This window comes from Notothenia rossii (assembly GCF_949606895.1).
Source record: "Notothenia rossii genome assembly, chromosome: 7".
NCBI lineage: Eukaryota > Metazoa > Chordata > Actinopteri > Perciformes > Nototheniidae > Notothenia > Notothenia rossii.
In genome coordinates this window covers 78,847,455-78,919,543 of record NC_136905.1, presented here as the reverse complement: position 1 = coordinate 78,919,543, position 72,089 = coordinate 78,847,455, and the positions used below count along the sequence as shown (strand labels likewise).

Here is a 72,089-nt window from a genome sequence, read left to right as displayed (position 1 = left end):
GCTGTTTGCATGGCTCTGTTTACTTATGCAAAGCCGACAGCAGCAGTTACATAAGTGTCCTTTAGACTGAACTCGCTATATTTTAAATACTACATTTCGCCCACTTGGAATATGTATTGGTGAACAGAGGTTGAAGTCTCACAGTGAAAGAATCAAGACCTCCTGCCTTGCTTTGATTAAATACCAGCCCGTCCTCTGGCAACATTGCTCCTGTTATTGCAACCTGTGTCCTAGCAACAGAAACACCGAGCAGATCTGGCACATCGCGCCTCTCTTCCATGAAACTCTGCCCACTGACCGGCCTAGAGCTCCTCTCACCCTTTAAATACTCACACTGCCCTACGTGTGCTCATTATGGATAAGCCATCCATTCAGGGTCTGATAATGTTTGTTTACTGGAAATCCAATAAGGCTTATTAGCCATTTTACAGCCATTGTAATCCATCGCTGCACATGTCATGCCCCTGCAGACCCACTGCCGTGTCACATGCTGCGGTGCTGATTACTCTGAGCTTTGTGAACCCTTTCGTTATGTAGAGAGACCACGAGGGGAAATAACTCTTAGGGTCGGGTGATATCAAAATCCCACTGTCGACGATACCAAAAATAATTATATACGAAATGATCGTCCAAGATAAAGCTGAAAGAGGGACACGCGTCGAGACAAAAATAAACAAAGGTAAATAAACTGACTTTTAAAGAATCCTCTTTTGGTGCAGAGCAAACTGACTTTATAATAATAATAATAATAATAATGAGAATCAAAGTCAAGTTAACTGCATTAATACAATTAATTAATCTAATTAAAAAAGGATTTAAGCGTTTCAACTTAATACCTTGTTATGTTATGCTGGTGCATCGTTAGAAATGTTGAAATAGGCACTATTGTTCTCCATCTAAGAAATCATTAAACTGATAAAAAGTGTTTTGAAAAGGGGATTGGACCGTTCTAAATGTGGGGAAACACTTCTTGCTCGCTCACAGTGATCATTGATTAATTCTAAATGTCCAAGCTTTAAAATCTCTCATCATTGATGCAGCCTGTGGAAGAACAGAGCAGAGATGTTGTTACTTTATAACTCAAGAGTGGAGCTCCTTCTTCTGGGGGGGGGGGAGAAGACAACAGTGTTAATTTCGGCAGCTGTTTTTGATTTAGTCTTTAGACGAAAATGGTTATTAGTTTTAGTCACATTTTAGTCATTCCTATCCTTCGTACTTTTAGTTTACTTTTAGTCGACGAAAACTCAAATCGTTTTAGTCAACTTTTAGTCGATGACAAATTACATTTTAGTCAACTTTTAGTCAAAATGTGTCTCAATACTCTCTGAACGCTCCGTCCCCGGCAGATCTCTGTGTCCGCTGCAGCATGTCTGTTAGGCCCCGCCCCCGCACACAGAGAGACACAGGGAGATCGCTCTTCTGGAGTGAAGAGAGCGGAAATAATGATATTGTAAGTTAGAAAACGTAAGATGCATTTTGACAGACAAGACGGACACTTGGGGGAAAATATCCTGCATTTTGAATGTCCGATAGTCCACCATTAACACCTTAGTCCCGTCTCGTCAACGAAAACTAAATATACATTTCGTCATAGTTTTCGTTATCAAGAATCTATTTTTAGCTCGTCATCGTCTCGTCTTAGTCTTGTAAAAAAAAAAGTCGTTGACGAAAATTTTCCGTCATAGTTTTCGTTGACGAAATTAACACTGGAAAACAAAGAGCCACGACTTCTCCAGCTCGATGACCTGCAATGTTGCGCAATACGTAAGAAGGGCTTCGGCAATAAGCTCTTCTCTGTCTTCCTGTAGGGTTTTCTTTAAGGTGAAGAGCCGCAGCGCCCACATGAAGAGCCACGCCGAGCAGGAGAAGAAGGCGGCCGCGCTGCGACAGAAGGAGGCCGAGGAGCGGGCGGCGAGCGAGGCGGCCGCTGCGTTCGCCGCCCGGCAGAACGGGGCGCGGCAGGGGGGGGACAGCACCAACGACGAGTCGTCGGGCGAGGAGGACAAGGACGATAAGGACTGGAAGTAAGACTGACTGAAGCGAGGCTTTACTCTCTGGGACGGGAGAAGGATTTAAAAAGGAGAAACCCCTCCTGTGTATATGTCGTGGGACAAGAAGACTTCCGTTGCTTAGCACATTCAGGGACAGATTTACTCCCATGTGAGTGAGTGTGTGTGTGTGTGTGTGTGTGTGTGTGAGAATGAGTGTGTATGAACTTTCCAAAACGCCCCCCCCCCCCCCCCCCCCCCCCCCTTTACTCTGCTTGAAAAGCTTTTCAAGAGTTACCTCTCTTGGTCACAGGGCTCGTTCAAATCAAAGCCATGCCGCCTCGCCAGGCCTTTCCTCAGCACTTCGAGTCTCGCTCGACGGACAAGGAACTTTTTGATTTTCTTTCTCGATGAGCCGCAGTACGCGCTTGCTTAGGCTGCATCCCATCTGGATGACGTTTTTTTTTTAAGTCTGACAGCTGGGGGGTGAACGGAGAGTCCTGCTGTTGGACAGACGGACGGATGGCATGTGCAAACTGCAAACTGTTGCCTTTGTTTGGCTGCTCCTCTGCACTAAAGGCTGCCAAAGCTTTCTCAGACGCATGATGTGCACCAAATGTGTCTGTGAGCGTCCTTCGTTTGGGCTTCAGTTCTTTGTACCCTCAGCCCACGTCTCTTTTTATAGTTCCCAGTGTGTTCCTCACTGTTAATGCCTTGGATGTTTGGATGCTTTTTACCCTGAAATGACAATCAATTTTACACTGTTTTTTTTTTTTTATAAATATCCACACAGGTAAACGTTACTTTTTCTGCCTGTGTTGCTATATATGCTTATTTTTGTTGGTTTTGTGAATATTCTTGTTGATTATTAATATTATTATATCATCCTGGTTTTTGGCTGCAATTTAAGTGAGCGCTTTTCCGTACTTGTCTATACCTTATTTTTCCTTTCTTTTTTTATTTAAACAAAAAACAAACAAAAATAATGCTATTCGCTGCCTGTTTATAACTGTGAGATTTTTTTTTTTTGGAAGCCAGAAATGAAGAAAAGGCAGAAACGTATGTGCAATAGAACAAGTTGACCCCCTGAGCGTCAAAAAGCCCCCCCCCCCCAGCTCATGCTTTCTGTGGACGCCTGGCTGTCAGCACTGTAACTGATAGGAGGGCTGACTCTCTCTGTAAACCGCAGGTCTCTATAGGTACACACGACGAGTGGGGAAGACAACCAACAACACAAACTAATTCAAGACATGTAGGAAACAAATATCAGTATTTATGAGTTTCTTACTACTTAGCTAGAGGAAATTACTTCCTCGCACAAAGGCATTCTTCACTTCAACCAAACTTAAGTCATATTTTGACAGTTCAAACAAGAGGTTTTGATAGCAGATAATTTTGTGGGAGTCGATATCTGCCTCTTAAAAGCAGAGAACATATTGTCATCAAAGAACGGGCATACAGAGAGGACGTATTGTTTACTGTAAAACAACTTAACTCATATTTTTAATGTCAACAAAAAGACATTTGCTTTGCTTTCTAGAACCAGATATCAGTATCTGCTCCCTTCTTACACATTTCAGCTAAAGTTCCCTTTATTACGCATATCGTTAAAATATTTTTTATAAATAATTTTCTACAAGGGATTTAAAGGAGCAGATGTTTACTGTTAACATAACTTAACTTTACAGGAGGTTTTGAATGCTTAAGACATGTTACTATCTTTTTAAAACCAGATGTCAGCAGCAGTCGGTTCTCTACTTCCCACAAACTGTGAATATGCCAGTAAATTATAACTGTCATCAACAAACCTGCATTACGAGAGGCAGAAGCATTATTTTCTGCTAACCAAACGTAACTAGAATTTTGCAGGTTTTAAGAGGGGATTTCGAATGTTGTTATGAAAGTTATATTTTCAGACAAAAAATACTTATTTGCTCATATTTGGTGCCTTTAAATTGAAACTTGTTTTGCTGGATTTTGGAGACTGTATTCTCCCCTTTGTCTCAAACTGTGTTAAGATGGTTGTGACACTAACACGCTCTGATGAAACCATGACTATGTGGGTCAGCAGTTGACCTAAGGGCAGCATGACACAGCTTATGCAAGCATTTGGAAATGTTGAGTTATAATATATATATATATATATATATATTGCAAATATGACTTTTAAAGGAAGATAGTGGCTGAATACTGAAAATAACTAAAATATTTCCATGTCTATCCCTACGTGTGTATCTATGGTTGACTTTATTTCTGTTTACCTTGTCGCTGATGGCAGGCACTAAATTGGTCTGTGGAAACGGCGTGTTTTGATCCGTCTATCTCTATATATCTCAACGTTAAGCTCTTCAGCCCGGAGCTAGCTTCTGTTGCCATCGCAACAAATGGGTTAAAGGGTTATTTTCCTTTAAAGGACAAACCACAGTGGGGAAGTTGCGGCGAAATAAAGCTCCGGTTATCATTAACTCCACAACTCAGACCTGGGTCTATGCACAGACTGTGCGTGTGTATGTGTGTGTTTGGATGTACTGTTAAGTGTGTGTGAGAGGTTCAAATGTTAAACTGTACGCCGTTCTATGAAAAAAAAGGTTTGAAAGACTGTTCACATGTTTGGTATGTTAATTTATATTTCCTTTTTCTTTCGGGCTTTTCTTGAGGTTCCTCGTGAGGGGGAAGTTGTTGTGAAAACGTTTTTAAGCTGCAGAATTATGGATGAAATTCGAGGCCGTCGACACAAAACACACAGCTGTAAAAATGTCCTACTTTCATCCACTTAGTTAAGGGAATTTTAAGAGGAGAAAAAGGTTTATTTAGCTAAAGATTAGAAAAATATATATGAATGAAATTCTATGTTTGCATACTTTCTATGCTATTTTCATATATGGGGTTCACACTAATGATGAAAAACGGAAAGGAATCTCAAGTGCTTTTTACTACAGTGTAACTTATTTGTTTCGATTTGATTTTTACCACCTGTGTTTTTAGTAATGATTTACAAAGCACTGTATATTAAAGTTTTAAAATATTCACTCAGACTTTTGAATGTGTCTTTTTTTATTATTATTATTATCTAATGGTGCAATTCAGATAAACGGCACAAGAGGGCAGCAGAGTCTCAGCAGTTAAAGGACTGAAGTACCAGCAAAGAGCAGAGGGGGGCGCTGGTGTGACTTTCAAAGCTAAAGCTATGTTTGCTTAGTGCAAACTTCACCTTTTGGTGGACATTTAGTGGTTTCATTGGTTAAAGGTGGCAAGTCAAATGTATTTATGTAGCACAAAATCACACAACTGTCTCAGGGGTCTTTTAAAATCTGAAAACATACAGAGACTCTTTGTCACCGTGCTTCTGATGCCTAGTGTAATGTTACATTCACAACGCTATGTGGCAGTTGTGTACTAAACACGGTCTACTCTTACAAAGGTTATGCATCTGTTTAGTTACCTTTCATTTCCTTTATTTATTAGATTTAAACACATTAATGAACATTTCTATTAGTGTTGCAGTGTTAGCCAGCTAGATTTCTTTGTCATCCTTTTATGTCTGTATCTACAGCATATTGGGCCCAGTATAAAGATCACTAACACTGTTCTATATAACATTTTAAGTTGAAATCCCCCCGTCATGTTGGCTTTACTCAATATATGGAAGTGAGGTGGAGAAAAGCCTACAGATATTAAACATTTGCTATTATTGACAAAAAGGAGACATTTGAAACCGGTTAGGATGTAGTGTAGATCTGACCATGGAGATACAATTATGAGGGGGACTGCCAACTCCCACCAGCAGCAGGGCATTCTGGGAAAAGCAAAGACGAACAGCATTGCCGCTCAGATGTATCCTGACAGAATCTTTTGTTTCTTCCAAGTGGTGGAGGAGGTGGAGGAGGAAGACAAATAGGTGGGATGGGAGTTAAGGAAGAGAGAAGAGGGATCCTGAGTGCAAAAACACAACTTCATCTGACAATGGGACAGCTGGAGAAAGTTAGAGATCAGAGCGAAGTCCTAGAGGATTTCGGGGGGAAACACTGAATCACAAAATGTTCACGAGAACTCGTTGGCATCCATCTCTCAATGTCGTTTGAGTTTTTGAAGAATTGCATCTTTTGCATTTGGAAAAACACTTCCGAGAAATTCCTCCTGCTTAATGATCACTTATATACGGACTGGTATTGCAGACCATCCATCACACGGACACACGAAGAAGACCACAGGTTATTTTTCACTGCCATCGTACAATTAAACTGTCTGCAAGTCCCTGGAGGCTCAGACGGCATGTGTCGAGAGCAAACCCTGAAAATGGTAGCCAGGTGCTTTGAGAACACGAGAGAGTAGGAGGTAGAGAGACGGAGTTAATGTGGAGTTTTTTTAATGACTGTTTTACACAAAGCACTCATCAGCTCGTAATGATGCTCCACCTCGTTATCATACTTTAAAAACCTGGACATCAGAGTCCATCAGGAGGTGTGATAATGAGGACTAAATCCTGGAGGTGTTATCTACCACAGAGGAGCTCAGTCTATAAAACACAATTTCCCTGACGCAAAAACGTTTTTTCCCCCAAATATAGAAGTCTTTTTTCCGACATGTTGTGTTCATGAGCCTTGAGTCATCACGTAAAAGCAACATGGACCCTACAAAGAACGCAACGCATTTTATTGCTCACAGTGTTAAAGGCAGTGTTTATATTACTGATATTTTAATTTAGAGATTATTCATTTACACATGGATTGTCAATCTGCTCACACGAATAACATTTCAACAATCCTACCTCCAGGTTTACCATTTTAACAATTTTCTGGACACCGGTAGATGAGTGTGAAACACAAAAGCTGAACTACTGTTTTTAAATTGCACTCAAATCGGAAGACCCTTGTTATTGAACCTGCTGGAATTCTTATTGCACGAGTACAGAGTTTACTGGACTTTAACCCAATTGGCTAAACCATGACTGATGCACCAAGAGGATCTTCAGCGATCCAGACTCAGAGGCCTGTCCACCTCATTATCTTCCCCAGCGTTGAGGCTTTCTCCTGGGCTTGCAGCCGCTGATGGCTCCCCTCTCTGTGTGTGTTTAAGGAGAGCTGGCTGCCACGGAGATGCTTATGGCAGCAGCTCCATTTTTTCTTCCGCACACAAACACACTGGATCCTATTTAGCAATTACAACGCCAGAGGGCTTATTTATACACATGTGCTGAGACGGGGGGCTGCAGTGGAAACAGAAACATCCAGCAGCACTAATCAACCGCAGCCTGGTAATAGGAAACAAGATGGGAGGGAGGATGGAGGGAGGATAGTGAGTAATTGAGGAGGAGAGGTGGGAAGACGGAAACAAAAGAGGTTGCGCAAAGTTAAGGAGAATGGAGGGAAATGTGTTAGAAAGGGATCGAAGGAAGGATTTTAAGATTTAGTTGAGTGCTTGTACACCAATTGGATAGTCAGTGGTTCAGTTCTATCCATCAAGATATGAATGCACGTTTTTATACTGATTTGTGTTGCTCAAAGCATTTTTATGTCAATTTACCATAGATAGCAGAGGTCACTGATAGTATGAGTGAGCTTTAGGTATGTCAGTAGGTACAGATATTTTGCTAAATGGGCCTTTCTGCACATATAGTAGTTCCATATAGTTCCATACCTAATCTGTATCAAACAAGTATCTAGGAAAAACAAAAGACAGAATCTCTGCCAGGGATGAGATGGGTAAGGGGGACGATGTTCATGAACATAATGACTTTTGGTTGACATTTAACGACTTTTGTGGTCCCTGTCTGGCCCCCAATTCACATACACCAAACCTCGTAAACAAACACACATGAAAAGAAAACAGGAAGCGTCCTTGATCTCACGTGATCCTAGCTATTTTATACCAGAGGGTTTTCTGGCTCGATGAGTTATATTCAAGTTAATATTCTTACTGGTGACTGCAAGCATATGGACGGCATAAACCCAGATGGCACGATATAAAAAGAACAGTGAAATTGCTATGCTACAGGAGAAGAAGAAGATGGGGGTTGACAGACAGGTGATTTCGTTTATGGTTGGCTGTCAGTCTCTGTTGACAACGCTTACAAATGTCCATGATTGAAGCTGAAGTTATTGTCCAGGCTAATGCCAAGAGATCTGAAAGACTCCTCTTCCTTATTGAATTCGATGGTGAGATCAGGGGTGGATGGACCAGCGTTTGAGAAGCAGAGGGAGTATCCGAGACAGCCATGCATATTCAATTACAGAAATGAGTACCAGATTCAGCTCAGTAACCTCCTCAATGCCTCGCTGGTAATCCGCCACAAATAAGACTCTGCTGGAGCCTCTGGGTTGATACGTTCAGCCAGACTCCAACGGCACACTTGGGATCCTTCCCAGGGATGAAGGTGCTCCCTGGGATACACTTTCTCAAGACGGGAGATTGTCCAAAGGCACGTTTCTAAATTTCACACACTGGAATTTATTCAAAGTGGTGTTACTGATGATAAGGAGAGGAGGGCGGTGGTGTGTGTTGCAGCAGTCAGGTCTTTCCAATTTCAACTGAACATGTTTTGAAAATGAAATATGCTATCTGTGATTAATTTGAAATGTGCGTCCTAATACCACTCTTTCAAACTACTGTAGATCTTTAACGAAATTGTCAGCAATCTTCACATTTAAACTCTTAGAAAGAAAACAAATGAACGTATTTCTCTTTAAAACAGTGCAGTTCCTTGGCCTTGTCGACTTTAAACCAAACATTGTCTTAATCCAGGTTTAATATATCTTAAGACGTTTAACTAAAGTGAATTTCCCATCAAGAAAATGTAAGGAACCAAAGGCTACAACTTTTTATAGGAATACTTAGTAATAATAATACTTTTTTTTTTTCTCCAATTTCATTTTGTGAACTTTTTAATCTACATTTGATTTTAGTCGTCTTTGCCGTTTTCAATTCATGTAGGCAATCATACATTTTGATTTAGCATATTAACAACCTTGTAGAAAATTATAAACCTCAGCCTTATTACTGCTATCAAAGCAAAAACAAATCATTCAAACTGCCTATGAAAAATCTGAAAATGTTCAGTAGCAGTAGTTATAATTATGATATCCTTCACAGTCGACATTTGAACACATCAAATTACTGACCACCACTTTCATTGCATTTTGGATGATTTAGTCAACTTTGTAACACCCATGGTGTTCCCGGTCAAAAAGGACTGCCATGAAGAAAAGGAATTAGTAACCATCCGGATCAGATAAAACACACACACAAATGCACACGCACACACACACACACACACACACACACACACACACGCATGCACGCACGCACACACACACACACACACACACACACACACACACACACACACACACACACACACACACACACACACACACACACACACACACACACACACACACACACACACACACACACACATACTCTAGATGTGTCGTCCCCCCCCCCTTATGTGCCCAATCCCCCCATGTGAATCACACACACACACACACACACACACACACACACACACACACACACACACACACACAGAAAACATTTTGACACATTTCCCGCTCTTATGTGCCCATCCCCCCACATGGATCCCACCTGGCAAACGCAATACATGTTCAGTCTCTATTCTTTGTGTACTGCAGTTTTTTTATGTATACCAGTAGTCTGATACAATATGTGTGGTTTGAAAGGGTGTTAAATGACATTTGGTGATGATTAATGGTTTTTGTGTTAATGTAATAGCAGTTAAAACAGGACCGGTAAAAAATTTGACCCGAACACCAAAGTAAGGGGGAGGGGGGGGACGAAGACAATAGGAGGGTTAAGTGGGTGAAAAGTACATGGTGGATTTCCTGCTCACACCTTTATTTTTACCGCTATGAAATCACATTAACAGGTTTTTTACTGAGTGGAAACTTTTAGAGCGGACCATGCACAGACTGCTAATATAAAGACAATGTTCACAAATGAACATTATTACTTTAAGTGGTCTATCAGAAGGTAGAATCTAGAAAGACAGATGTTTAAAATAATAATAGCCTTTTGGCACAGACATGTGTGTGTCCACATTAAAACTGGCGAGCGTGATTTTATGACTTTCACGATTTCACACATGTGATACAGTTTAAAGTCCTGACTGTTAGCCTCAAGGATACGAAGTTTTCTTCAGTCTCACTTATTGTCTCCTAGAAAAGCAGGAAGGCCGGAAATGTTTTTAAATCTCTCAGACGATCCACAGTTTGCTTCTGTTTGTAGCACATTCATCTGTTTACAGTCAACATGTTTATATACTATTACAATAAGCAGCATTTTGTTCCAGTGTACAGTTTTGAGTTGTACATATGTATATTTTACATGTTTAAAGTGTATTTATTGCAGCATTTTACTTGAACCGTTGTATAACTTGCACTATCGCACTATTCTATGTCAGAAATTCATTTATAACCAATAATAGAAGCAAGATTCAAGGGTAGCCATTTAATTTTTTGAAGAATTTTGTCCTTACAGACTTAAATAAATCAAATGCTATTATCAAATTCAAGTAGCCTACTGTGGCTGTCGCAGGACTGTACAAATAGATAATTATTTTATTGGTTTGTAGGCTCATTTTATCTTTATTTATTTGTTAACCACAACAAAAATAAGTAATGGTATGAACTGTATCTTCTTATTTGTACTTTTTTGTAGTTTTACTTTCAAAACAATTATTAAAAACCCAAAACCTAACTGTCCAGAAGACTCTTTCAATCCATCTTTTTTTCAAGCCTGACTTTGGGAATGAAAGGCCACCCGGGTCTGCATGGGTTGGAATAGCCTTGAGACACTTCAACACTTATTTTCCAGTCCTTAATAGGTTTATGAGTCTAATTTTACAGTTTCATGAGTGAGGGGCCTCTGATTCACGCTGACACAGCAGGTTTATTCGCTCTCACTCTCCCCCTGCAAGACGGTAAAAATAAAACCTGTAACACTTCATTTTAAGTGCAATGTAAGTCACCATAAGTGCTTTTTAAATGTTCTCCCTGCCTGCACACAGCTTTCTTTACAATCATGTCAGGAAATGATACTCATTATGTCCCAACATCATGAATAAAGTATGTGTTGTGGCCTATTAAGGTCTTGAACATCCAACTGTGAACTTAATTAATGCTGCAGGTTTCTCGCCATCATCCGGATGCGTCATCATGATAAACGATATGTTGGTATTTCCTGTGTAAATAGGAGGTATTTGCACAAGCAAAAACTATTATCAGAAGAGGGATCTAAGCAATCCACCACACAATTAGCCTTTCCTAAACCTGATTTTGTAAGCTTTGTAAGGACATTTTCCAGTTACTTTATCCGACTTGCGTGTAGAAATAAGGCCAATTGTTTTATGTCTTCTGCTAGTCATTAAAATTAAGATGATTAAGCCTTTACAAAACCAACACAAAGAGCTATAGTGAAATTAGTGAATTAAACAGTGTGTAGCTTGGCAGTAACTGTGCAGTTCCAAGGAAAGCAAGTCTTCATTACTTAGTGGAAGCTACAGAGACAGCTTTATTGAGCAGGAAAGAGAGGATACACTTTTGGCCTGTGACCTTTCAGCGTTAGCTTCCGTCTTTTTTTATCACAATCATGTGTCACCATTAAGTAGAATACATAGTCTGGATGTTTTTTTTTTTATGAAGGTTCCAAGCAGAGCTCTACAGACACATTTAGTTTTCAACCAACTCAATCAGGCTAAACGTTAGCCTAGCTACTACTGCAGCTAGCTACAGTTGAAGAAAATATGCTATCAAGGTAAATTGTTTCTATGAGCAAACTCCATGATGCTAAGCAAAAAAATGCTATACGACCTACTTTTATATACAATAAAAGCCCCTATTGTTTCCAGATTTCTACATAAATGTGTTTATTCTAATTTTCATTAACTTTTAAATTGCAAAAGTGTTGGCTTGTATGAGTCCTATTAGCATTTCTGTTCCTTCACTTTGAATGTATTGGCTCTGTCTTTAAGTTAATAAAGTTTAAATTAAATAGACCAATTATAACAAGTAAATGTCAAAAACAGAGGCCATATTATATTAAATGCATGCCAATTCAAATAAACAAATGCATAAACAAGCTGCATTTGTGTTTAATTTCACAGTCAATTTAGATGAAATGCAGACAATTGCTTCATTGCCAAACATCCTTTTGCACATTTTCATCAGTTTCTTCAGTGTGTATGGACTTGGTTGTGATTTTCCTGCGACACTGAGCGTCTTTGTTGCAGAGAAGGGAAAACATGATGACCGCCAGACGGACGGACAGACACACGGGCCGTCTGTTGGGCCCTGTTTGTGTCTGTTGTCATAGCAACAGGCTGGGATGGCAGAGACATGGTGGAGGGTGGAGGCTGCTACGTGATCCATGGACATCGAGGGCGGGCGTGCAGAGAAAAAGTTTGGCAAGAAACCAAAAAGGAAGCATCTGGTGGATCTGTAAAGACTCAGCTGCTCCGGCTACCCACAATGCACCAGCATGAGCATGATTTTATTTTAAAAGTAAGCATTTAATATTGGTGCATTAAAATGTTATTTAATATAATTTGACATGAGCTATTAACCTGAATGTGTTGTATTCAGGTTTATTGATAAGGTTTTTTAAAAATTTTCGCACTGTTTTTGAGGTTCGGCACATATGGATTGCTGTGTTTTTGTACATTCTTGAATAAATTGATGACCCCTGTAAGGGAAACTTCTGTGTAGCAAGTCACCGACTCATGAAGGAGACACGGGAAGAGCAGGAGCTTTGATGTCAAACACTGATGGTTTATTATAGGAGCTTCGGCCGGAGGATTCACATCACAAGTCCAAGAGCTAGAGGTTCTGACTTCACGGTGGAGTTGCCACGTCAAATCTGAAGAACTCTACCCCAGACCCATGTATTTAGCTAGTTCAGAGAGAATAATCAACATGCTGCATAACAAGATAGAATCATAACACCTCTATCAGTTGACGCCAACAGGCAGGAACAGGGAGTCAAAACACTGAGAGCACAGCAGCCAAGGTTACAGGTGCGTGTGCTCAGTCAGGACAGTGTGAACTGATACACTGGGTCAAAGTTATGCGCCTTGGAAAATATTTCCCCAACAACCCCGACTTGTCTTGTGTTTTACTTTTTCTTGAAACTGTTGTACTTCTAATACATCTAGTTATATTTTGGGAATGTTGTGCTTTATTGAAGCCAAAAATCATGCAGCAAATGTCACCGGTTGACATTTATGTGAGTAGCAGCAGAAAGACTGCAAAAGTCATGGGTTGAAATAAAAAGGGAATGCAGATTAAATTACACATAATGAACAATGTGACACTAAATGCAACTGACATGAACGTTGTCATTGACAAGAAAAAAGGTCTAATTTATGGGTCTTTGACAAAGAATAAATACAATTAAATCAAGAAAGAAACACAAGAGTTTAATCAAAATGTCCACTTTAAGAACAGGAAAGGGTTTGAGGATAACCACTTCATTACTACATCATGGGATTAGACAATCATTTTTAGAAACCAGAGTTTAAAAACATGAAATAAAAACAGACAAACTAAATGTTTCTTCTGAATGAGAACACAGTATGTTTGCTGGTTTTTATTGGACGAGTGAACACCGCTGGCCTCTTCAATCAAGCTTCCAGGCAACGTTGAACCTGATGATAAAGAAATGCAAACACACATGAGGCTGGGCAAAGTACTACAATGGATTTGCTTGAATTCAAAAGGGCTGTGTTTGTCTTAACAAATAGGATGTACAAGGTGAACAAATATAATCAAATGCAAATTACCTGTTTATTTAAATGTGTGGCTCTCAGCCCCACCACGTCCAAATCCTGCAAAAAATAAGAGGAGGGAAGGAGTCAGTGAACTAACAGAAGCAGGCATTTCAGACTTTTATTTTGAAAATCTGAAGAGAACATATTCTTTAACAAAAGATAAGAGTTTAACGATTTGCACTAATTACGTAAGGACTGGTTTATTGAGGGTGGGACCCCATCAGGTGACATTGTGTGCTTTGATAGGATGGTTTACAGCCATTAAACTGTGAAGTACAGAAAATAATCCTCACACAGGGCGTTACACCTGAGCAAAGGTGACTGATGCTTACCTTTAGGTCCAAACAACGCACTGTAGCAGGGGTTATGACAGTATGGCTTGCCTTCATGCTGTAAGAGGAATACATGTATTAGCACTAGTGTATTGGAAACATTCACAAGTTGAAGTATCTGTATGATATCAAATATGATCAAAAAGTGTCTATTATTTTGATAAAACCTCAAAGAAAAAAACAAACAAACATGTTATTATTTCTATTTCTATGGTCTATATTTTATGGTAATTGTTCATTTATCTTTTGTTATGTGCCAAATATATTTCGAAATAGTGTTTCATATCAAAATCCCCCTTTTCTCTATTCCTGTAAAGATTTTTAATGAATCGTCTTGTAGTCTGTATATATACATTTATCCAATCAAGTATTTTTGGCGCCAGCAGGTCCATTTAACTTAGCTTAGCACTTAACTTGCTAGTCCTATAGCTAGCAGAGCGATATATTACGTTTAAGTGTAAAAAGTTAAATATTAACCTGCATAACATAATCTAACACATCTATTGTGACAGTAGTTTGAATACAATAAGACCAAATCATTAAGGTCATCATTAGCTACTACTAGAAAAACTAGGATTTGATTTATTAACTTAAATTCTGTCATATCGACTTCAGAATGGAGATTCAATAGAGATTTCATGAAGCGCTATCAAACCCCAAAACCTGTGTACATTAACAAAGATTACAGGATAAGCTTGAATGCACTGTTTGTTTTCCAGGTGTCTCACCGATGCGTGTGAGCCTGGCGTCAGCGTCTTGCTGCACTTCTCACATTTCAGACAGGGCCTGTGCCAGTCCTTGCCCAGGGATGTTACCTTCTCGGCTGCAAAACACACATACAAAGACAGAATTAATCATCATGGCCTTGAACTTTGTCCAGTAAAGAGACGAGTCACAGGGTCACAATATCAGTTTGAGACCAACAAGATTATGTGTTTGTACATTTGTACATTTGAGAACATTATGTGGGTGTGGTGCTTGAGGGTAAAAGAGAACTGAATGTCCCTAAAGGAATCTGTGCAACTCCTTCCTCATAAAATCTGATAAAGACTCTCTTTATCCGCAGGGCTGATCTGCACAAGCACCCATGAGGAGGACTGTAAAAGTGGGAGGGGAATCCGATCCATTGGTATTGAGTTTCAGGGCTTTATTGGAGAGACATTGGCAAGAGTTTAGATGACTTTTAAGACTGTCACATGTGAATATCTAGCCAAAGAATCTTATGCAAAAACCAAAAAAAGCTACACGCTATGAATGCACGAGGCCAGGGAGGGCGGGCACAGGATATGCTGAAAATTACAGAAGTGTTATCATGATGTGAAGTCGTTTCTACCAAACATGTCGTAACTGAGGAGCACAAAACAAGATTGACATTTGCAGATTTTATGATAAGACTTCATAAGAATAAGAGTTCAGGAAGGTTAGGTGATGAATGCAAATAACTGACCTTCCCACATAATTTGGATATGACATACTTCCTTTCTAATTATGGCCTGACATTATCCAAAACAAGGCAACGGAAGTGGGGAAAGTGCTGCAGGGTGAGGTCAGCCTCTCAGGCCAGTGGCATAACAACATTTCAGCACAATATGGTGGAGCTTGTTTGACCTGAAATCATTACTGTGTACAATCTCAAATAACAAATTAGTGGACTGAGTAAACATGTCTGTCGAATGAGTAATGGGAAGGAAGTCTCCCAGTTAACACTGGGCTCAGAGTCAGTTGTGATCACGCCCATGCGATGTTGTGTTACTCCTGATTGTATATGGATCTGATAAAGCATTCTTTTTTTGTGCCATTTATTTGACCAAACGATATGGGAATAAATGGGCCGTGAGAGACAAGTAGATAATCCGATCTGCTCTCTGCATCAACTCAAATTGACTGGGCTATTATGGAGTCAGCCCAGTATACACAAACACTCACATCTGAGTGGAAAAACACACTGTGAGGGAGGCTGTTTAAACTATAGAGAGGTTGTATAACAGTTTGTCAAGCTAAAAAGGATGCTAAGAATGCAGTATGAAGCATTTAGGGTTGAATGAATGACCTTAAATACACTCTCTACTCTTTAATGAAGTCCATTTATAAAATAGTTTGCCATTTATGGGAAGACGTTTGAGCCTATTGTGGCCAATTTCTTTGATGTGCTTGATCAGTTTTGCAATGTTTTGTAATTTTGTTGGTTAGCTTAGCTAAGCCTAACGATTTGAAACGTAGCTCTTTCCGAACACATTAACGCTGTGATATCCAGGAGTTTTGTGTTTAATCGTGAGCTTTATATGTGCTGGTATGGATATCGTTACGGTAGGACAGACTAGCAAGGACTAACCAGGCTAGCTGTGCTTCTTTTTTTTTTTTTAAATCAGACGTTTTCTTTGGGGAAATTGACTGGATTTAAATCAACTTGTACTCAGGTCAACCATCTGCTGGCTGTAGCCTTTGACACATTTGATATTTTGGGAAAAAGGATAATTTTCTTTCTCACTTTTCTGCCGGTTAGTACATTAACGTTAGGTGCCAGATTATAAGCATACATTCAATAGGAAGCCACAAAACGGATGACAGAGCTTCGGAAAACAAGCAAATATACTATACTAACTAAACACAAGCAGGCAAAGCTTGTTTTAAAACGTAGAAGCAGCTCAGATAGCTTCGTTTTGCATATGGACGTGAACAAACTCGGCCGCCAAGCAGGTTTACAGCTCACAAATGAACTTATTGCATTACATTTTTGCATGGTTTAGCAGACAGCATGATGTTAAAAGGGAGTGAAGCATGTTTCCAATATTGTCACAATAGTTTTAGAGAGCATGGCCTGTTTTAAAGACATTTCATTCATTGATGCCTTCCTCTATGCACCAAACACAACCTAGCCTACATGTTAGTTTCTCTGCAGCACTTATTTAAAGTGTAACACTCGAAAACGAAAAGAGGTGTACAAAATAGATTTTACGTATTTTTGTCTTGTGCTCTCTTTGTATCTGGAACTGCACCGAGTTCTCCCCTCATCATTCAGGGAGGCAGCAGTAGCCTGATTGTTTCCATCTGAGAGCTTAGAAACATTAAGATAGATGAGCTGCAAACGAGACGGAGAGGACGGGGGAGTGCAGCGGTGAGGTGTGATGGGGGTGATCACGGTGAAGGAGTGAGGCGTGGAGAACTTTTATTGAGGAGGTTTGGATGATGTTTCCACATAAAGAATACAATGCTCTGTTTCAGGCTACTATTCCTCTGAGGTATATTTTAGAAAAGAGCATATTTCTTTGGTGGGCTTGTTCTGGAGCAAGACAAATTGGTTTGCTTGTTTTGGCCAGATGGAGAAAGTTTATCCATGAAAAGGAAAAATGGGACGCAAAGCTCCCCGGTCGCACGGTCAATTCATCTGACTGACAGTCCAAAGACTTGGCCTTGTATTCTGTATTGGCTTTGCGTCTCCCAAGAGAAGATTTACTTTGTTGCTGCACTACTGAGCTGCAGACAATGTGCTAAATGGATTAGGACACAAATAAAATGGAGCTGTTCCTTTCCTCCCCGGATGCAGTAATTGCTCCGGGCTTTGATGGTATCCTCATGAGAATCACCTACAAGGATGGAGACGAATTGCAGGACAGAAAAAACCTGCTTCCTCCGCTGCATTCAGTCATTATTCATCTCACCTCCAAAGAAACTTGATAACAAGAAAGCTTACAGAGTGCAGTGACCTTTTCAGGTAATGTGGAATTAATCTGCAAAACTGAAAACATGTAAATATATAAATATAAAGTGTTGCAGTAGTAAGAGTAACTAAGTACAGTTGTACTTGAGTATTTCCATTTTCCGAATAAAATATTGTAGATTTTAAACTTTAGGTTTAAGTTTTACATCCGAAACAATCCACAACAAACAGTTTATAAAATATATTGCATTATTTATAATTCCTTTAAAGTGCATAAAGCAGTTATAATATGCTCCACCTGCCACCATGTCCTGCATTCAAAAATGTACTTTGGTCAAAGTACAGAAGTAATATCAGGAAAGTATTATGAGGAAAAAGTGCTTCGATTTCAAATATATTTGTGTATAAGGGCCCTTGTGTTTTAAGTGGTAGAAAGTACATCTAATGTAAGCTGTAGGCTACTTGGGTAGATGCAAAATGTTGAGGTATTTTACTAAAATCATTCACATTTCTGCATTGTTCTATATAAATACACACAATTTCAAAAGGACATTAACTTAAATACATTTATTTCACAATGTAGTTACATACAAAGTATGATTTTGCATCCAAAATACATAAAGCACTTAGGATTAGCTACACTTGACTTTAACTACAAATACAAATACTGCCTTAATGTTAATTGCATCGAGTACAACCAGTACTCTTTTATTTCCCAAAGTTTTCAAAGGTTATTTAATAGTTGACTTGTAAAACACATGTTTCTGCTTGCAGTCATGTGCCTGTCAGCGTGTTAGTTCAATTCAGTTTCCTGTTTCCTCATTTGAGCACAAAAAGACGCTAAGATTTGAAAAATCAAGAAACACGATATTCTCTGCATGTGAAAGAAAAACTAATTGGAGTAAAATAAAAACAAAGAGAGCAAATCTTACCGAAGTAAACTTCCTTCTCGCACTTTGGACACTTAGGCATCTTGTTGCAGCTGTAGGTACGGGGTAGGTGTAGAAATGGCTGGTGATATCCTGCAGCTGTATATTCTGTCGCACCTGTCTGTCGCTCTGACCACGCCTCGCTGAAGTGCAGATGTGCGCAGCGTCCTCTTTTTATAGCACCGAGGAAACTGACACTTTTCTCTTTTTTCTAACAGTGGGAGAGGCTTGAGTTGAGTGTGAGTGAGTGTACGTGCAGAAAACATCACAATGAAGCACTGAAATTAAAGATTTAAACTAATTAAACATATCCTCTTTCATAGCAGTGTGTCATATTACCAACTACCTTTTATTAAAAGTAAGCAATGCACGATAAATATACACTATTTGAGTTTTTTTCTTTCTATTAGAGTGCATTTTTATATTATTTTATTCCAATATTATAAACTTGCTTTTTGTGGTGTTTTTGAGAGTCACAAAATGAATAGAGTTCAATAGGATGAAATGACTATTACAGTAAAATCCAAAAGTAATAAATTACATAATAAAATGTATGAATAAGCAAAGTGCCAGATCATGGGATCCCAATACATTAAGAGTTTGTAGCTCTCATCTCATAAGTTTAAATGTTCATTTTATTAATCTCTTGAATAATAGAAATATGAGTGCTCCCAACTGAATGCCCAAACACTGATTACAGAACATACGAACAACATATATTACAGAACAACATATCCCACACCAAATCCTATCAAAGTTGGGCTGACACTTTCTGATCCTTAATTATTTACCCTGTGTGAGTAAATGGACCTCCACGCTGCTCTGTCATAATCTACTTGATATGTGACTCCACTCCACCAATCTATTCACTGAATGGCAAGATAACCCACCTGATAAGTAATCCAAGTCAAGGTGAATCACCCAAACTGGCAGTGAGTCAAGCAAAAGCACACCTTTTGTCAGCTGATCAAGCCCTCTTTTTCTGTGGCTGTAAATCTGTAGAATGTATTTATAGTAAGGTTAATGTGTAAACAGGGCCGTCGACCCCCTCCCTACAGGCCGATTATGCAGACTGCGTGGGGCCTCACCTTGCGGAGGGTGCCTCAACTGAGCCGAAAATGCGGCGCACCTATGCGTTTATGCGGCGCAATTAGTGTGGCGTGGCACGGTTTCGCCGCTGTGAGGCTCCACTAGCATCCAGCTGTCCAAGTTTAACACATGTTGCAAGGTTGCAATAAGGTAGTGCATGCTAACTAATTAGCCTACATAAATTAGATAATACACAAGGAGGCCTAATAAATTAGCATTTAAATTGTTAGCTAAATGTTTATAGGCCTACGGCATAAAGTAGGCTAAGTAATGAACAATAATTATACAACTATCACATGACAAATTATTTAAAAAATGTGTGAAAATCAGGGAAGTGTCACTGCACCACCCACCTGGCAGTAAGTGACCCAAATCAAACGCACCTAACCCTAACCCTTCTGTATTAACATGCTAATTTCTAACATGCTCATGGTGGACCATCGACCTTCAGTGAGGCCTTCCCACTGTTAGTGACAATAATCTGAGACTGCTTGGATTCATTCAGTGAAATACTTTCTGAGAAAGAACAGACACTTGGACCAGTGAGGCCGAGGGGACTTTTCTAAAGGCTTTAACCAAGCAGAAAAAGTTCAATTTGGAGCTAAAGGAGGAGGAGGCTTAACGTTATGCAGAGACTCACAGGATGACGTTTGAAGAGGTGGGTGCATCAACACAAAAACAACTGCGTTACCTAGCAACAGTGCATTGTGTATACAAACAACAGCTCTTTTTTTGCCAATATGTGTGTTTAAGCAGCTGCTGTGGCGTTTATATTGAGTTACTCTCTCTGTTATCTGCCTGGGGATGTTTTATGCTAGCATTACAGTGGCTGGTTTATTTAATTGAGGTCTTCCTCAAGCTACACCGGTGTCCATAGGGTTTGTATTTATTAATGGAAACTTGGAGTATCTGTCTGAGTAAGAGGAAGTCAGCTGTTTATAATTGATTATGCACAGGCTGTAAACATCTCTCTATAGAAATTGAGACTATTGTTGGTTTGGACATTAGTGCATGCTGCTGTTGTTTAACTAGAGTGCACATGGACATTTAACACAATTTATTTCGTAGCCTGATAAAGATGCTCATTATTTAGTTGTACTGTAGTTTAGTTTCATATTTTATCCTATTCTCCACAGATAAGCAGCCACATTGCTGCTGGCCTGTTTTGGTGACACAGTGGGCTATAGCAGGTTGGCTTGTGATTGCACCGTGATGATGATGATTATGATGATGTTAGCCATCTCTCATGCTTGGAATCTGTTTTGACTTTGAGCTGAAACATTGAGTCCTGGGTGTAATCATTACAACACAAGCAGATCACACACCCAACTTCAGGGCGACCTTTGGCCTGATCAAGAGGGAAGAGTTCTCCTTACTTTATTGCATGAATCTGTCCGTGTGTGTGTGTGTGTGTTTGTGTGTTATGTTGCTATGCTCCCTTATAGTGTAGTGGCTACGCCTGCTGCAGATCCAGTCGCACCTGCAGAGGGGGGCATGTTTCTGTCTGTTTTCTCAGTTGAGTGACTCCTTAAAGATAACAAATCCTCCATCTTAAATTGAATCACGATGGCAGCAAAACAAAAACCTGCTCTTTTCAGACTGTAACAAAAACCTTTGGTAGGCTATTCAAGTTTTGGGCTTAGTTGGGTATTCTTTGGTTAACTGATCAAATTAATCAAGATAAAATGTCCATAGAGGCAAAATCACACTAACTTGTTTTGGCCACACTGGTAGTAGAAGCGACTTTCTGGATGGTAAATCAGCAGCTTGGTTTTGGGCTGAAACACCATGGGAAACTTATAAATAATGAAATAAAGATTCAGCATAGTTATATCTTCAAATCTTTCTCAAATGTGGTTCACACCTGCTGCATGTTTTGCTGAGAGTCTTTATTATGGATAAGACACCAGGGCCGCCTTGTCATTTTCTCCATGGGATGGTTTCCATTAAATTAGGGAAGCTCTGCCCTCTGCAGATTAATCAGAGAGATAATCCCTCCCAGGTAGCTGAGGGTCCGCCTCAGCACTGCACACAGCTCCTGGGTCCTGGGCTCTGGTCCAGGCAGTGAGGTCGGCCCCTGATGTTTCTGTTACTGCCTTGTAATTATGTCTCTCACTGATCAGCCGCCTCCCACAAATTAGACAAGATTAAGACAGAGGTTTCATGTTCTACATCACTAATCAAGCACAGTGAACACACACAAACTGCTACCACATGAAGACATCAACTGTCCTACAGGAGCGACATGTAGTCTAGCAGGCTACTGAACACTTGTTGAGACTGGCCACTAAGAGCACCATTTTAAATCAGTGCACATGTAGAGCTGATTAGGATGGTTTGGCTCTAGAAACAGAGAGAAAAACATGGTTATTTCTACAGTATTTTATACTTATATTTACATTTATAAATATTATTTTTTTAGAATTCCATTTGGACTTAAAATCGTACATAATAGTAGTTCATTTTGTGGGCTGATTCCGAGTTTTTGAGACTCTGGAAGATTACATTTGACACATATTTGGCAGATAAAAACATAAAGAATTCAGTCTGACAGGATTTATTCCAGGCAGAGTGGGTGGAGGTTGGCTTCTTAACAAATGTTTTTCTTTTTACTTTACGCCTTACAGCTTGGTTTTGGGCTGAAACACCATGGGAAACTTATAAATAATGAAATAAAGATTCAGCATAGTTATATCTTCAAATCTTTCTCAAATGTGGTTCACACCTGCTGCATGTTTTGTCTTTATTATGGATAAGACACCAGGGCCGCCTTGTCATTTTATCCATGGGATGGTTTCCATTAAATAGGGGAAGCTCTGCCCTCTGCAGATTAATCAGAGAGATAATCCCTCCCAGGTAGCTGAGGGTCCGCCTCAGTGCTGCACACAGCTCCTGGGTCCTGGGCTCTGGTCCAGGCAGTGAGGTCGGCCCCTGATGTTTGTCAAAAATCTTGCCTAGGTGCTTCTTTTTGAGTGAAATTGCTTTTATCTAATTTAGCTTTCTTTTGTCCTGCAATGCTTTTCAATGCATTTCAGCTGATCAGCCATCAGGGTTAATCCACAGAACAGCAAACTGAAATCTTGTAAAAAAGCTTTAAATATTTTACGACTTGCATTTAACTGCTCGATAGATCTGGCACCATATATTGGGCCTGAAATATGATGTCATATTTTTCCTCTATGAGGATAGTCACGCCATTTTTAATGCTCCATTTACATCATTCCAACATATGTGCAGACTGTGCGTTGACCTTTGACCTTTGACCTGTGAGTTCATATGATCCAAAAACGCTTGACCAAGAGAATTGCTCTGTGGCTCAAATTCCTCAAACACAGAAGAGCTACTGTAACAGCAGCTACTGTGAGCTACTGTCAGATAGAGTATGTTTTATTTTAAGGAGCCATAAATTCTGTAGCATGACATCATATCCTGCTGCAACCACATACCGTGAAAGTACTTCATCATGCGAGAATAGAGAGAAAAACATTTCACTTGACGTTTAAATTGCATAAGCATCAATCAGGAAATTAGAGAGTCCTCTCATTTTGAAAGTTAACGTAAAAGTCAAGTCTGATATTAATTGCAGAGCAGCAAATAAACTATATTTCTTGTCATGGCTCCTTAAATAGCAGCTGCTCTGCTTGTTTTAGTTGCACCAATATTTTCTGGGATTTGTATTTGAGTATGTGAGCAGCGCTGTGGTAATACCCCGTGATGGATCAGGGTCTATGCAATGACACCACACAAGAACACTTTTGTATTTTTAAACATTGTAATCTGTTTTTAGGATGACTTTGAAACATCTGTCCAGGGATTACAGCTGAAAAATAGCCTCTTAGGTTAATCACACACAATTACAGCAATGTTAATAATGTGCATTGTTCCTGTTATATAAATAAATAAGAAAACATGATTATACAGTGAAGATAAACATTCAATGATGGGTTGTCGGCCAGCAGATTAAGTGGAGAGAGATGAGGCCGGATGCAGGAGGACACCGTGTCCCTTCAGTGAAGCACATCCTGTCAGAGTGCCTACTCATAGAGGGAAGTGGTTCAGTTTCACACACCTTATAAGCAAACGATTATTTCACAAACAGACCTTTTTTATAGATGTATTTAGTTTCACTTTTCAGTGTGCTGCACATGCATGCAAATACTGCACATTCAGATCCGTTAGCATGTACACACAAAGAGGAATATGAATTACCTGCCACAACATCTGCAGACAATGCCCATACTGCCAAAACAGCAAGATTAATTTTTATGCAAGAAGGTGTTGCCCATAGTGACAAACCCATAGAAAAAAGTTATCAACTGAAGGAGTATTTTAGCATTTAGTTTTTGCTTCTTAAAACCCCACCTTGTTTTCTCCCGTCCTTGAGTATTGTATTTCTTATATTGCCCTCTCTGGCCCTGCATGTTTTTAACTGATTATAACCGTGACAAATAAACTGGAGATGGAACAATTTCACTACCAGACATTGAATCTAAACTCGACTTTTATTTACAATAATTTGTATTGATTTAATATAGACTAATATAAAATACCTAGAGAATTGCACAACAATGCAATGCAAGAAGTTATAGTTACTGCTCAATTCCAATACCTGTCACTAGAAGGTCCTATAACATATAAAACCTGTTCACAGACTACAGAGTAAGTGATTTGTGGAAACTTGAATGCTCTCACAGATTCTCACAGCGTCTTTCTCTCAGACACACTCCAGGTTTTTCCAAGGTCACTGTCTGCCCTCTTATCTCCGCTCCACTTTGATGCTCCCATTACCTCACGCTCCTCTTTTGTTTCCTGTGATTTAAATCAGACTGGGAAACTCGGGAGCATCTGTATTTTGTTGTGGTTTCTGGTGCCGTTATCCCCACATCAAAGGCAGAAGACTTTATTGGTCCTGTGCTGAAGGCAACCGTTGTCTGTGAGAATTGTAATGATACGTTTATAATAAGAGCAGGACAACTCTCTTCCCGAAAGGCTTGATGATCCTTACCAGAATAATGACTTTATGTGTTGTTTTCAACCAGAAATGTTCCTTTAAAAATCGTCTTAGGGAGTTTTTTCACCCAGCATAATTTTTGGAAAGCATATGCGTAATATCAATCATGTCCGTACAGCAACAGTGTATATGTTCCTGAAATGCCCTGAGTAGCATCATCATCACTCACTGACAGATTGTGGTGACGTTTGTCATGCCTCACCTTATTTTATAGGAGTTCTTTCTCTTTCATCATGTGCCTCGCCCTCTGCTGAGTTTTACGAAGTTCGTTTGAACATGTTTACCAGCTGACTGCTTCTGTACGGTGAGCAGACTGATCTCTTTTGCTCTCTTGCATGATACTTGTTGGACAAGATGAGGGCATGTGTGTTGTAACAGTGAGTGAACCCTGGTCTCAGCTCTTTTAAAGCAGTAATTGTGAAACTTACTGAAACAGTTTCTCTACAGATTATTAAGCTGCTGTGAGAAAGTCCATCATATTTTTAAATCGACTCCCTGTGTGTCAAATCATTAATTTCAAATCGCCAATGTTTGTTTGTAACCCACTGATTTGAATGCAGCCAAGTTGGATTACATTCATGCAGAGGTGGAAGAAGAAGCAACACTGCATTCAAAATCTTACCACACATACTTTCAATATCAAAGTATACTTAACATACAGTTGTTTTGATCATAATCATTGATGCTTTATTTTGTTAATCACTCAAATGTTGCAGGTGCTAAAGGGTAAGCCAGTTTTTAATATTCTGCCGGGTAGCTTTTGAATTTTACTCCCAGGGATCAACAAAGTCTTTACTCTTCATCTAAATGTGATCTAAAGTTATCAAGTAAATAAAGTAAAAAGTACAGTTTTTATCTCTGAAATGTACTAGAGTAAAGTATGAAGTAGCAGAATCCATCCCTGCATTCATTTCTTGTAAAAAAAATCTCCTGTGCAAGTGAAGGTAATGTACTTTAAAATAACACTTCAAATGAAAGCAAGTTTAAAGATACATCATCACAGAATTTAAATGATTGATGAAAATAATACTCCACTATCACATGACGAGCACTTTGAATTGCCTTGTGGAAAAGTGTTATATACTGTAAACTTGCAGTTCTATTTAAGGAGAGGGGAGAGTATGCACTAGATTTGAACCAGCAACCCTCATGAGTTTGTGCTCATGTTTTCTGGACATTTTTGTTTCCTTCTTCTTCCCATGGTTGGAAAGTGTCTCCTACATTTTTCAGAGCGTCTGTGCGAGAAGTCAGAGATGGCAGACAAGCTCAAGCCTTGTTTGACTTGGAAGCCTTTCAGTCGTGGGCCCTCAATCAAAACAAATACTCTCATGTACACACGCACACACACACACACACACACACACACACACACACACACACACACACACACACACACACACACACACACACACACACACACACACACACACACACACACACACACACACACACATACCATGTTTACATCACTTCAGGGGACATTACATTGACTTACATGCATTTCCTGGAGACTTATCCTAACCTTAACCATAACCAACACATACCTAACCCTAACCCTTACCCTTAACCTTACCCTTAACCTTACCCTAACCCTAAACCTAACCAAGTTTTCACCCTAAAATGAATGATTCCCCTCATAGGGACCTCCATTTTATCCCCATAAGGGAGGCGAGTCCTCACACGTGACTGTGTAAACAGATTTAGGTCCCCACAAGTATAGTAATGCTAGGACACACACACGCACACACCCACACACTTAAACAGATTCATGTAACCCAAACACTGTTGGTCGGGGTAAGAATAGGTCAAGCATCCAAATCTTTATGGGAATTGTCAGGGGGGGAAAGCCCAAATTGGGCACCATTAAGGGAAAAATGTCGCTGCAGACTTTTTGGATAAAGAAAGGATCCCATGAAAACCAGTAAGATCGCACAGATTCAAAACACCCAATCAGAACCACTGTGCTACGGTAAACCATCGTCATTAAGCCTAACTTGATGTTGGGACCTGGCACAAGCTCAACTATTTAGGAGGAAAAATGTCAGATAAATAAATACTGTGGTAAGCTGCAATTTCCTTGGCAACTGGGTAATTGTTTGTCAGGGAGTTTGTGTCCGCTGCTATGGAAACCGTTAGTTCCTCAAAAACAGGAAATGAAGAGGCCGCGTGTTGCTGAGGATGCCGTGTGATCATTTCCTTTCAGAGACATGAAAGAAAAGTCCCTTTCGAGTCACTTAAAGTCAAATGTGATTCCTAAGACAGATGTTGAATAGATCAGAAAGAAGAAACGGATTCGAGATAGATCAGTGGGGAATTCACAACGTGTGCATTAGTTTCAACTAACAAAAGTTATGCGTTAATGATATAACAGTGCAAGCATGCCCATAAAGCTTTGCAGCTGAGTGCAATTTGCCCTTTTTTTGTGTCTGATTGCAATTATCAATGTTGCAAAGTACTTTATAAACGTTGCCTTTGCCCCGAAAAATACACAGTCGTGAGAACAATGGGGTGAAAAAGAACAATTCATATTTCGGACCAAACTACAGGTGCTGACAGACAAGGTGCAGAGGCATTCCCCAAAATGTTAGCCAGCCAGGCAAACCGTAAATATGATTAAAGCCTTCTGATAACTATTATGCTTTTTGGAGTTTCTCTTTCCTGATTTTTTTCCAGAGTGAGTTGCTCTCCCACACACTGCCGGCCTGAACCGCCTCTGTTGGACTCCTTTTTTTACTTTTCGGGACATAGTGAAATCATAATGTAACACTCATGCTCCCATTGGTTAGCGCTCCAACACATTGTTTGTGATAGGCTAAGGGGCGGGACATCTCTAAGCGGTTGACCACTACAGAACCGGCCAGCTAACCAATCAGAGCAGACTGGGCTCTGGTTTCAGACAGAGGGTGAAAAGAGGTGCTGCAGCACAGGCAGTATGAGAGAAATAAAGAGCTTTCTGAACATTAAAGCATGGAGACATGTCCCAGTAGAGACACAGACACATATGAATCTGAAAATGAGCATAATTTGTACTCTTAAAATATGTTAGGTCCAAGGACATAGGACTCAAAACATTCTAGTAAATGATTAATTGAAACCTCCACACTGTTCCAATTGTGGACATGTGTACAGTCATCTCCGTGAATCAGCACAAAACACAGACAAAATACAGACTCTGAAGGAAATCCAAGTCAAAGTGTAGTTGTGTAGTCAAAATATTATCCATCATAAATCTGTGAAATAAAGAATTGGATGTGTGCTTCAGTAAAATCAGTAGCCTGCTGCTTGGGTGCTTTAGATAATTTATTTTACCCAGGAGGGCCTGTATGTCATTAACATCTGGTTTTACCACTGCAGTATTTATCTTCCCTGTTTTCCCCTGAGCCTCATTTGGCGCTTTAAGATTTGTTGTACATGCGTGCCTATACATCGCACCGTAACCTTCACATAGCATGTTTTCTGACTAAGAGAAACATCATTTTTCACTTTTAACTACGTATTTTTCCTGGATCACTGCAGCATCTTAGTTCAAGTGTTTCTCACACAGTCTGATATTTTGCTTGTTGACAGAAGGTTTCTTGTGATCATCTGCGTTTATTCTAATTGTCAACATACTACAGACCTGTTTATTTGCTGGGTTTTGAACCTCAGTTGTACAATATCACCTTAAATTCACTCGTCTAAAGCGGCCTTAGCTGGAACTCATTTGCTGAATCGTTACCAGGCATGCTGGATGAAAATCAAGGGTGTTTTATTTTGAAGAGCATGACTCGAAGGCAGACAATTTTCTTTATATAAAATGTCTGTGAGACTTAAAGTGGGATATTATTTTGAATCAAAGCAGAAAATTAAGACTGTGGATGTTTAAATGATGTTAGATGTCTATTCTTGTTTTTTAATCACTTCATCAAAGGGATTCCTGCCTTATGTTTGCAAGATGGCTTATTATCATGCCCTTCTTTTTGCATTTTATGTTACTTTATTCAAATATTTCTATTCTTTTTACCTGTTACTTTCACTTTACGCAGCTCGCTTCAACACCATGAGTGTTCAGTGTCTTCCAACTCAATCTCCTCAATCTATACCACCACTCCCATCTCTCATATAGTTTTCAGCTGTTTCCAGCAAGAAACCCACCCACCTAGTATTAAACAGTTGACAGCAGAGTTAGCAACTAGCTAGTAAAAACAATGGATTTAGCAGCTTAAAAGCCAGATATTCTCCTCACGAGTCGACCAGGACAAGTAAATATTGAACTTGGATTCATCAGATCGACACCAAAGCGACTCCAAATCAATGATTATATTGCACTATTTCATGTTTGCTACCTTTACAACATTAGATGCTGATAATATCTCAATGCTGTGTTTACAGCTTGTTGCCCAGGAGCCCAGGAGCAAAACATCAATGTATGCAGCTTTAATGACTGTCTGGTTAAATAATGATTACCATTTTATTTATTGCCACTTGGACACAGTTGATTTAGTGTCCTTCCATGAGGCTTTTTCTTTTGGCTTCTTTTTCTGATTGCAAATCTGAGCTTTGGTTTTCCACTTGAATGAGAAAATAGTCAGCAGAAATATGTCCAACACTGTTGGTTAAGTATTTACACTTTGTTTAACTTGGCAAGGGTTTCCTCCCTAACCTCAATAAATGATCAAAAGACTCAATCGCCTCCTTGTTTCCTGGCGTCCACCACTTCTGCTGCGTACAGCCGGTAAATCAAGGTTCTCCTCGGCAGCCTCGGATGCCATTCACAGCCTTCTTCCATTAACCTCCATCGTCACTGTAGATCAAACCACTTTTGACTGAAAGGCGTCAAATATCTCTTGACCACGGCTCTGTAATGTTGCACCTGTTGACAGTCTCTCATGACTTTCCCTCTGAATGTGTTAAGATTTCTGCTCATTAGAGCGTAGTTCTGGCTGTGATACCAAGTCACGCTGCTTTATTTCAGCACCATCGGGCCTATTAAGAGTAATAGAAATGTCAGGAGAGAGATTTTAATATTTGTTGCCAAATGAATGGCGATACTTTAATGCAAACAAGGGGCTTGTAGTTGCTACATCAAGACTCATTTGTCCGTTTTGAGGAACTTGGTGGGATGGTATCACCTCATTGTAGACTTGGCACAGAGCCAGAACAAACAGAAGTCAAAAGATATTTCCCACTGAGCAGCTACAAGCATGCTTTATTTTCTATTTCTTGGCCAAAGTTTGCAGTCTGTGGGCATGATGGACTTAGGGTTTAGATGGCTCGTAAATCTATCTTCTGCAACACTGGGCTACAATTTCTATGTCCAAAATCTGTTATGTTGCCAAGTTGGACGTCATGATTAGACTCTCTGGAGAATACTAAAAACTTCTTCAGGCGACTGACATGGGGACAAAAGATTGAGCATCGTTTTTCGAATGGCTGTTACCTTGGTATATTCCTTTTTTGTTATAAGTTTGGCTAAAAACTGTCACCTGCAAACTGTGATTTACAGTCTATGTTAAAATCCAACATTGCTTTATAAAGAATAAATGGCATTTAAAAAAAACGATTGTTTGCTTGTTTAAGTTTTTACTTCCTTGCCGAAAAACGTGTTCACAACGCTCATAACTAAACATGCTATGTCTTTAGTGATCAATGCACAAAAAACAACAGGATGTGGTTTTATGGGGAGTCGCTGCTTCCAGTCGTTATGCTAGGCTAAGCTAGCTACTACTTGATCTTTTCATATAACTCTCAGCAATAAAGTGTTTGACAAAATATTGAAATAACTTCTAATTGGTCCAGGCTTCAAGTTCAGGTGGTTACTCATCAATATTTTACTGCACTTTAAGGAGGGGTAACCACACACATTGACTTTCACAAAGTTAGCAGGTTTTGAAATTACTCTTCCAGACCAATTCAAGCAGCTCGCTTTGTCCACCGCTCCTATTTTCATCACACAGCGGTTTCCTTTTGATTCTTTTAAAAGCTTCATGGTTGGTTGCCATGAAACTACACTTAAAACCCAAGCACTTTGAGCAATCATCGACTGAAAACGCTATGGATAGTTACATTTCCATCCTGTAAATGCCATATAAATCCCATTTCCGATCAGTCACTGCACTAATCATTCACAAAGTGCTTGAAATGGCGTGCTCTACTTCTCCTCATAAGTCATTTTGAAGAGTCCCAGCAGGAACGGTGACCAGTGACAGATTGTAAATTTGACTTGAGCTGATTTCATGATCGATCAATAACTGAGATATTTACTAGGATGGTAAAAAAAGAATTTATGGTTTATTGAGCTCATAATATAAACATACAATGTATACAACCGACTGGACAACAGGACACATGACGTTGTTAAATGTTTTGTGAACAAAATTAAAGTAGCATGGATATATTCACAACTTAATGAACCAGCTGTGTAACTGTTTACCCTTAATGTAAGCCATTATTAGTACTTCAATAAATCAGAGTTCACCCCAAAAGAATGCTTACATCTACAAAGCTCTCTAACTTATCTTGTTTGATGTTTAACAGTTTTATTTTCCGCTATTGCACACTTTCCCATATGCTGTTTTTAGAGCAGTAGTGGGCTATAATAACCAAATGCTGGTATTTGGAAAATGACCAGTACAGTGTTTGCTGTGCAACTGGAGAATGCATTAAGTGAGTGGGAAAAAATAGATCTCATGATATTTATGACTAAATGCCTTTCGTTCAGACAGAATGTGTGCCAGTGAATGCCATCAGTCGGACAGCCATTCATCATCAAGCATGCATGTCTATTCTGTCTGTAATTCCAACCTCATAAAGTTGGTTCAACTACAAGAATTATAATACTGTACTTACAGTAGATGTTAAGCGTTTGAGGTAGGCAATTGGCCTAATGCAAGGAAAAGGTTGCTTTCGGGAAAAAACATAGCAACTTTATTTAGACAGTACCTTTGTACACTGTGCACCGTCTCATTTCTAATAATTATAAATCTCATTCGGAGAGAGTAGACCTACAGCAAGGCCAACGGTTCAGATGCTTTTCTAAAATGGTCCCATTTCCAGAGTTGGGAAGTCGTTTCTCCAACTTTGGTGTGTTCATGAGCATTACTTTAAGTTGTTATGTGGAAAAATAAGGGGTTTTATTTAATTGCTCAGGGCTTTTAAACAACATGTTTCAGATGATTTTGAGTTGTTGTTCCTACTTCAGGGGTGCATTTAGGTGAATTTTTTCCAGTCGGTACTTAATGTTTCCCATTTGACTTACATCACACGAGGCAATAAATGCAGCACGATGCAGCACACATGTCCTTATATCAGTCAGACAACTCACGTGTTTCTTTAACATGTTTATTAGAAGCAGCATATAGTTGAGTTTGGCGTCTAGGCTCGGGGCCTCATCACTCCACAGATATACATAGCACAATGAGTGATGATTAAATAACTAACCCCCCGAGTCTACAGGTGGAAGCTGGGGTGATGGTGGGGCAGCAAGCAGCAGCGACGTAGAAGTAGCTGCAGCAATAGCAGCAGCAAGCAAAGCATAGAGAGAGATCTGGCAGGTTAAATAGAGCGGCATATTAAGGAGACTCTGTTTGGTTGGTCGTAGAGTGGCAAGGGGCGTTATGTATGAATGCAGCATAAGTGCTCGAGTTGACTGCCTGAACTAGCTCGCAGGCTTCGCCCCATATCTATATGTTAACTAGAGTAAAACATAGTTTGTGCGTGAGCCCTGTGATTCGGATCCATCCAAAATGTATTGGGTTTCTTTCTTGGCCCATGCTACACCCTTTAACCAAGTTTCATGATAATTGGGCCTGAATAAGTTTTTCCGTTATCCTGCTGACAGACAAACAAACTGAGGCGTAAATATAACCTCCTTGTTTGACGTCATGTGTGTACTCCTTGAAATACACACAGTTTGAAAGAATTTATGAATTTATGAAACTTGACTCTGACTGTATATTTTGTTTGCTATAAGTATGGCGGGTGGCCATTGTTTATGTTCTTCTGTTTAGGATTGTTGTTGTTCTCTCCAAGATTGTGGCAAAGATCAGTAATTCAAGAGTTGATTTTGATCTATGTGTAATGTAGTGTAATTTAATTGGAAACATTCACACAAGGATCATATTTGAGCATTACAATATCAACTGTCAGTGTGGCCCATAGTGTATTTACGTTGTCGTCAATGTTTAAGCTTTTAGTCAATGGTCTGACAGTATGCAGACCAATGAGGCTCACCTACAGAAAAAATTCCCCCTCTTTCACTCCATTTCATTTCTTTCAAATCGGTGGTGTAGTTTCAGTATACTGTGTGGGATGTGGTCCACTTCTGGGAGCTTGGTGAGGCCCCCGTGAGAGCTGTATCTCAGCGAGGGATCTGATGTTGTATTGAACAGATCACCAGACACCAAGATGTGTTTTGAATTGGGTGTAGATGTATATGTATTCTGACAAAGCCTAGCAAGCAAATTGGATCCATCAGCGCGTGTTTTTCCGGGGTCCTTTAATGTCCATGAAAGTCAGACTGTTTTTCATTGGTGACATAATCACACTCAGTGGTAGAAAAAAGATAAAAAGAGCTCCCAGAAGTAAATCTTTTTTTTATTTAGGCTGCTGCACTGGAGGAAGTGGTATCCAAGGTTTGGCAGCTTGTGTCCCTGTTACACAGTTAAACAGCTTATAAAAGAACATTCTTGCACGGCACAGCTTACAATGACAATTGTCCCAGATTTTCCATTTAAATTATTTTAAACAATGGGTCTTTTATTTCAGATAGTATAGAGGCAGACAAAACCAGACTCGTAGCCATCATTATCTGCTTAGACAACTATTGCTTGTAGCTTTGTGCAGCTATAGCTAACTTGCAAATGATGCTAACGTTAGCTCCATTCGTTGGGTGAAAACACTCTGACGGACCTTTTGTTTACTGCAGAAAAGCCTATTAAAGTATTGACTATGAAGAATGATAAGGAAAGATTTAAAAGCATACTGTTGTAGGCTATAATTCAAATATAACCCTCTTTAGTTGCTTGGCTAATTTTCACATGCTTTTGTATTTTCAAACAGTATATCTATTTGCTAAATGTGATATAGCTATCTAGATTTTGCTTCAACACAGTAGGAACAGGTATTTTTAACCTAACCTCTCACCTGATCAATTAATGTAGACTAGTTTATTTATGATATGCTCCTTAGTAAATAACAACAGCCCTGTAAGTAGCCCACAGCTAGTTAGCCTAACATGCTAACGTTTTCAGTTGACGTTATAGCTGATAAACTTACTGTGTTTATCCATTCCTTAAACTATTTGCAACTATTTGCAACCTTGAAAATGTTGTGCTGCTTCCCAGCAACAACACACAGCAAAGCAGCAATAAAATACAGAAATATATTACATGGCAACGATAGGAGCTGATCGGCCATGCTACTCACTTGTATTTTAAAAGACATTTTCCTAAACATTGCAGAGTGTATTTTTTTTAGGGTAAACCATGCTATTTTCTATTGAAGGGAACCATAACAACCTTGTGGTTTTCCCTGAAACATTTGTACTTGCACTAAATCAAATAAAGGTTTTTGTGGCAGGGGGTTTGGTGCCACATTTCTTGGCAACCCCACCAAGCCTGTCCACCCACAGACCAAGGAATAATCAAACACTAATAACATGTTATACCGATATTAAGTATGATTCTTCGGACATCTTTGCATCTGAAGTGGGCTCATTTTCTGTCCACCACGTCCTCTACCACTTAGAGCAAAATCGAGTCATTTCCTGCTCGGAGATGTGTTTTAGCAGCAGAGTAAAGCTCTCCAGATCATACACAAAGTGAGATATGTTCAAAATAACTTGGAATGCTGCTCGTCTGAGAAAACCGCGTCTCCTTGGCAACCGCCTCCCCCAAAACACAAACAGGCCTTGAATCGCTCGCCAGGCAAGTAAAAGGCGATCGCAGAGAAAATGTTTTCCCAAGTGATTGGCTCTGGAGGGTCCCTGTGGTGGGCTTTCACTATGTGGGAACGCTCTGAGACCACTGAAGAAGTCTGTGAAATATTATCAGATCAACAGCTGGGGTCTTTGCAGGCTGAAGTGTGCAGAATCAAGATCCTTTAAAGATTTACTCTGGTTTGTTGACCATCTGTTGTCTCGTGTGTTGGCACTTGGATAGGCTTAAAGTGCACATGTAAAACTTACCAAGTTAGTCACAGGCAACAAAACAAAATATTGTTCTTTCTTTTATTTAATTGGGCCCTATTGTGCTTGTTGTGGTTTCCCCTTCCATATGTGTTTTATACAGGTTTTAGTGCATGAAAATGGTCTGCAAAAGCTAAAATCCAAAGTTTCCTCCAGAGGGAGTTTCTCTCCGACACATGCCTGCATCAACTCCATTGGAATCTTTTGTTTACTTCTTATTAGGGCTGTCAAACGATTACAAATTTTAATCAGATTAATCACAGCTTAAAAATTAATTAATCAGGATTAATCACCATTCGAACTATGTCCAAAATATGCCATTTCTTTATGTATATTTTTGTGGGAATGGAAAGATAAATGAAAGAAGGCGGATATATACATTTGAAAATGTAAATGTAAACACGTCACAGGAGAGGCACAAAATACAAATATGAAACTAAAAATTTGCAAAATTAAAGAGAAAAACACTTTATTTTTTATTTTTGTGGAAACAATGTTTAAACTTTGATTCCCTAGCTGGGCGATTCAGTTTCTGTACAGAGAGCCAACTCTTGCCAACGCTCCAAAATCGCTTAAAGTCAACATTTACTCAACCTGTATCCTCTCTACTTTTGTTGTCTCTCTCCCTACCTATCATCCCCTCTCATTGACATTCCTGTCATCCCTCATCCTCCTCCACAAGTGACTACAAACCGCTCGCAGCTCTGTTAGCTCAGCGCCCCTCCTCACTTGTTTTCCATCTCAGTCTGGCAGCCTGCACACTGGGTCCATTGTACAAAGAGAGGCTTTGCCCATGTACTGGATACTTGACAATGAGTGTGACGACATCAGGCGTGGCCGTCAAATGCAGACAGACTTTATTTATATATTTGACATAACTGAAAATATCAAAATGTACAGTAAAGCAACTGCGAGAACCCAAAATAAATCACATTAGCAGCTCAATTTCGGCATCTTGTTTCTCTTCTGCAACCGTTTTCTTAGTAGTTTGTTGTGCACAGTGGCTTCAGGCCCAGCGATTAGGTCATTGTTTTTATATCTGAGCTCAATTAAAGATAAGAATTAGGTGGAGTTACTCATGGCAGCTGCTGCATTCACAGACATTCAATCATGCAAACTTCAGGATAACTGAATGATTACTACTTTCACACCCAAGAGGATTTTGTGGATCAAGGGTCAAACAGCTTATTACAATCACATTATATTTATCATTTTTGAGTTGGTACACATTTTCAACGCGTTGGCTACTTAATTCATTCCTCTTAGTTAACACAACCTTGACATATTATTACAATAAAGAGAAAATTGTGAATTTGTCTTCCTGCTGTAGGGAAATCTGCTGCTTTGAAAAGAACAGTAACACGGGGCACAAGCATTCATTTTACAGGCTGTAAAACGTAAAGGTCCCATGTCATGCTTTTCCTGTTATTACCCGTCCCCTTGTGTGTTATGAAGGTTTTTATGCATGTAAACGGTCTGCAGAGTCAAAACCCTCAAAGTACACCCTGTAGCTAGTAAAACTAACACAGAGAATACCTCCCCAAAACGCCTCGTTGGAGATACGTCACTGTCCATTGATTATTCCGGGTACCGCATGATGTCATGCGTTACACCGAACCAAATGGACCAATCCGTGGAGCCGTTACGTTACGTCCGCGGAACCGTTACGTTAAGCCCGCGGAACCGTTACGTTAAGCCCCCGCTGATTGGTCCAAATTGAACAATCCACGGACTTCCTCACACACACACTCAGTGCAAGCAGCTCTGCTGATCTCTCCTCCCTGGCTGCAGGCTGATAACAGGCAATTGGGATCGCGGCGAAATTCTCTCTGCAGACCCATTCTCTCAGCGTTTATCAACCTTTTTCTTACTCAATATCAAGCCACACTTATTGTTTTTACTTCGGCTGTGACTTTGTGTGTGCTCAGGATGAGTTTGGATGTGTTTCGCTGTGTATCGCTAAACAAGGAAACCACACCTCCACGGAGCTCAGCGCGATTCACAACGTCCCGACCAATCAGAGCACACTGTGCTCACAGGGAGGGTGGGGGCTGGAGCTATTGGAGCTATAACGAGCCGTTAAAGGCAGAGAGTGAAATTCAGTGAATACACGTAGTTTACAGAGATGCTGTATGAGAAACCAAAGTGAGTTTGGAAAATTGCACAATATAAATCTATTCTAGTAGACCTCAACAATGGAATTATGATCCGTGGAAATGGCCATGACAACGGACCTTTAAACAATGAGCTAAAAGACCTACAAGTCTCCGTATCTGTTTGTAGAGCTGCCTGACGTTAATTGAGATCTCTTGCTAAGAAACTGATCTGGAATGGTACAGGAGGACTTTTCAAAAACAGTGTCGTGAGATCTAGACGGACTTCTGACATTCATACAATGATGAGAGCCAAAAGTGTCAGAAACATTTATTTTTGTTGGACGTATTTCTTCCAAGTTGCTCAACCCTTTTCTTCTCAATGAACGTTTCATAGCAGAATATTGGATCTGAGTGCAGCAGCCCACGTAAAACCCTGGGATCGAGTCCCACCGAACTCTCTGTGCTGTCTCTACGCTCTCAGCTTTCCATATGGGAAAACAGAACCTTACACAAAATGCTAAGAAGTGAATGGAGCGCCAACTTTCCTTTTTTTAAAGCATTGCAACTGCAATTTTCCAAATCTATTTGATTCTTTCCATTATTCACCTCTGATCTTAACACTCAATAACCTTTTCTTTGTATATTGTGTATGTATGTATAGTATACGCCACCAAATATGCACGATGGAAGACTGCAGTAAAGAGCAGAAAAACAGGAAAAGGTGACAAAAGAAGGAAAAGCCCGCCGTCCCATGTGATCGGTTTAACAGCTGCTTCCTGTCTGTTGGAAGGGAGTAGCTGAACATTATGTTACTAATCCAGCATCAGTTAAAACGCAAAAGCTCATTTTTAGAGATGAGGTGACTGACTTTAGTGCCTTTAGTTGCATCAGATACTGCAGAGAGGACTGATACATGATTTAATTTAGCCAATGATGTTCAAGGCAAACATCTAAGTTTAGCCAGAACTGCAAAGGCATCCTTTGTCCATCAGTTGTAATGAAATCTGTGTTTATTATCTCACTTCTAGTTCTATCTGTTCAGTTCTTCCTGACCAAGTTCATCGCAAGCCGTGCTGTTGCTATTGGATTTGCAATCAAAGGGACCGTCTTTGTATACCTGGTTAACTTATCCGTGATGTGTTTTGGCTGCTTCAACGAGGGCTGAGCCAAAACACAGCTTATCCTCGCTGTCATCGACCCCCAATTGCCCCTTGCCCCTGCCATGTAGTATCACAGCTCAGACACAGATACTGTACGTGTGAGATTACCTGGAACGGCTGCTTGTCACTTTGAGTTACTGATTTAAAAAAAAAATGGAGCTTGCTTTACTGAAAGCATGATACAAATACCTTCATCGTGGGCTGTGCAGGCCCTCAAGGGACTGGTGGGAGAGCGGGACACAGAGGATACAGAGCGTAGGAGACAAAGAGAGGGAATGCCTTGGCTTCAGGCCCGGGCAGTGGCAGCTTGCCATGGTTTCATGTCTCCTCACTGCTCTCGACAATGTGAAACAGCAGACGGCCCACCTGTGCTGAGGGATTGTTCATGTAGGGGTAGATTATAGACCTCGGTTTGGGCCGTCGGGGTAGCAGGGAGGTTCTGGGGTTCAGCTTTTCAGCAACTTTATCCTCCTCCACATTTTATATCTCAAAATGCACGTCCATCTGGCTATGTTCAGGCGGCCACAGGGCGGATGTTATGAGCAGACGGAGGGAGAGGCTGTTTTGTGATTAAACTCTTGCATCTGCTTCTCACCGATTCCTAGATGTTGATAACTGCCACATTAAAAAAATATAGTATGCAGGCGTTTTTCGAGGTGTGACAGCATCTGAAGGTTGCGGAAAAACCATCAGGCACAGTGGAAGGATGTGGATACAGATGGCATTGTCTCTGTGATGAAGAGGACAAAGCTTATAAAGCCCCTGACGCCTTTTACTAATACGTAGGATCTGATGTAACTGTACTGTTAAACCAGGCTTATGGCGGCACGTGTGATTCATTTATTAGTTATTAACTGGGTACTTCCCATCAGATGTGTTGCTTAATCAGACTCTTGGCAGGACAAATAGTGAATTGGAAAAATCTTACTCATTACTTCAATGTTAATTTCTTGTGATTAGAAAGTCACAATAAGCGTTTTGAATTGTGACATTTAATTAGAAGAAGGCGCCACAATAATTAATTCAGCCTGGTTAACTGAATGGGAAACAAAGCAGTGATTTCCTAGCAGCCACCCTCCTGACTGTGGCTGAAGTTAAGCCAACATGAGATCAAGAGAGAGAGCTCTGAACAGCTGCTTTACAGTGTCAGACTGACACCTGACTAATATGAATGGTCTGTCATTGAAGTTGCAGCACAGGATGCACAGCTAATACATTGGAAAACCTATTTTCTCAATCAGCTCCCTACTATGAGAGCTGGGATCCTTTCATGAACACAATATCTGCTGGCAAATTTCCCTCACTTTGGTTTGTTTCTGTTGAGAGAAGTCTGAACTCCCTTCCACTGGTTTAATGTGGGCAGGGTGGTGATGTCATGTATGTCTGTGCACCAATCAGGACTCTGATTTATTTGAATCAAAAATCTGAAGTTGGATAGTTTTTTGTTTGCTCATGTTGCTTAGATGGTATCATTCAAATCTGATCAACAAATACCATACTTGGGGGGGGTGCTAGTGGATCGCCGGAGCTGTTAGATTAACATTAACATGCTTATTGTATTTCTGAGTGCAATGCCTTGCGGCCTGTAGCACCATCCTCTTGATGGAGCATATGTGTGGGCTGGATCATGAAAGGCGTGAGCAGAGGGTCGAGTTGTCGATTCTTGTTCTGTTTTCCTGTGACTATCTAGTTGCGCACGCTACTAAAGAGACGCGCTACCATGGAAACCAAACAATGGTGTAGCTGTAATAAAGTCTGAGTGGAAACAGTCGTGTTATTTAAATCTGATTTTGTCAGAAATCGGGAGAAATGCGGGAGAAATATGACCCCGGAAGGAAACCGGGAGAGGGCAATGAAATCGGGAGTGTCCCGCGAAAATCGGGAGGGTTGGTAAGTATGACAAATACATGTTAAAATATGTATCAATACCAATGCAGTTAAGTGCTTTTATTACTTTTGAGAATACAATCATGTCAATCAAAGCATTCAGTTTTGTAAAATGACCCCACCACTTCTCCCCATTTAAAACGTACATCAACACGTTTTGGTGGATTCTCTGTATGCATGCCGCACATCAGCCAAAGACCGTAGATCTATATAAATGTAAGGGTTGATCATGTAACTACCAACTCATGCTTTCCCATTAACTTGCATTCCATATAACGTCTGAATTAAGAATATATAAAGACGTGTGTTCGATCAAAACTTTATAAACGTATTGCATATAAAGTAATGAATATGTTAAGAGGCTCAAGGTAGCACCTCAACTCTGTCAAATTACCCAACAAATGTATTGTATTTCTTCGCAACAAAACCCAAACAACTTTTTGGACATTTGAAGTCACTGCTTTATGTGTGACTGGTGTACAATGACAAGTGACAAGACATCCCCAGAGAGTCCTGGCTCCATTCAAGTGACGTTTATTCTCTTCCAATATCGCTGCTAAGGTTACTACGATGAAGCTTTCGGACATCTGCTGGATCCGTTGAGTCCGTTCACATCGCCGGTATGCAAGTTTCTATTTAGGGAATAACTGTAGATGCTGGAAATATTGTTTTATGATGTGAGACAATGTCTCGCTCCCCTCAATGAAGAGGGACTGGTCCAAAGGAAAAGAAAGACACAGGGAGGAATTGATATCCCCTTATAATGGAAAAACAGTGATGGATTACACAAAGAGCAGATATTTCCAAATCTGACACCTCCAGTTCAGAATCAATTCATTTGCTGAGTTGTGTTCACAGAAGCTTTCTTTAATTGGTCTTGGAGCTGTGGCTGTTGGGAATGTAATTTGTTAATTATTAAGGCCTAAACCAAAATAGGCCTCACAGGAGTTTTGATCTGGTGACACGTTAGACAAAAGTCGAAACATTAGAAAAGTTATAAGAGTTTATCCTGTGGATGTCGGTACACATTTGAACGGCACTCAGATATTTCAGTGTGGATGGAAATGGTTTCTGGAACCACTTTGTTCAGGGTGTTTAAGTCAGAGGGACTAACATCACATGTTACATAACATTGTTCTCCCTTGGAAGCATTTGTAGGGTCTCAACCTCAATTAGAGTCCACAAAGAAATGTCTTTGCCCATGTGACAATGAAGGAGGAACAAATCCAACCTCTTCTCCTTAATAGTCTTCATCTATTGTATGTGTAACTCATCTGAAATCTTTATTAAACAAATATTGCAATTCTGTCAATAAGATAAGATATTACTTTATTGATCCCAATTTGGGAAATGTTTGTGTTGCAGCAGCATAAAGACATGGCATTGTACAATAACAATTAAAAGACAAGAAATAAGCAAGAAAGTAGAAAATATACATGTTGAATTTAAAATTAAAAATAACAAGGTATAAAGCAAGGTATTACATATAAGTATGTGACAGATGGAATATTACATGTAAAATGTACAGTGAAGAGAGAAACTATGGAGCAGAGAGGTTGACCTTTACCAAGGAAACAACACATTTTTTTGTTTTGTGTAAAGAAATCAATACCTTGAAAATGAGCAAACAAATAACTTCACATACAATGTAAGAGACAACATTTCCACACACAGTATAGAGATTTAAGACTAGCTGAAGCCGTTGACTATTCCTTCCTGAGGCCAACACTTCCTACAGGTGGTGACAATTGTTTTCCCTGGAAGCCACATGAGTCTCATTTTGCAACAGATGGTTTCATTTTGCACTCTCCATCACAAGACCACAGTCAGACCAAGGTGTGTGTGCGTGAATATGTGTGTGTCTTATTTGAAGACAATAAAGAGTTCACATGTAGGCGGCCGTGTGACGCCATTCATACATACACTGACATCTGTTTGGTATCCAGGCAACTGTACTGTGTTTCCCCGGGTGCGGCGCAGCACAAAGTTTCCACATGGTTATTAAAAGTGACCAAATGTGGGACAAATGGTCGTTCATACTTTGATTTTTATGAATACAATGATGACATAGCGTGCAACCGTGCAGCCTGCATGTGCGCAAGCGAAGCTACTGTACCCATCTTACACTTCTTTAAAGTGATGCAAGGCTGAAACTGTGCAGCAGTGAAGCAACTGTTCCTGCTGTCAGTCATTATGTTTCGATATGTGTGTGAAGTGCAACACAATGAGCTTAGTGTTGCCTCAGTGCTAACTAAGCTTGGCCTGTTTTCTTTAGGTTTCTGAGCGCTGTCACATTTAACAAAGTGAGCTAATCCCGATTATGAGACCTGTCACTGTTTTCACTGGTCGTTATTTGCTTGAGGGAAAACACAAAAGAGATGATTTCCTATTATTTACTGGTGAGAGGTCTAAGGTTTATTGTCAGTCAATAAATGTAATATGATAGTAACATGTTTTAAAAAATATAGGTGATATTAAAGTTGTAAATCACAGCATAGAGAGGAATTCAACCAGTGTTGGGAATCATATTATCCCAATATTGATTAATATTTACTTTTATTTGGTGTTGTTAACGTTACGTCCCTTGTATGGGTGACCATTACAACACATAAACGCATCACTTAATACATCAAATATGAAAGAAAGGACATTTAGAAATAAGGGCCTCAACTTCCAAATAAATGTGCAGGTAATATGAAAGTGATTATTGCACTTTTAGGCAGCATACTTTATGAACTTGAAGGTGTTGTTCAATGGAGGAATTAGTTGTTGTACTATAAACATGACCATTGTCTATTTTCATTTTAAATTCAAACCTAATATCAAAGTTGTTTCATTAAAATGCAGTGGCGAACCGTGTCTATAACAACTGGACCTTCTGTAGACACACACACACACCCCGAAGCCGCCGCCCCCCCCCCTCCGCGGAATTATAATTTCCGTCTTTTCACTGAATTGTCTTGAAAAGGGTACTCACAACAATTCCGCAACAACTTCATCTTCACCTGTTGCACGTTAAAAACAATAAAACGGCATGAATTGCTTCGTCGCATTCATCTATCCTCTGTCTCGAGCCAGTTAACTAGCGGGCCTTCTAGAGTACCCTGGAACAGAGGGAAACTCTGAAAGAATACGCCCATTGGCTACAAATCAACATATGATTGGTTGATCAAACTGTCAGTCCAAACGTACGCTCTCGTTCAGTGCAACGGCCAGGGCATTCTATCAAGGATGTAGAATACCTTGGTTGAAGGACAAGATCTGATTGGTTGCTTTCTTTTCTAACACAAAACCACTTAAATGCGTAGTGCATGGTCCGAGAAGGACAAACAAATCAACGTAACACTGTAATATTACAGATCAACAACACAGATACAATTCTCATTTATTCATTTTATATAGATTTTATTTATATAATTAAATCGATTTTTTGTTTGTTTTATCTGAGCGTTCCAGGGTATTCTCTGAATACCTTGAAGGCCCTGACGGTTCGCCACTGTTAAAATGTCAGAGGAAATCATTAGGAATTAAGGGACCTATGAAATAGAGCGTGACCAAAACGAGCATCAGCTAGTGTGCAGTTTAGACCGGACTAAAATACTAAGAAACACATCATGCAACTTTAAAGTTTTCCTACGTGCAGAGCAGCTTGTATCACATCTCACGCTTTCCTGCCTCATAAAGCATAACGCGTTAGTTATAACCGCCCTGATATGAAAGAGCCAAGTGATTCATTCAGAGAAGGGCTCAGATTTTGTAATGACTTTTCTCTGAAGCTAGCTGGCAGGCCTGCACTTTGTAGCAGGGATTGATCATTTGTACATCACTGTTTCTCATTAGAATTCCAAAGTATATTAGAATGATCATAGTGTTTTTGCTTAAGAGGATCTTTACAAAAAATAAGATGTTTTCTTTTTTCTCTGTAGCTCCACAATGCTTTTGTACTTTAACAAATACTTCCTACATTTTTTAAATGCACTAATCCGTATAGCGATTTCATTGAAATGTTTGATTAATCCTGCAGACCTTTTAGCTATTTTTCTTCTTGTGGCCGTAGGGAAATTAGTTTCCCTTGCTCTCAATCACAAAAATGTAATTCAAAGTGATTTGTAGTAATAATGAGGTTTAGTATTCATAAAAAAAAAACGTAATTATTCTTTTTGGCAATACTTTGTATGAGTTTTTACTTTCCACCTCGTCTAATAGCAACAAATGAACTAATAATTAGACAAGGAATCCACAAGCTCAAACCGCATGTAGTCAAGGCCGGATTAACCACATCACATGATGGGCCATCAGTGACAAGATCATTTTTGTTTGGCACAACCTCACTCACCAAGTCAGAACAAAACAAAAACATTTTTTTCAAATCCTCCCAAAAATAATAATAATGTGGCCCTAATCCTTTTCGTACCATACAATGTTATTGTGGTTTTTTTTCTCTCTCTCTCATCATAATATACTGATCACTTAGTTGAGCTACCACATACTTTCAATACATGTTTTACTTTTGTAACTCAATGTTTGTGACACATAGAACTCCTTGTGTACTTGTACTGCCAGCCAGTCATATTTTGGCATTTTAAGTGGGGTGCTATTCTGAGGTTTTGAGGGACATTACCTAGGTCTTCTTGAGCAATACACTGTCTTGAGATCTTATCCATTGTATCCTTGTCTTGTGATTTTTGACTGAAAGGGCAAAAGGCTAGACCTACTTTGGTTGAACTATGTGGCTGCGTCCCTGCTTTTGACAAATAGGTGTACGATTGACATGCCAGATTGAAAGAAAATTTTAAATATTGGTCATGTTGGGTAGGCGTGCTGTTACGTGTTGGGTTGAGGGGCCTTGAGCTCTCAGTGCCCAGGGGTCCCTGGAGGTACTAATCCGGCCTTGCATGTAGTGTTTGTTTATTGTAATTCATGAACAGAAAAAGGAGTTTAAAAAAATCTGTCAATAACTGTAACAACACAGAAGAAGAGTTTATTACATATTTATTCAAGGAATTAAAAAGACAAAATGCAGCAGGGCTGAAGTGCAGCGTCTCATTCTACAAACAGTGAGCCCTACGATGTACGACAGGTATTAAACAAACACAGTAACAGTCTTACGATAATACTAGGATGCACATTCTCACAGAATGACTTGTCTGCAGTGTGTCTACAAGCTAAGCTACTGCTAACGGCAACAAATACTTCAAATAGCGCGTCATTTCTCGAAAAATAACAGCCTGGTTATTTATTTATAATTACCAATAAAACATCTTAGTTGTAGAGATTTTTTACAGCTTACATTGCCCCGTTTGACCTCCTTCACAATCAGTCCCATAAAGGGCAGCAGTACAATGGCTAATTAAATTTGAAGGACTTAATTTGAAGCAATAAATATTTGTTTCTTATCTGGCAACCCACATTCCTCCGTTTAGAAAACCCCATCCACATTCTGCCTCATTTTGGAAATGGACGGTTTTGTTGTTTATGAGCACATAAACCAGATTTTGACATTAAACAGGTTAATAACATATGCTTAAAATTAGAATAAATTCATGTTGACTCAATACAGCGTTGTGGATGTGTTGGATGTCATGTAACAGTCGCCTAACAGGTCCACTTTCCCACCTTTTTTGCAATATGTTGGGATTTTTTGTAATTTCTTTTAAAATAAGGAATGTTGACAGGCGGGCAAAAGGTAAATATGGCATTTTTAAAATACACATTTATTGGCAACCTGATTCTGAGCACCACCTGTGCCTCCAAGGCGTAATTCCTCCGGCTTTCAACGCGCTACACCTCCACCTCCAGCCAGAAGGCACTTCTCCACACCCAATAATCAATCTCTGTCACATTTTTGTTAAACACAAGTCACCTCAAACCGGATATCCTCAATCACACTGTTGTCAGGCTACAAAATTGAAATATAGGACCTTCGTATTTGACTGTGGTGACATTGAATGTGTTCTTGTACGTTTATAAATGTGTAAACATGGCATTAAATTACTTGTAATACCTGTGGGAATGCTTGGTGTGGCTCTCCCAGAGCAAATGTATTATACAACACATGTTTAGGCCATTTAAAATCATTCCTCCTGGTACTAAATCAGCTGGGAGCGGGTCAGAATAAAGGAGAAAAGGGATAATTTGTCTCAGGTATGAGCGCCAGGTGGGAGGAAGAGGACGGTTAATACTGTGGTTGATGGTCAGTGTTGTGTAGAGAAGAGGAGGGATGAAGCTGAGGGGACAAAAGGTTCAAGGCTGGGTCACTGCACTGGGCTCCTTCTCATAGATGTAGCTGCCAACACCACCAGTGTTCACGCCTGGAGAAACCAAAGGGACAAGGGGGGAGTCAGGGGGGGGGAGGAGAGAGGGGGAGAGAAGGAACAACATGAGCAGGAGAGGTTGCAAAACATTTCCTCCAGAAGCTGCTGCAGTTTTGCAGACAATGCTATGATGAAATGACTCTGAGTAACATCGAGTAATGTGCAACGTGTGCAGCGTGGCTCAATGCTCGGACATTTTGACATTCTGTAATAAAGTGCAGCTGATAATGGGTGGGTGGACAGCGCCCCCTAGCGGATACCTTTGGGCCCGAAGAGAACAGCGTAGCAGGGTTTGTGGCAGTAGGGCTGGCCGTCATGCTGCAATTGGATAAAATGCAAACATTAACACATGAAGGCATACATTTCTATAAATATTGATCTATAAATGTTCAGGCAGACAGGTGGAAAGGACTATTAAAAACAAAAACTTTTGTTTATTCTGTCTAGGTGATTGTTTTAGTGACGTTAATTTCCATTCTTCTTGTGTCATTCCCTTGTTTGCTGTTTTGTTTCATTTATATACATTTTTTATTCTTTTTCTTGGATCCTTTAACTTGTAAAGGTCATATATAACTCAAAATGATTGTCTTTGTAAACATATATTTTTTACCATTACACAGAAAAAACTGAAATTGTTGACTTTAATTAAATATGTCATGTCAACAGATTTCACATAACTGCATTAAGTTGGTTCCAAGCAATAATATTTAGTTTAAATAAATATATAAGGTTTCAACTTAATATGATTGCTTTCAACTAACATGATACAGTTATCTGAAATCTGTTGACTTAATGTCAAACTCAATTTCATCGTGGACCACATTAGCATTATGGTTGCACTCAAAGGGCCGGTTGTAACTATATAAATATAAATATATAATATACATATATATAAAATATTATATTAATATTATATTACATTATTGCCTCTGAATTGGATTATTATCGGATAGGGTGATAACTAACTACGTTTGAAAGCAGAAGTTCTAGATAAGTCTCTTCAGTGCGCATGGCACAAAATGAGATGCATTGTGGGACATGTAGTTTATGGGCAACCTACTTCTGTGAAGTGGCATGTAACCGTATAATAAACGTATTATATTCTTTGCAAGCTCTTGCGGGCCACATAAAATGAAGTCGATGGCCGGATTTGGCCCCCGGGCCTTGAGTTTGACACCCCTGACTTAATATATTTAATTAAAGTCAACATTCCAGTTTTTTCAGTGTATATAATAACAGTGTTTGTTTTCAGTTGTAATGATGAAGCCAGATTTGCCTGTGATATATTATAAATGCTTTGTCAGTCAAAAATCCAATATTGAATTTAAAATGTTATATATATATATATATATCTATATATTTGAGAGGCTTGAAACAGTATTTTCTTCCATTGGTGTGATTATTATTATTATTAATAATTTAAATATCAAAATGGTTAGCGCTAAAAAATAAAATGTGACTCAGCTAATCATTGCAACACGAATCTATTATAAACATGGATGTCAATGTTTGGAAATAACTAATTGCAATTATTTTTGACTGATATTGCAATTGCGAAATGATTCTCGATATAAGAGGGAATGATCATTTTTGAAACATTATTCACATTATCATTAAAATATATATATTGAAACGATCATGGTGTGATTTTTCAAGAGGAACTGTTCGAAACAAAGTCAAATATTGTTTGCAAACTGGGACGTCTCTGTAGCACCACAATACTTTATCTCAATATTGCTCTTACTGCTATTTGGAGATTGTACTCGTCAATGTTTTGCAAGTTTTATCAAATTTATATTTCTTGTGCGACCCTAGTAGTTATTTTCTTCTTCGCAGTATTCCTCCATCTTTGTTTTCTCAGTCTTTGCCTCACCTCTGCATGGCTGCCAGGAGTCAGAGTCTTGCTGCACCTCTCACAGCGCAGACAGGGTCGATGCCAGTCCTTACCCAGTGATGTCACCTTCTCAGCTATTTACACACACACACACACACACACACACACACACACACACACACACACACACACACACACACACACACACACACACACACACACACACACACACACACACACACACACACACACACACACACACACACACACACACACACACACACACACACACACACACACACACACACACACACACACACACACACACACACACACACACACACACCTGTGAGACACCATGGCAACCACTTTGCAGGTTCACACCTTTCCAAAACATTTTTCCACCTCACCTTTTGTCCCTGAATGTGTTAACTACTCACCAAAATACACCTTCTTGCTGCATCGGGGACACAGGTTGGCCTCTCCAGAAAAGGTGGTGATGCTTCCAGCAGCTAAAAAAATTCACAAACCACAAACACAAATTAAATTATTGCAAAGGCAAGAGAAACGATTGAATTATGACCACCAATCTTTCGAGTTAGGTGTGAAAAACAGGGTGCTAATAATGAAACCAAATGAAATTGAGCTTAATATTTAACAGTTTTTATATGTTACAACAGGGAATAATTAAGTTAAGAGGCTAATTACGACAATTTGACATATTCTGGTTGCCAGGATACTTCATTACTCCAATCGGGAGAGTCATCGGAAGTTTAGTGAACATGTAGTGTTGTTTTTAGACAGCAGGTGGCGCCAAACAGCAACAACACTGGTTTGGTGTTATTCTGTCATAAAACAACCTACACATACACACTTTTTTTCCCAACATATTAATAAAGAATCAATAAAAGCACAAAGATTAAATGATACTGCAAACTTGAGCACATAGAAACTAAAACCTTAAACAAACTATAAATAGCATGAAAACTAGGTGTTATGATTAAAGCACATTTAAAAGCGATTTTTGGTCGAGCCAAAGTGCTGTACATGTAATAAAAACACATTACTACGATCACAATAAAAGACAATAATTTACAACAGAAATATAAAAAACTAAAACACAGGGAATAGTCAGGTGTCGTACTCTGCTCTGACTAGAAGGCCAGAGAGAAAAAGCGTGTTTTTAGTGAGGATTTCAAAAACCCTAGTGTCTGGGCCGACCTCACATGGAGGGGCAGAGTGTTCCAGAGCCTGGGGCCAGCTGCTGCGAAGGCTCGGTGCCCTCAGGTTTTGAGCCTGGTCTTGTGCACTATCAGCAACAGCTGGTCAGCAAACCTTAAAGCTCTGGCTGGGGTGTAGCGCTGGAGGAGTTCGGCTGTATAAGCAGGAGCCAGCCCATTTAGGGCTTTGAAAACAAATAAAAGGATTTTAAAATCAATTCGGAACCGAATTGGAAGCCAGTGTAGTTAGGCCAGACTTTCCTCTTTATTTGATTAGATAAAAGCTTTTCAACACTGTAAAGTATTCCAAAGATTGTATGTTATATGGCAAGTTATTTCAAAAGTTAGCCCCCGCACATTGAAGGGTTTTATGTCCAGAGAACAAACAAAAGATCCTTAACCTTTGCTGAGTCTTCTAGCTTCTAAAAGCAAGTGAGTAGAAAAAAGCCATTAACAGAAAAGTGCACAGCGGAGACCAATTGAAGAAAAAACAGATAAAGGGTTTTTGTTCCTGCTGACAGGGGAAACACACCCGAGCTGACACGTCTGAGAAAATCCTCCTGAGGTCCCAAAAGACTTTGTGTATCGACGTTCTTATCATTGAGTAAGCAACAGCTTTCCTTTGACCTACAACACAAGAAGTCTAAAGGGGAAAACGACCCTATGAACTATCTTTCTCCCTGCTAGTCAACGCTCGCTGATAGATCCACAAATATAGTGCACACTGTACGAATAACATGCTTCTGAGTTACCTTTGGGTGCTGCCTTGGGGACAAACACTCGCTTCTCCTCAGCTTTAGGGGCTGAATCCACGCTGGTGGGGTTGTTGTTGGCGGGAGCATCGTACACATAAGAGCCAGCTCCACCGATGTTCACTCCTGGAAAAAAAAATTATTTGATTTGATATGACATAATAAATACTTCTTTTTTTTTAAATAAATGAATAGAATATTACAAAAATGAATACCTTCCATAAATATTTTATTGAGAAATAAATACATATTGGTAAATAAAAAGATTGCAGCTATCTAACAGCAGTAGCAGTTGAACAAGTCAAAGAATATATAGACACGTGAATACAAAAATAGATAAATGTAGTTTTTGTAAAAAATAAAATGCACTCTTTGTTATTGGTTTGTTATTTTATTTATTAATCACACTACTGATGTATTTGTGTTTTGATTTTTTTAAATTGTATGTACTTATCTATTTATTGGTGATTAAGTATTTTTTGTGCCTCCATTCTAAAAACCTTTTACAATATAGTTAGTCAATAAACAAACAAACCAAGTAACACAATACTAGAGAGTACACAACAAATCCAGTTAATATACTGTAAGAGAGTGCAATCAAAGTCTAGTGAAGATGCTAAAACAAGTGAATGTAGTAATTTATGCTGAATAAAAGTACATGAGTATTACCTTTTGGCCCAAAGAGGGCAGCATAGCACGGTTTGTGGCAGTAGGGCCGTCCATCGTGCTGTGGGAGAGACAGAAAAACATCAGTGACATTTATATAAAATAAACATACTCAATGAAACCCTGATGACGCAAATGGGAAAAGGCAATGAAATGTTAAAGTATAGTCATTTCACACTTTTTCTGACATCGTATATTTTGGTTTGGGGAGAAGATGGAAAGATTTAGTCCAAAAACGTATACAAGACTCTTTCTTTCCATTTCAACACATAATAATGACGCCGGCTGTATCCAAGAAACAGGACTCTGCTGATGAGCCAGCACCGAGAGGACGTGTCCCTACCCCACCTGAGGGGTCAGTTTGAGACATAGATGGCTCGCTGCTGATGCATGCTGGGAATGTGGCTGACATTGCTGGAGCATGTGACCAGCTTGTGAAGGGGATCAGGGCCGAGGGCCACTGGTCCAGAGCCCGATGCCCATAGAAGAGAAGAAACAAGCGAATGACACGGGAACGATGCCAGAGCCTGGGTGGTGAGGGAAAACCCTCCAGGAAGAGAGCCAGGCTTTAAAGTCGGGCTTCAAAATCATATATAATGATATTTTTAAACACATATCTTTATGGATACTGTAGAGATATTGTAGGGTTGACCATGGATAATTACAGTGTATTTACTCCTTGGGAATTTTTATAAATAACAATTTGTTTGTGGGTACACATAACATGCAAATAACATAAGATCAACAGTCTTAGAAAGTGTTATTACTTTTCTGTAAATCACCTTACAAACCAGGGAAAATCCTTTTTACCCTCCTGAATTCATTTGACAAAACCGGTACCAGCCGACACTGAGCGCTGGGATTCAAGAAAAACTCTCAGGGGCCCATAGGATGCGAGAAAAGTGATTTTGTATTAAAAAGGCCAATTTGAACAACAACTTTCATAGGAATGAATTGGCCCTTCCTCCAATGCTGTATCTAGTTATCTTAGTAATCTTGTATTAGATAAAAAGGGACAAACTACCCACAGTCCCTTCTGCTTTGGCCACATGAGCTCCGTTACCTCAGAAGACTGTGAGGCAGAGTAGAGGATTCTTCTCTCACGTTAAATAATGAATTAACCGTGACAGGATCAGCTACCGTTAAAGCACTCTCTCACTTCCTGTTTGACATTTATGAGATCCTTGAAGGTCCGGACAGCGCTGCCTTGACTAAGCACTGATGACTTTCTCAGGATAGGACACACATAGGGCTTCATTGTCAAGTCAAGGGAGAAAGGTCAAAGGGTTTGTTAACAGTCTGCTGTACAGTACTGGCTCTGGCTGTGAAGCAGAGGGACCCTAAAAATGGATTGTCCATCTTTACACACAGCCCACTCTCTTCCCAGAAGCTCACTTCCCACATCCTGACACTTAAATCTGTTTTCTCCATCTTTTTCGTTCCTGTCGTCATCCTCATCTTAATCTCCGTGCCTCATTGCTTCGAACTCTGCTCACTCACTTTGCTGGGCTTCAGTCCCTGGACAAGAGACCAGAATGCTAGTGGATTCACTTTTTACCACTAGCTGATTTTGATCTGCTTTTTTTACTTGCTTGCAGGCTTATGGCAAAGTCACTTCATGTCTTAACAGGTAGCTATTTTAAAAGAAAGATGCTATCAAGTGGCCAGACAATTCAATTAAAACAGCGATGTTTCCCTCTTAGATTTGATCATTTGAAGGATTTTTTTAGAGCCTAAAGTAATTGCAAGCATTGAGTGTTTTTCCTTATAAAAATTACTTATGTGTATCCACCAATTTGACTTAAGAAGTCACTTTACAGGTCTTAGTGAGTACTACTTCACATGTGAGCTACATGAGCCACCATAGCTCACTTGGTAGAGCTTGAGGCCCATATACTGGGGCTGAGGACCCGGGGTCAAATCTGGCCTGTGACCATTTGCCATGTGTCATCCCCTCTGTCACCCCCTTTTTAACACTGTCACTTCAATAAAAGGCACTGGTTAAATAAATTGGGGGTGTGGAGTTAGAAAGAATTTAGTTTAGCAGATCTTTGTATCCCACTTCTCATCTTTGGCTCCATTAGCGGCTACTAGCATAGCAATCCAGAATCTCTGACCAAAATGTTGGCTAAAAAGCATGGAATTAAAAAAGGCTATATCTGCGGTTCAGCTGCATAATTCATGGCTGTTTGGATTCATAGATATTTATCACTGGAGAAAATGTTTCCCTGAACTCAAAATCTCCCGTCTGTACGTTCATATTTCACTCCGTTAAGACTCTGACAAGTAGATGTGCATTCAAATACTATCTTGGTCTTTAAGGGGCAACAATGAGGACTTGTCACCTTTTCCTTTCTGAAGCCTGGCTCTCTGCCCAGGCTGCTGCCCTCATTCGCCCTCAGACGACAGGCCACGGTCGCCAGTTTCCTTTTAAAGAAGCAGTCAGTATTTCTCTGAGGGTCTTAACCTTTTGCATACCAGGTCTGAGATGACATCAAGCACCCGCAGTCCCCTTTATATGCTTTAAAACAAAAAGTCTACATCTCTAAACCTTGCTCTGTTTCCATGACGATGATTAAGTATTGATTTTTTGCCTAGTAAAAAGTCAGGCTCGTGGCACGGTGCTGCAGCCCGGGGCGGGCATGTGGATGCTGTCCATGGAGGGGGGGGGGGGGGGGGGGAGAGAGAGAGAGAGAGAGAGAGAGAGAGAGAGAGAGAGAGAGAGAGAGAGAGAGAGAGAGAGATTGTGTGACTTCATTACTGTAATCATGCTGAGATTAAACAGCAGCGCAGAAGCAGCATCCTTTGGGGTCTGCAGGGATTTTGCTTTTGTGTACAAAAACGCTGAGATCACATCCTCTGTGTGTTGAGAAAAGAGCGGGAAAGTCATCCAATAACAGAAATGGCGAGGATGAGATTGAAGTGCTGGTTGGGTCGCAGAGGGCAACATAAAAAAGGGCTTGATAAGAAAACCTCCGGTGGGCGGGGGTCTATATGTTGAGACGTGATACTGCGATGTGATTATGCAACAGAGAGGAAGAAGAGTGCTCATCCTGGAGGGGTTACAATTCCCAAAAGGACATCTCATATTGACAGATGCAGCCAGACACACAACACGGAAGGGAAAAATGCATGAACTCAGCAATTTCCTGTGCAGAAAGCACACGTTCTGTGGGGTGAAATGAAAGAAAAGAACATCATATCTTTGCAAAGCAGAAAAACACTTCCAGTCTTAACAGCTGGTCTCATCTTTGTTGGTTTCACTTTGGTAACGTTTTTCACATTAATGCAGCCGATGGCCAATAGGAAGCCGTCTTAATGGTGCTGACGAAGAGCCTAAGAGTTCAACACAGGAAGGTATTGTAGCTTATTAGCTAAGTGGCTTCACTCACTTTCATTTAACCTTCTGTGTTGCAGTAAAAACTGTCTCTCAGAAAAGGGATGATTTACTGACTAGGAGACAGGAGTCATTGGTGCAAAAACATCCTCCCCTTCACTAAATAAGTCCTTATTGGATTAATTTATGAACAATCCTGAGAGGGAACATGAGGGAGTAAACGACACAGAGAAGAGAAAATAGAAGGAAGCTATAAAAACAGGAAGCGACTAACAATACTATGATCTTCGCTGGCTAGCATGTTAGCGGTTAGCATCTCCAGCCACTGTAGATCACAAACGAGGTCTGAATGTAGTCTCTAGCATATATTACCAATATATTTTCAATATAAAACATTACTGTTGAGTAATGAACATACATACATGACATACATCATTCGTCATAATGCCAATCGCTGAAACGTGCTAACGGTTTCCTAAAAGCATTAGCATAGCTTTTAGCATGTTTCATTGAGGATCCACTGGAGAGGCATTCTGTCAATAAGTCAATACATGACCAGGCAGAACTAGCTTCCCCTTTTTAGATTTCACCACTAAAGTCAATGAACTGAACAGGAATATTGTCATGAAGTTCGTTTGACCTCGTGAGATCAACCGACTGTGCTGATATGTCATACAGAAAGACAACATAACTTCCAAAAATAGAAGTTGCATTAACATTGGAAAGCCCTTAAAGTCCATTCAGAGAAGCCATTTGTTTGACACTTTCAGCCACAGTGCTTCACAGCAGCACTGAGTGCGTATAATGTGAGCATGAATGGCCTCAGTGGGAAGTGAACTCCTACCCGAGGCAATATGCGAGATGTGCTCCATACACAGAGCCACTATACAGCATAGAAAGAGTCCATAACACTGCCCCAGTTACAGAGTAGTACATATCTCTTCATCCTGGTTTCCCTTGAAAAATTCACCATTAAGTTACACTGATAATAGAGGCTTTGTTTAGACCCTGCTATGTGCCTTGAAGCAAGAAGCTGAAATAGTGTAATTTACCATTTTTCAACACTATCTGGTAGTTTAATATTACAATACAATGAATCCTATTTTACAAACAGACCATAGATTTGAATTCTTAATCTGTAAATCAACTTTGAGATAGATTTACATTATTGGAGTATTGAGTTAATTATTTAACTCTGATAGGTTGTTTTATGGCATAGTTTGACAGTTAAATGAGTAGATGAATAGTAAGAAACTTGAATATATGTACGAAGTTACTTTTCACATGTTTATAATTGTGTATGTTATTAAACGATTATATAAAATGTGCTATTTTTGGTATATTTCCATTTGTTTATTTTACCGTTTCTAATCTCTCTTTTATTCACGTTGTGTGCACTGCCTTGACGCAACAAATACAATCAAATCTCTTGAGATCTCACTAGTTGCAGCACCAAAGACAGATTAGTAACAGATGCCTTTAATTTCAGCAGTGAGAGGACAGAGTTGTACACTTAGTGGTGGCTTCCTACTGACCTCAGCGTGGCCTCCGGCGTTCAGGAGCTTGTTGCAGCGGTCACACTTGAGACACATCTTGTGCCAGTCTTTCCCCAGTGATGACACCTTTTCAGCTGCACATGAAAGACAAAAGCGATGAGGGGATGAGTGCAAACATTCACATAAAGCAGCTTTTATACACATGACTATGCCCAACAACCATCAATTGTTTCACGCTTTGTGTGCGTTATAATGTGGCGTTCAAATCACTCATCGCTGAGAGGAATCACGCGCCCTCGTTGTTTCACTCCCCAGAATAATGATTAGCTTGTACTGTATTTGTGGGCTGATTCCCCTCGGGGAAATTGTGCCAACCGAGAGACTGGGGGGTGGGAGATACTGTGTAAAGGCCTGTGTACCACAACAGGATGCAGTAATGATGTCATTGCGGGATAAACAGAGTGGCGTGACGTGAGCCCCCGTCCAGCTGGAACAGCAGGGGGGTTCCCACATCTAACCCAGATCCTTTGTATCCTCACACACACACACACACACACACACACACACACACACACACACACACACACACACACACACACACACACACACACACACACACACACACACACACACACACACACACACACACACACACACACACACACACACACACACACACACACACACACACACACACACACACACACACACACACACACACACACACACACACACACACACACACACACACACACACACACACACACACACACACACACCTCCCCCAGTTTACAGTATACCCATCCTGCTGCAGACGGCCCTTCAACCCCATTTCCGTCCCCTTTTCTCTCCCAGACAAGCGAGGGACCCCTAATTATACCCTTTCCAACAATAAATCTCTGCTGCTTCCACACAATGGACCCCAAGGAGTCGTGCAGGCATCAGAGGAAACACCTTCTCTTATCAAGGCAGGGCACAAATAATAGGCGGATGCTGGAGTCTGTTTCCTTTATACCTCCAGTCACAAACACACACAAACAAACAGCATGAATGCAGACACACAGACGATCACTTCCTGCTGTGCGTCCTCTCTCTGGCTGCTTTCACACATGTACCATAACCTGTATAACTGCTGTCAAATTCCTGCATCACGTCAGGAGGCACAGGAAATCACACATCATAGAGCGGAGAGTCAGTTTCATGGAATTTAAAGAACTCATTTGTTAAAAGAAAAATAAGGCTGTACGATATGATGAAAATGCATTAACAGTGTTGAATGTAGCGAGACTAATATTGCTTGATACATTAACTTATATTCAAATTGCTTAAAGTGAGGGAGATACATTTGATTATCCTTTTTTTGCACTGCTGAACATTATATGAAAAAAAGGACCAAATTAAAAGATAATTACATTTGAAGGTGCAATTTCCACTGATCTTTTACAATGTTTTGACGAGTTTACGTTGCAATGATGGTCAAATAACACATTTTGCAGCCGTACCAAAAAAAAAAAAATGCAGAAAGAATAACTAAATGTGGACTTAATATAAAATGTCACCAAAGGTAAAACATGAGTTTAAGGTGCATAAAATAACTGGTTAATCAAGTATGAAAAATGTATATAAAATGTAACTAGTAAAGTAATTATTTTGGGTTTCATGACTTTTCAAAACCAGAAAAAAGGAAAAAGCCGTTGCCAACATGAGTTTGAGAGACCTTAATATTATTCCTTTTATGGATTGTTAATATACTAATTTCAGCGTTGACCAAATAAGTTCCATGATTTTGTTCAGAAATTTGATTTAATTCGATGTGAAAATTATGTTATGGGTATCATATTCTGGAAAATGCTTCTCAGGATTGCTTTAGGAGATCAGACTACTCCCTATAGAGCTTTCTGTTTGCTCTCCCGTCAGCTCTCCTTGTCAATTATAAAAACACAGAGACAAATGGCCAAACAAGGCCCTGGAGAGGAACTGGAGACGAGGAGTGTGACCTCCCATCAACACGTCAGCAGAGGAATGCTGACTTGGACATAGCAAATTGCCGGAAATGCTAAATCACTCTTAAAGATACTGTTATTCAGAGTAAGCCGACAATGAATCATTCTTTAAAATCAATAATATGCTCTTAAATCAGATGACCACAAAACCTTTAGAGACAGCCACTTGAGTTAAAAGGACGCTATCGCTGGTTATACTCAAGCAAAATGAGTTTGTACATGTTGTCCAACCACATTAGTTATGTTAAATGTGTTTATATGTATTGCATCATTCTAAGGTGGAGTGAAAAGCAGGTCATAATTGAGAGGGAGGGAAATGGCACATATTGTCTCCTGAAAGTCATTCATTGCACTTCGTTGTTCACATATAAAGTAACAGAAATAGTGTAAAAAATGTAATCGACATTTAATTTAAAATTCAGTTTACAAAAGATTTTCCTCTTGCTCTTTGGTTTGTTTCACTTAAGCTCACTTTTAATTCACCTAATACGTTGACATAACTAAGTTTGAGTTTCCAGAAGCCTTTCCAGTCATTACCACCACACGGGACAGAGGTATTAGTTACTAAATCATCTGAAAATTCAATGAATACACTCTCCTATTGAAGCAATAGAATTTGTGGTGGACACATTGATTTAGTGTCTGACTGCAAGTTATGGAAAGCAACAAAGAAGATCAGAGTCAGACACAGTAAACACAGTAACTTTTGCCTTCTCTATTCCCTTTTATATCAACAGAGCAAACCTTAAAACACCTTTACAGCATGTGATGTTTACATAGAGAACAAACCTGGAACCAGCAGTAGTTTAACCGGTCTGCTCTTGAGACAAGTGTGTGTGATTTATTTCCTCCTAAAACTAAGGACACCCATATACCGACTACCAGCTCTACGGTGTTCAAAATGCTGCCAGCGATTGCTCAGCATTTCATTTTCTCTCTGTGTGTGTGTGTGTGTGTGTGTGTGTGTGTGTGTGTGTGTGTGTGTGTGTGTGTGTGTGTGTGTGTGTGTGTGTGTGTGTGTGTGTGTGTGTGTGTGTGTGTGTGTGTGTGTGTGTGTGTGTGTGTGTGTGTGTTCTTGTTGTCGACTCACTCACGAACAGACACACCTCCACACAGCTTTGACAGTCAGCGTATGAGTGGACGTCAGAGCCTTGTCTCTGATGGAGTGTGTCCTCATTCAGTCTGTGACTGTGTGTGTGTGTGTATATAAACAAGTCCACTGTTTAACAGCTATGTTTTAAAGGCCAGATGTTATTATAAGAGGGGTGAGTCTCTCTGTCTGTCTGTATTATGTGCTATAGGAGTTAGAGTGGGGGAGGTGGAGGGGATCTGCCTATGGTCCAGATGTTTATACCCACCCAGCTGCAAGCAAGCCTCTATCCTCATTATCCTTCATGCTGTGCAGCTTGACCAGTGAAATTAAGCCAGAAAATGTGCAATTGATTTGAGATTTCTTAGGATCTAATAAAATAAATCGAACTCACTGCACCAATGAACCCGCATTAGGCTCTTTGTCTCCTAAAATAGTAACGTGTGGGCTCAAATTAAGCAACTGAACTGCCACCATGTCCTCCTTCACCTCGTTACAGCAACAACCTGAGGGTGAAAGCACCCACTTGTGTAAACAAACAAACTGCTGTTCACAGGGAAGTCTCTCCGGATATTCACATTTAGATTGTCAACATCGATGAGGATGTGCCAAATCCTTTTTAGCCAATTCTGTTTACTCTCTCACGACAAAATCAGTCACAAGCACACAACAAAGGATTCCCCAGTTGGTGTGACGTAAACAGTGGGACAGCTTTGGGGAATCACTGCTAAAGAGTTGTAGTTGAAAAGAGTTGTAAGACTATTAAACACCTGAACTTTGAAACAACATCCATAACATTAATCTGGCTGCTACTTAGAAATGATTTATCTAATATATCATATTGCAATTACTTGTATAGACTCTTATTGCACTATTTCACTTCTTTTTTTTTACTATGTTTATTTTTGTATTTACTATTTACTTGCACTATTTGTCTGTGTTATTGTGTTGCCTGTGACCTAAGATTTTCATCGTCATAACTACACTGTAGCTATGTTCGTATGACCAATAAAAGACTTGAACATCAAACCTGAAATGTGCGTAAAACTTGCTGTAAACCAACTTTAAGAGATACTTCAAATAAGCAGAAGCGCACTTTTCCCGAAACATTAAACGCCATATATTTAATGCGAGTATGACTCCTGTTTAGGATGTCATCTCCAAACTAAACGGATCACGAGACGATATAAGTCAGTATCTGGGAGGCTTAACATCTCGTGTGAACCATTTCCTGGGGAAAAGCTGCAATAGCAATCCACCTTCAGTGACATGCCAAAAATATCAGACGAGGTCCATCCGTGAGATTTGACCTGATTGTTTGGGATTGGTCCAAGGGACTGCAAAACAGATCATATAGATTAGAAAAATATGTGTAAATATTAACCTTGTGTTATGAGAGAGAACATGGATCTTTGGAATAGATTTAAAAAGTCCAAGAAAATAAGTTAATAAAAGTGTGCTGTAAAGGTTAAAGGTGGGGTAGGTAAGTTTGAGAAACCGGCTCGAGATACACTTTTTGTTATATTCCATGGAATGCTCTTAACATCCCGATAGCAATGAATATCTTAAGTGCTTTGACAAAGAATCCATTAAAAAATCTGTGGAAGCCGTAGTACTGTAAAAAGCCTACCTGCCTGTCAGCCTTCCATCTGTGCACAAACTTATCTCGTGCCCTCATTGGTCATGTGCGCGTTTGTGTGTGTTGGAGGAGGGGCTCTGTAAGGAAGTGGCAGTTGTTCTCCGGTTGTGTATTTTCTAATTCTAGCGCACTCAAGCTTGTTTTTCAAAATTGCCTACCCCACCTTTAAATGTGTGGGGTTGCTGGCATTGATAAAGTGTTTCATTTCATTCTTCCAAGTAAAAATATCCTGACATGTGTTGTATTCAAATGTACTTGCTTCAGAGGTCCAAAAAACATCTTGATTTGTGGGACTTCCTCACATTGATATCATCATTTAAATCATAGGGCAAAAACATTATGGCTGCCAAGGGGTGGGGACTCTTTTGCTTCTACAAATAAAAGTTTATGTTAGCCACATAAAGAACTGAGTGACAGACAATGTGACTGCAGGAACACTGAGCTCCAGGTGAGAGGATGACGTAATAATGAAAGCAGAGGTCTGGGCAGAGATCAGAGGTCAACCCCATCCCCATTTGATACCTGCACCCGTATAAGCTGCTTAGCTTCATTTGTAAATTCTTCATCTAAGCTCTGCAGTCTGCGGCCGGATTCTCTTATTACGCTGTCAATATGGTTTAAATCACTGAGACAGCCTGCTGTGGACTCTTCTTTTCTGACTTAGCTCACCGTTTTAATTACTTGTTTCGCTTTCAGTATATTCCTGAGCATCATCAAAGGAAAGGAGGCTGAGGTCTAGAGCCACAACATTGCAGTCAGAGCTTACATTTGTAATTAAGAAACACGAGCACAATTTAATGTGGAAAACGAGTTCTGAAACTGTGCACACGGCACCACCTGATGTTCATAAACACTTCCTCAGCAGTGGCACTCCACCCAGCCCGGCACATTTAAGTTAATTTGGCGCCAGGAAATTACCGAACAGGCTAAAATGCAAAAAAAGTAAAACAACTTGACGCCCAATGAAAGAGGCGTTACTGGCAGGAAATTAAGCAGCAACATCTCATCTAAAGATATTACTTTGTGCCATTCAAAACTCAAAGCAGTTTTACGTAAATGGAAAAAGCATTTAAAGTGAGAGTGGCTCATGCCTTTTGAACTAATAAGGTCAGACTATTCACACTTAATACAGCCATAATGTAATTCATAGCTTCAAACATACTTTGGACGTCATAACTAATGAGAAAAGGGCTGTTTTCTCTCACTTGGTTTTAAGTCTGTCTACTGTTCTCCTGACATACCATATAAACCCATAAAACAAATATTTACTAAAAGCTGATGCAACATAATTAGTTGGGGCCGCCACACTTTGTTAGGCCTAACTTTATTTGCGCAAAAGCGCAGTAGGAGTCACAAGACATCTTAGGCAGCGTATAAAAGCAGCAATTAAACATCAAATGACTGATGTTTATATTCAGTTAGTGCGAGTATCAGTTCTGCTTCCAAAGATGAGAGGCACATCAGAAAACTTCAAGCCGTTTATAATTCAATTTAAATGTCATTTCTCTGACATGATTCACTTACACTTCAGATCATATTACGAGTGAAACCAATTATGCTCCAGACAGACTGTAAGGGGAGCCGCATGGGAGCAGCAAACGGTCCTCAAAAACACACTGTAATTGGACAGAACATTAAGAAACAGAAATGTAATGAGTTGTCTTCAGAGGGGAAACATTAACGGCCAATTTTTCCAAACGACTTAATTATGGGCGCTTTACTGTGAACAGTGACAGGGCGCCTGCACCCAAGAAACACCAGAGATTCAGCTTCAGGTCAGGGGGAAATTCATCCTTTCTGTCTTAAAGAACAAGTTCTGAACAACATTTGTACAGCTGAACTCCCAGCATGCAATGCAGCAGGAATGTCCACCAGGGGGGTTGGGCTCTGAAATCTCATATGGGTGCTCTCTTATCACTAAATAATTAGATTGGGTTAGGACAGAGGGGAATCTGATGTGTATGCAGTTCTGCAGGAGGATCCATAACTGTGAAGCTGCTGTTTGAGTTCAACTGCTTTAAGAGAAGTGTGAATAGTAAGGGTGGAGGGACACATTGATTAATTAAAGATAAACAACATTGGTATCTCCCAAGATGCTTAACAATTCATAATAATAATTCACTACAAGTTTTTTTTATTGTGTGCCAATGAGTTATTATCCTCAAAGTCACTAAGATCGAAGAAATACTAATATTTATTTCCGGAAGTTTTAGCATGAAGAACTGTTGCCTTTCGTCTAATGTTTGCCTTGATGTGATTACAGTAGTGCAATCAGTTAATATAAGGTTTTCAAATTTAAAACCCCTTAATTGTAAGCAAACTTGACTTTGCCTTCATGCCAAAATGTGCCTTTTATAAACACTTTGATAACAAACAGCGGACTGAAGTAAATCCTGAAACGAGGACCAATGTGGTCCTGAATCGATAACCGATTAGAATCGATCGTGACCACAATAATCTAATCTAAAGAAAGGTTGATAGTAAATTAATGTAGTACACTCTAATGGAGCATCGAAGACCTCATTGCTATTTAAAAATGTACAATTTATAACCAGCTCAATCAGTTTGTCAAAGTTAAGGCTGATGTTAAATTGCAAGTGGATCTTTATGAGTATTTTTTATATTCATGTCACATTTTTACACCAAATTAAGCTCTATTTTCTTGATGTAACCAATGTTATTGTTATCATTTCTAAATCACGCCTGGCTGGGTTTTGTTTCATTGCACCCTCTGGTAACATGGACCCATCTGTTCAGCTCTTCCTATCACACACACACACACACACACACACACACACACACACACACACACACACACACACACACACACACACACACACACACACACACACACACACACACACACACACACACACACACACACACACACACACACACACACACACACACACACACACACTCTCTCTTTCTCATTCTCTTTCTCCATCAGTGACAGCTGAGTCCACGCGGGTGTTTCTCTGTGTTTGGCTGCAGCAGTGTGATAACTGCACGTCCTGATAAACACTCTACACCTGACTAACTAAAGGCCCAGGAGGCAAAGCCGAACCCGAACATGAGAGGAACATTTAGTAAAAAAAATGTCTTGCATCTCTAGAGAAATGTATGAAGGGAAAAAACAAGCAGCCTGCGTTTCCTCCTCTGCATCCTCTCTATTCTGTTCTCTGGAGTACAAACACCCTCAAGGACTGGTGACCTTTTACTAAGCTTTAAAAGACAATCGCCTTTCAGTCCGGGCACATGGGGGATTCAACCTCACCAAGGGAAGGGGCTTTGGAGGAATTTTCCACTTGTTCATTCACTACTCAACCCATAAGTGTCATTTATGAATTTCTGGAAAAATCTGTGACAAATTCTATAATGGCCAAGATACAGGTTTACTTTATTCCACAAATAATAGTAATATTCCAAAAGTACTATTTTTGGAGCACTTTTTCTTTGTTTATAGTCAAAGACGCATTGGCAAAAAAAATTGATGTTTACAGCCAATGTGCAAAACTTATTTTATAGGACTAAACTATAAACACATTTTTGTTTTCGTTATTGAAATAATGTATAGATTATTTGTACTTGATGGTTGCAGCCAACGATTCTTTCCATCATTGATTAACCTGACGTTTCACCACGTAATTAGCTTTTTCTACAAAATTGGGAAAAATGTACATTATAATTTCCCAGGTTCAAAGGTTATTTAGCTATCTCCTTTTGTCCATCCAAGAGCTCAACACCCCAATATATTGTATACAAGAATTCTATAGAGAAAAGAAGCAAATAAAGCATCAACTCACTTTAAGATCTGTACATTTATTTTGTAAACTGCAATATTCAACTTCATTAAAATCCACCTGTACCTAAATAAGGTACTAGCAGATGTTTTAAATGTCACAGAACTTTTAAAGATAAACCTCTGATCGTAGTGAGGGAAGTAAGAGTGAGTTGACCGTGGCGGTGGTTTAGTAAACAGTGGAATTATTTTAATGGTCAGTGTGTGCTGCGGTGCTCACAGTGCAGGGTGGGGATGCTGAAGAGCGACCCAGGAAACATGCTTTTGGTTTCCCCATCCTGTGGCTGATGCAACCCCTTGGCAAAACTTAGCTCTGGAGGTCGTCTGTCGCCTCAGCCAAGGCGAGGTTTCCTCCCCAGGCGTTCTCCCTCTCTCCCCCCTCTCCCTCTGAGAATAAAAGAGGCCGACCTCGTGAATCCCGCTGGCTGACGTAAGTGGGCTGCAGTTAACTCGCATCCTGTCTGCGCTGCTCACAGGGGCCGCAGCCAAAGCACCCAACGTCCCTCCGTGGACCCGGGGGCCAAGCTTGCCCCACACTGCCTCTCATCTCTAACGGGTCAGGACACTGTGTCCCAGCTACAGTCAGGGACTTCAAAAGCATGTAGTCTGCACGATTAGCCTGAAGAGAAGTGGACCATGTCTTCAAAAGAGAGGCAGGACTGTATGACTAGAATGGCACCTTCAGATGGAGCCTGTGTAATTGGGTAATCAGCCCTTGAGGGGCAGACATCATATGACAGAGGCATTAAATGTATAAAATGCTTAGACCACTTTGAGTGAAGTCATCTGAGTCGTTTAGGAGGCGTTACTGCATGGTAGTCCCCTTTGAAAGTGTAGAAAAGAATCTAGTTCTTAAGCCTGAGAGTTATTTTTTAATCCTGAACTGATGGTTCTGGCAAGACATTTTTAGAGTAGAGTCCCTGGAAACACAAAAGAAGAATGGAAACGTTCATATGTTTTAATAAAAGAGACGGCACTAAAGAGTGATACAGAATAAGCTAAATGAAATACATGCGTGCAGTATTTATTTGTCTTCGGCATCATGTTTACTACTAAACCGCTTTGTTTTCTGTGATCTAGGCGTGGGTAAATGCTGTCACTTATTATCCGGAGTTTTAGCTACCATTCATAATTAAATAAGCATGGCCAACAACACAACAGTCTGTGCATTGAACTCCAGAGGGGAGGGGAGGCTATTGTTAGTTTTTTCACTAACTGAGAACATTTGCCATTTTCCCCATCTGACAATGTGTTGATACATTTTGAACATTTTGAACAAAGGTAAGGATGTTGACAGATACTGCTGAGTTACATTAACTTCTTATTTATGCTATTATAGTTGTGTTCTAAACTAATTAGGAAAGAATACCTTTGATACTTTTAGAAAACTGAGTGAGTGTGAGTTTATACAATTGAGTAAGTCAAATGTTCTCCAGCTGCTATTTAAGGTTATGTGCTGGAATTCAATCTAGTTTTCTTTCAATTTTTCCCAAAAGTCTGCACTATTTAAGTTTAATCTTTACTGATTTCTAATCTAACATAGAATTGTCTGCGATTTGTTCTAAATGCTTCCTGTAAGAACTTTTAAAGGTCAACTGGCACTTACACACAGCAGGGCAGAAGACTGTTATATATATATAGAGGCAAACACTCTTTATCGCAAAACAATATCGTACAAAATTAAATTTGACATAATGAGAATCCTATGGTTTACAACTTTAAAGTTCAATCCATCTGAATGGACTACAGAGCCCCTTTGTTCCCTCTGCTGTTATGCAACAGGTCATTCTGCTGCAAGGTGGAATGCTTTCACCTGTGAGAGGGCTGACTTTCAGCACCGAGCTAAGTGCCATCTCCATTAGGGGATCATATTTGTTCCTCAAAAAGCCAGGGAAAAAGGATCCTCATTGACTGGTGAACAGTGGCAGGCAGGTTATGCAATGAAAGCGAGCGGGAGGCAAGGACTCAAGAAATGTTGTTACATAACTAAAAGGCACATTCACACAGCCCACTGGGCAGCCGAGTGGAAAACAGGGTACAGAGGAGATGGAAAGGGAAAAATAGCTTTTGTGTGGGTGTTTGGGGTAAAAGTGGGATCGAGAGAGGTGTGTGGGAAACCCGTCGTCGGGCTGAGAGACGAAGGTATTCTGCCTCGCTGGAAGCAACAAACGTGCGAGGAGACAGAAAGAGCTTTGTGTGAATAGACTTGTCGTTTCTCATTATAATGCATGAGGCGCTTTGAGAGTCTCCTGTTAAAATAAAGGCAAGCCATTTCACCCCATTTCCCCCATTCCTCCTAGTTTGGGAAAGAGGAATTTGGAGCCTGAGGCGAGAGCAAGTGGTCGAAGAAGTAGAGGAAAAAGAGCCAGAGTGAGAGGAATTGGTGGATGAATGAGAGGAAGAGGAACTCACAACATAGCATCATTAGTTTCTCATTTGTTCACTTTGCCACACAAAGATGCTTTGCTCCAATTTGTCATGCAGAGTTGTGGCTGGATGGCTGAGCTGAATTTGGGTCTGGAGCTGAGAGAGATTTAGTGAGCCATGCTGTGTTGTGTCCCGTATGAACTCTATCACACGCTAACTACGTATTCCCACTGGGCCTCGTCACATGTCAGCCAATAGTCCCTGGTGTATTTTAAGCATCTCTGTACCACAGGAACGAACAGATGTGTGGCCGCAACGTGGACGCTTGGAATTCAAATTCAGCCAACCCAACAATTAAAAAGCAAGAGGTTCACTTTCTCTTAACACAAGCAACAACTGAAGCTTTCCATCTTTTTGGTGTTGTTGAACATGGTCTCACGCAAAGCTAAATAAACGGCACGCTATTTTAAAAGCATTTTTAATGTCATGTGAACGCATTTTTCATAACCCAACTGGTCACATATGGAACCAAGGTTATAGTATTAAACACGTGTCTAATGTTGTAAATTCAAATAAAACTACTTGGTTAGGTTTAGTAAAAAAAATCATGGTTTGGGTTTCTTTTTTTAAACTCTTTTTAAAAAGGAGTTTAAGTTACGTAAAGAAGTCTAAGATGGACTTTTGGTTGCATACGAACAGCGGTCTCCTGGGTAAAAGTCATGGGTTTCTATGGCAACTCCATCCAACCCAACCGATCAAAATGAAAGCGCAAAGTTAAAATGCATAGTGATAACATGCAAAAATAGATTAAAGGTGGGGTAGGTAATTCACTTCAGAAACAATTTTTGTTATATTCCATGGAATGCTCTTAACATCCCGATAGCAATGAATACATTAAATGCTTTAACAATAGATACATTAAAACATTTCATCTGTGGAAGCCGTGGAACTGTAAAAAGCACGAACAATTAATTTCACCGGCCTGGCTAAAATAACTGGCCATTGGTCATGTGCACGTTCGTGTGTGTTGGAGGAGGGACTCTGTAAGGAAGTCTGAAGGAAGGGGCAGATTTTTCGGCTGCGTATTTTCAAATTCTAGCGCACTCGAGCTGGTTTCTCCATTCTTACCTACCCTACCTTTAAGGAATTGGCATGTTATTCATACTCCATTTGGTGATGCCAGGCGGTGGCGTTTAAATTTGACTTTTTCTTGGAAAAAGAAAAAACCTGCACAACCAAAGACAACGTCAGCAACAGTCAACACTTACTTTTAGTGGCAATGAAATTAAACCACGCCGACCATAACACAGCTGTTCATTAAAGTAACGAACGGAAAAAAGACATTCAAAAGTACTCCAATCCGTGGCACACCACAGCCACTTTAAATGACGTTCTTTTAAGAGGAGAGTCAAGTGTAGACAACATTTGCCTGATTAATCTAATATTGGGCGACAGCAGCTGCAGGACCAGGTTGGAAACAGCAGGGTGGGCCAATCACTGCTGTGTATAGCTACACCACCAACCACCACCATAAGGGAAGGAAATGGGACGGGAAATAGACCATTTTCTCTATCAATAACACATGTCCCGGTGTAGATCAGAAACATTTTACACCCTCATTCGTGCAACTTTAACGGTTCTGCAGACCTGAGAAGGAGTTCTGAAAGGCCAAGTATCTGAGAGGAGGATGCATGTAGGTGGAGCTGGTGAGCTCATATTTGAATACATCATGTTGGTGCTTCAGGCTGTGGGCAGCAGCACATGCAGATATTTTTCTCCCACCCTTGACCCCTCCCATGCTTGTCATATGTGCGCTACCCTCTTCAGGCTGTGGGCAGCAGCACATGCAGATATTTTTGTCCCACCCTTGACCCCTCCCATGCTTGTCATATGTGTGCTACCCTCCCTTGTAATGACTTTAACCATGTTAAAACCTCCCTCACTTTCTACATCCTTTTACAGGCGACTCAGCCGCGGGCACTCTCCACCCAATAAGACACACCCCAACCAAAGATAACTCCACTAGGATGGATCTCAGTATGTTACGTAAAAAAATAACATACACATCACAGAGGAGCTGTGACTCACTCGCTGCAGCGAATTAAGGTTACAGTATAAATGAATACTCAGACATGCATAACATTTGTAATGGAGGAAATAAAATCTTATTTGCACAGATATTTATTCCATGCCAGTGACTCGGGACGCATACTAAGTAAGAGCAGCAGCTGTGTGTTTGCGGCCACTGTTACATAAGAGGACTTGCATCCAATCACATAATTGATTTTGACCCCTGTGACAGCTCTGTTGTGTGCTGTGAAGTGGAGGAAAGATCAGCCGCGCAGAAGAACACATTTTTTGTTTTCAGCACGCAAACAAACATAAACAAAGGATTACGTAAACAGGAGAACAGGAGCATGTTTCCTAAGGACACACTGAACTGGGTGCATAGCAAGTGCAGCCTTCAGATTGAAAGCATTCATGTAAATGTTTGTTTATCTTCATGAACTGAGCTCCTTTAATCCTCTGCCCTGTTCTCATCTGAGAGCATTTCTTCACTGTAAACATCTGTTACAGTAAATATTATATGCAATCGCCGTGACTAAGTGTTACTCTTCGCTCAAGTAGGTGTTTTGTACTCCCATATTTGTTTACTGAGATGCAAAAGATGCATGTTTACATGTTTTCATAGCACTGACGCAGCATGATGTTCCCGTGCTTCTTCGTGAGTGGGCAATCTCAGCATATGGCATTTCTGTACTCTTGGCAGTGGCCTCCATCAGCAACCCTCTAAAGCCAACTGCCAAGCTTGGATGTTTACCAAACACAACAAATTAAAAATGGCACAGATCAGTATCAAAATAAAATAAATCATTGATTTTGTTTTTGTGAATTCAGTGCAGACGGGGCATGGTTCTCTCACTCACATTAAAAGCACTTTATATGTTATAAATAGAAGGGATTTGTTGAAATATTTGCTCTTTTGTTTACATTGACCTATTTCTCCTCTCCAGCTGTTGGCTTTCCCCAAAGTTTGTGTGTAAATCATTCACTCAAGTCACTATTTCCCTTAAAATAATGATTAATCTAAGGAATGCTTTAGTTCTGTGAGAAATTTCTTTGGGTCAAATTAGGAATGGTTGGCATTTTTCCCACCACTGAACATAAAAAGCCTAAAGCAATATTGATCTTTGTGGATCCAATATTGGGCTACTGTCAAACATACAAATACTTGATATACCCTATTGTATGTTGAGATATTGTAACTTAAGCATATGCATACATTCAGAACTCCTTTTGAAAAATAGGCATTTTTAATATACCTAAATTCTGTAATTCAACACATGCTTAATTGTAGTTTTTTGACACGCTTGTTTTTTTCAATGAATGAAAAATAACTCCTTTTGTCTTAATAGGAATTTTTCCTGATTAAATGTGTAAACAAAGGTTAGTGTAACGTTACAAAAACAGTGGAACACGTTGTCCCCAAAATATCGATATTTTGGCTTAAGAGTCGCAGAAAACACCATCATCATGACCTAAAAGCAATTTCAAAAAGCTAGGACTAAATAAAACGGGTAGCACTTACCGAAATACACCGTCTTCTCACACTTGGGGCACTTTGAAGACATGTTGGATTTTGTGGGTGAAAGTGGTCTGTTTTGTTTGTCCGGAGCTGCGTTCACTGGCTCTTCTCTGCACAGCAAGTGTCTTCGCACCGCTCACAGGAGCCCGAGCATCTATTCACTCCACGAGACTCATTTGCATAGCCCCGCCTCCTCCACGATACTCATGTCCCCTTCACATGCTGTGGGAAATGTCATAACTTTACAGCAAATTGTCGATAAACATAGTAGAAGAATATTGACCATCATCTACTTTCTTTGAGTGATTGTTTCCAGATACAAACAGTATATTTTATGACAAGTTGTTGGTGTTTTTTTACCTAATTTCTGAATAAAAAAATAAAAAAGTTAATCCCAAAGTGTTGGGGTTCAGTTCGAAAGCTAATGTTTGATCGCACCCATTTAAATATAGCATAACATTTGAATAAAAATGGGATTACGCCATGTAACTTTTAATCTTAGTGTAGCCTACTGTCATAGAGATATAATTTTATCGGAATCCAACATTAGTGAAATGTATTAAGACAAGCAACTATTTGAGATACATTAGCCCTTTAGTGAAGTAGCTAGCTGTAAACATGAGTTAAAAAATAAATCAAATGGCTACAATTAATTAACTGAATATCTAAAAAAAAAACTACGATGTAAGTTTTCATTGTTTTATATTATAGATATATAATGGAGACTATTTAGTGTTCAATTTTGTTAAATTATTCTCTTTTGTGAAAGTTCTGGCTTCTTCTTGTTCATTTTGCTTAACATCTATCAAACTGTTAATTTCAAGACAAGCTTTCGTTTTAATCTGTCCCCATTTCATGGATTTTGAAGCGTTATCCATTTAGAGATGAAATGTGGATGTAACTGACAGACTGACAATCTTATTTCATGGAGTGATCCACCAATACAGTTAAAAGCGTGCAGGATTTTACCTAAAATACTTCTTTGAGTTTTCTTGATCAACTGTTGCAGTCCAAAAGTGTGTGTAGCTTTGTCCTTTTTGGGAATTTCTTGCTTGTTTCTTTGCCTACATGTGGTCATTTGGAAAAGCTATAAACCCTTTAACCTTTAGATGTAGTTGACTAACATGTCCTACATGTTTTGTTTTAATCAGGCAATGGCCTTTAGAATAGCTGTGTGATATATATTTTACGAGCAGCACCTGAATGCAGCATTGCTATATAGGCCAGACTGTGGTCTTGTCATAGCCAGGCGGGAAAGCGTTTTTGAGCAACAGTGAACACACATGCACTCCCATTTCCCTTTTCCCCTCATTTCCACGACAGGAGTAGGAGTAGTGTTTGGTTGAATCACAATGCTCTCTTTCAGAGTGAGTGACTCGTAGGAATTTGTTAGGCTAAAGGAAGAAGCAGAAACGTGGCTCTGCTGGATCGGCTTTCTCCTAAGAAGGCTGCTGGCTTTGTGACAAATTAGGCCTCCTGAAGGGAGGAAGGCGTATCAGAAAAACAGCTTTTGAAATGTTTCACGATTGACAAGTCCTCGTTGCATTTACTTATGATGACTAATTTAAAGACATTATCAGTTCCTACTACAGTTTGTCTGCCTCTTTCCACTCAGGCCTATTCAGAGTGTCTGAGATCATCTTTTTCACACATGGGTGCTGTCTGGTGTGTCTGCTCAGTGACACAGTGCAGGACCAGGAACAGACTCTGATATTTCCCACATCTGTGTCCCGGCTGATTAGCAACCGTCAGCATGCCTGTAAACGGTTTCTCCTTATCTCTTATTCTGAGATCACTGTTTTTAAAAAAAACATCTAACGGTCAACTTGAGACTCGAAGGCATCTTAACTGTACACTGGACAAGTTGGGGGAATCATGACACCTTA

The 72,089-nt window shown here is 39.9% G+C and overlaps 3 protein-coding genes across 5 annotated transcripts in view; 1 reads left to right on the top strand and 2 right to left on the bottom strand.

Moving 5' to 3' along the window:
- mideasb (mitotic deacetylase associated SANT domain protein b) overlaps positions 1-5,017 on the top strand; it is a 34,012-nt gene extending 28,995 nt beyond the window's left edge. For all 3 annotated transcript variants that reach the window (XM_079691806.1, XM_079691808.1, XM_079691807.1), the window contains exon 13: positions 1,809-5,017. In XM_079691806.1, the coding sequence (XP_079547932.1) occupies positions 1,809-2,028 (220 nt within the window). In that variant the 3' untranslated portion in view covers positions 2,029-5,017. The remainder of the gene's footprint in view (positions 1-1,808) is intronic.
- Positions 5,018-13,398: 8,381 nt separating this feature from the next.
- crip1 (cysteine-rich protein 1) lies at positions 13,399-18,853 on the bottom strand. Its single transcript, XM_079641601.1, has 5 exons — positions 18,693-18,853; positions 14,831-14,925; positions 14,103-14,160; positions 13,783-13,827; positions 13,399-13,647 (listed from the first exon to the last, which is right to left on the bottom strand). Exons 1-4 carry the CDS (start codon positions 18,730-18,732, stop codon positions 13,787-13,789), a joined length of 234 nt encoding a protein of 77 aa, XP_079497727.1. The 5' UTR covers positions 18,733-18,853; the 3' UTR covers positions 13,399-13,647; positions 13,783-13,786.
- Positions 18,854-45,072: 26,219 nt separating this feature from the next.
- crip2 (cysteine-rich protein 2) lies at positions 45,073-70,365 on the bottom strand. The gene is made up of 8 exons (XM_079641600.1): positions 70,207-70,365; positions 55,756-55,850; positions 50,887-50,944; positions 50,218-50,343; positions 48,686-48,757; positions 48,285-48,379; positions 46,672-46,729; positions 45,073-46,408 (listed from the first exon to the last, which is right to left on the bottom strand). The coding sequence occupies exons 1-8, from the start codon at positions 70,247-70,249 to the stop codon at positions 46,341-46,343; spliced, it is 615 nt and encodes a 204-aa protein (XP_079497726.1). The 5' UTR covers positions 70,250-70,365; the 3' UTR covers positions 45,073-46,340.
- Between the last annotated feature and the right edge of the window lie 1,724 nt (positions 70,366-72,089).

Excerpts from the sequence above, each read along its gene's own strand:
- crip2 (XM_079641600.1), bottom strand. The coding sequence starts at position 70,249 with ATGTCTTCAAAGTGCCCCAAGTGTGAGAAGACGGTGTATTTCG. Across the intron at positions 55,851-70,206 it reads TGAGAAGACGGTGTATTTCG|CTGAAAAGGTGTCATCACTG; the intron begins GTAAGTGCTACC and ends TTTCATGTGCAG. Across the intron at positions 50,945-55,755 it reads ACGCCGGAGGCCACGCTGAG|CACGATGGACGGCCCTACTG; the intron begins GTCAGTAGGAAG and ends TCTCTCCCACAG.
- crip1 (XM_079641601.1), bottom strand. The coding sequence starts at position 18,732 with ATGCCTAAGTGTCCAAAGTGCGAGAAGGAAGTTTACTTCG. Across the intron at positions 14,926-18,692 it reads CGAGAAGGAAGTTTACTTCG|CCGAGAAGGTAACATCCCTG; the intron begins GTAAGATTTGCT and ends TGTGTTTTGCAG. Across the intron at positions 13,828-14,102 it reads TGCGTTGTTTGGACCTAAAG|GATTTGGACGTGGTGGGGCT; the intron begins GTAAGCATCAGT and ends TATTTTTTGCAG.